This window comes from Gadus chalcogrammus, chromosome 13, assembly GCF_026213295.1.
Source record: "Gadus chalcogrammus isolate NIFS_2021 chromosome 13, NIFS_Gcha_1.0, whole genome shotgun sequence".
Lineage (NCBI taxonomy): Eukaryota > Metazoa > Chordata > Actinopteri > Gadiformes > Gadidae > Gadus > Gadus chalcogrammus.
In genome coordinates, this window is record NC_079424.1 from 10,350,041 (window position 1) to 10,419,980 (window position 69,940).

The window sequence follows — 69,940 nt, forward strand, 5'->3', positions numbered from 1 at the left end:
TGCCAGAGCCTAAACTGTGGCAAAGGCACAATAAATGAATGCTGCTTTGACTGCAGGTATACTAGACTGCTTTAAGATATTACAGGAGAGGTATCGGTGTCAAAAAGATCTGGGAATTTGCCCTCTACTCCCTTTAACTTCAGAAATACCCGCAAATATATATGACCAGCTAGCAATTTTAATGTTGATGACCAAACAGACGAAACCCTACCAATGTGTCTAACAACAAAAATCCAATCCTTCTTCCGTTATCTCATCATACATCACTGTATCTTTAATTAGACATTTTACAAAAGTCATGGACCAATTATAAACACCTCTCTCTTGTGTGTGTGCAACACGCGTGTGGCTTAGTGATGTGCGCGTTGTTCCTTGTTTACTCAGTCGGGGCAAATTCCCGTCTTCGCATGCGTACGTATGAGGACTCGTCGGGGAGACTTGAGTCATCTCACAAATGTTTGACCATCTGCGGGCGTTCACTCCTCTCTCTCGGGTGTGTGTGTGGGGGGGGGGGGGGGGGGGGGCGGTGGGCGTGGGTTGGGGTGTATCTCCCATTCTCAGCCTGTTTTGTTTACTCAGGAGCAGTCTCCAATCTGGTCAGCCATGGCCTCTTGTTTGTGTTTGGGCACCGCAAACACCCGCGGTCTTAGCCCTGCTAGTCAAAATGAAACAAGTTGGCTTTCTCTTGATCAGGCGTACAATCAATCGCGCTGGGTCTATTTATTTGGAGGGCTGTCTTTAGATGGTACTGTTTCATTCTATCCAAAGTATAGATAAGATGGATTTTCTTTTCACAGGATGTCATTGCATACTGGCTATATAATGATAAGATGAGAAGATTGGGGTTATTATATTTGTCTTCACTTATTGTATTCCCTGTTTAATGTATTTCCCCCTGATACTTATTCCATGGTAGTATCCTTCTACTTAATCTCAGTGCTGGCCTTGGCATAATTGAAGAGCGAGGGTTAGTTTGAATCATGTGTTCTCAATGAACATGTGATCCCAGATTATCAAACACCATTCTTCAATTCTAATCTTACATCCAATCCACCCTGAGGATAGAAAATGTAAAGGAATGATTGGATCCTTCAATGGGTTCAAAATAGAAAAAAATACATAGATTCTAGAAAAATGACATGTTTGATGTTGATTTGACTCACTCGAAAATCTTGATGTATTTGATTTATCTTTTTTTTTTTATATCAAAACAGCTTTCATCTTGCCAAGATTGAAAATATATACTCAGTTATCCATTGCGGATGTATAGCCCCTGAGATAATCCTTGCGCAACCCTGGCGCTGTCTGCTACCCTAGCTGGTATCTTTACCTGAAGCCCTTACTTAGTTCATATGCTGCCACTGGAATTTTAATTAGAACCAGAAAATTAGATCTTATCAGACCTCGCTCTCCCCCATCACCCCCCAGGCTTTAAATTGAATTTCCCAGTAGGGTTTAAGGTGCTTTGGATAACTTAGAGAAGCTTACATGGGTTAGCACCATTACCAACCTAGCTAGCCTATCAGGTCACATGTTTGTGACCTCTTTCTTGCCTTCTCCATCTTTAAAAGCACTTATCAATTCCGAGACCTAAAATGAAATTAAGCAGACAAGTGGGACATTTTCATACAGAGCCCCTCTCAGAGCCTCAGCCATCTCCTTTTCCTGGAACAGTGAACAATGGAACCTAACTGGATAGCATTTTGTAGAGTAGGGTTGATAGCTGCCATTTTCTGTTATGTATTGATGTCTCGTTTGACTCCAGTTTAGTGTCTCGCACACAAACACATACACATGTATCATAGTGTAAATTAATAGTACAAAACAATATTTTACAATGTCTTTCTTCTTCAAAATCTTTGCCACTATGACCTTCCACAAAATCCTGGGTTTAAAAATACAAAACAGACACTCACAATGAGGGGCAAGGAGTGTTTGCGACCAATAATGTGTTTGCCTGCATGTATAATACCTATCAATACATGCTTATCCCTGTGAAGATACTCTAGTTTTGCATCGTAATTCTGAGAGAATATTTACATTATTAATATACAACAAGACTTCTCAAAGCTCACATAATACTAATAATATCATTAATACTAGTAATATGATTATGTTGACGACAAAACATTTGATTGTAAGCACTTTTCAAGAGATCCAAGGACACATGCACAGAGCTAAATCACAGGTTTTAAATACACCACTAAATACAACAAAGAACAAATAAACACAGGAGCCAGTGTACAATCGTGGGTATTGGTCTTGTGCATCAGAATGTATCATGGGAATTTTTGTTTGCAGTACTACGCCATATTGAGTGGACTCAAAAGAGTTGTAGGGCTGTAAAATCCTAAATCAACATAAATATTCCTTAACCGATGAACCAATGAAAACCCTTTTTGCCATGTCTTGTAATAGCAACGCTGGGCTAGATATACATGGTCTTCCCTAAATGACAAATAATTTAACAATTTATTACTAAAAGACCAAAAAAACGTACTACTAAAATAAAAAATAATTCCAGCGCTCCCATGCTTCCATTCCAGTGCTCCCATGATCATTGCGATGTGACGTTGCAATACAAGCCTCAATGGCTTCTTTCTGTTAACAACCAGAAATAAACACCATCACTTCACCTGACACTCGCTTCACATTCAGCAGTAGCGTACAACATGACAAGAGCACAGGAATCTCTAATAGCGCCATGGCAACAGAAAGAAAATTGCTCACAGGACAGTGGACATGACTATTTCTGTGTCCATGTTAGCAGCGGAGACCCCTTAAAGAGACTGTAGAACGGATTCACTCTTCATAGAGAGGTGGTGAAAAAACGTGATGACAAAATCCTCTTCATGTCACTTTTGTATGTGCCATACTCTAACATTAACATGTCCCAATTGTGTCATTGCCTTTCCTCCCCAAGTGGCTGAATTAGAACGTCATCAAGTGCCATCAAAATGGCACCTGGAGATGAGCTGTCCTCAGAATAGGAGTAGCTGTAAGGAAAACTCAGTGACACACATGTAGAGAAGCGTAGACCTTCAGCTGATGAACTGGCGAAGACCCCAGGGGAACAGAATCTGATTATAATCATTAATCACATGCCAAGTGGCGTTGAGCGATTGCGTTCCAGTCTTCAAATCTCAAACATCGCTCATGCTTCTGCGCGCTTTTTTTTCCAAATGTAGTCCAAATTATTTATCTTCATTAAGGATTCCATTTGTTTAATGAAGTTAATTTTAAATGGCATGTATTTAGAGAGATATAGGGTGGCGATAGTTTTTCAATTGATACATTAGTTATTTCCAACCCCGTCTGTTTCCTTAAACATGTGAAAGCAACTGACTATCTAGGGTCAACATAGCATAGGGTGTTTGACACCCACAGAAAAGATATTGGATTCCAACCCCAATCTGTACAACCTACCTGTAGGCATCCTCAAGAAAGATGACCAACCTCTAGTCTAGCCAATATCATCCACTGTTAGCCGTTCTGGATAAACCGGTCTATAATAATAGCAGTAGTAGCCTACTGTTTCCCATAGACATGATGGAACCTAACCCTACTCCAACTTAATCCTCCAGGTATCCAAGTTAAGCATACATTCATGTTAATAAAAAAAAGCAACTCGATCTTCTAAAACACTGTTCTAAATGTGATAGACAGAAACACCAAAAAGTCCATAGCCACTCCATTTCTCTGTAACATTTTCTCTCACCCACATCATTCCTCCCCATCAGCGGAGGTAGAATTATGGTGGGATGTGACCTGCATGATTGGATTTACTCTAGGCCGAATGCCTTCACAAAATAGCGAGCACCAGAGAAGTTTCCATTGAGTCAAACTTGAGTTATAGGTGAATATTTCACTATTTTCCTTCCCATCAATCAAATCCAACCTGAATCGCGAGGGGGGAAAGAGCACAGAGTGAGCGAAGCAAGCGCACAAGCTCAGTTATGCATTTGTAAGACCTGGAGGGTTCAGTAGCACATCCTTAGATACTCCTGCACAAGAGGGCTACCTTAGCCGGTTCAATCTTCCTCGGATCTCAACTTGTTTTCCGAGTGTTCTTATTGTTCCTATTTTTTTTGGTTTCTGTCCAAAACCAAGGCGAGTTAAGTCTGTCAGAAAAATCCATGAGAGAAATTAGAGCCGCCACACATTCTCTTATTTCTCATTAACACTGCTTGCTTTGTTTTAATTAGCCAGCGTGACTGACACCTCTGTTACTGTGACTCTTTCTCTGTGTGCTGCGTTATCCTCCCTCCCAGCTGTTGCTTGTCAATCACTACAAAGAGAGGGGGCCTATAGCATCTCCGAAGTTATCTCTCCCAGTAAAAAATAAATAAAAGACGACGCGTAAAAGCAATTAATTACTCGGCCCTCCATAAATAGAGGTCTCGGAAAGTATGTTCAAAGTAAAAAGTTACAGCCAGGTTCAGCCTGATGCAGGAAGTACGTGGGTTTCTTCTTTGTAGGTGGGCAATTTAATTTAGGACCTATACTCTCTGGTTTGGCATCAAGCGCAAAGTTTCCTTTCCTCCGATGGTGTCAAGTTAATATATGATATTTTTTACTTTACGTTACACATCCATAATATGCTTTAATAGGACGAGGTTCTAATGAGATGAAAAACTTTCCCGATAATCTTCTTAAAGTATTTAAGTAAGGCTGCAGAGTCAGAACAGGTCAGTTTCCTCCCCTTATGAATTGCCTGAGTTGGACAGGAGAGAAAATTAATTAGGATCCCCCAGTAAATTGGTCAGATCTGTGGAAAACTGATCGGCATCGCTGGGCATTTCATTTAAGAGCGCAGAGAAGTAACTTCTCTTCCACGAGGAGCAACTACTTTTTATTCTATACCTCAAACCTTCTTCTTCTTTTATCTAGAAATAAGTTGTAGACACTCGTAAACATCCAAAAGTACTGTATTTTTCCACCCAAGTGATTGTCTAACAATATTTAGGCTGTAGGCTCTTACTGGTCCAAACAACAAGGAATAGGAAAAACAAAAGATGGGAAGAGATAGATGTTGAAGAATATCGATACTAGTATACTACTATCGATATTATCCAACATATTTCTTCTAATATACTATTATAGAGTACCGTATAATGTATAGTAGTATATTCTCCAACATCCATCTCATTGCATTCCGGATGTAAAATGCCAATGGTAATATTCAAAGTGAAGAGGCCTATATTGGATCTAGTCATATTTTCAAATTGTAAAAATATTTTTTACTTGCTCCCCTAAAAAGACTGGCCAATTAGGAGAGTATCTTGAGACGGACATGTGAGAAGTAGCATCTTTAACCGACTGGGCGGTTACGGTTAGAGAAAATATGAAAAGGTTAGAGAAAATATGAAAATGTGAAGAGAAGAGCAAAGAATATTAAGAAAATATAAATTATATTGCTTCTTAATGGCTTTCACTTGAGATACAGTAGTCCATTGTCCAAAGTGAAGCGATAATATAGCTTCTGACAATGTGTAACACTCATACTCACTAAAAGAAAAAGGTCGGCTGTGCAGCACAATGGTTTAGGTAACCACGCGGGTGTTGGAATTTTAAAGTGATCGGCTGTCAGGTCACGTGACCTCGTGATGAATTACAGGGTGCAACAGTGCATCCTGGTGGCCGTTAATAAAGTCACAACAAAGACTTTATTTTACCTAATAAATAAACATGGTAATGACAAATTTGTATTAGATAAACATTAATACATACATTCTCCAACGTTTTTTGGTTTTCAAATTGAGTTTATAGTTGGCTGCTAAACTGTCTGAACCTCTACTGATCAAGAAAGTTCCCTGAAAAATCTGTTTTAAATTATGTTGCAACATCTGGCATTGTCATATATATAGGAAAACTGATATGTCTGATGTGGCCAAAACATAAAAAAATAAATAACAAGTGATAAGTGACAATAAATGGACGATTGAAGATGAATAGGCCGTGATCACTCACAGCATTTAGGTATAGAATATCCGATAGCTCTGCACAGAAGGATCCATTTTGGTAAGATAGACCGAGGAAATTGAATAATTGAGCGGTGAAGCGGTGAAATAGAAGGCTCCGCAGACATACCTCTAGTGTACTTCAGGTGCTATATGCAGTATATGGTTTAGAAGATATGGGTGTATATGTTGCTTATATATTTATAGCTGTGGCCAACGGTGTAGAAAAAAACAATCACAGCGTTACAGACTGAGGCGCCCACACACGTACCTGTACATGGTTCCTGCACACACAAACACATACTGGAAAACTCTCTAAAACATACACTTAGACACACACACACACACACACACTGCCTATCTTGCACTATTCTATATCATGCACCTTTGCACACACATTCACATTGAATTACATGAATTTAGAGGCACTGGAATACTACTACCCAGAGGCCCCACACAAACCATGAAAATAAGCTATTGTCTTGTTACGTGCACATGAACCACGTATGTTTATGTGTGCGTGTGTGTACGTGCGTGGGATCTACCAAGCAAGACACCGATGTTTCCTCAGGCAAGGCAACCTGTCACCTAAAATGTCCCTCAACCTTTTTGAGGCATTCAAAATGAAGAGCCCTGTCCTTCGTTTTTTTGATGGCCACCATTGCCATTAATGCAAGGCTGGGGAAATGGATTCCATATGAACCTACTCCCATATCCTCTCTGAAATATACAATACATTAAATGAAACCTTGACTTGGGGTTTCAATGTACTGCCCCATTTCTACTCTCCATAGAGCATCATTCAACAGCATCATTCAGATCTGGGCTCTACGCTGCCCTAAGTGACCGAAAGTATCCTCTCCCCTTGATCTGATGAGAGGCTTGTGAGGGCCAGATGTGGCCCCCCTACCTCATGTGGATTCTCCACCAACACCCATCAGTGCCCGCCTCTCTCCCCTCATGAAGCCAATGTTCCCGCTGCTCCCTGTGTAACAGCTGGAGATAAGCTAGGAAATAAACCAAGACACTTTGGCTGTCATTTCGGCAGCATTTATCCATTTGAATTGATCTAAATGTTTTCGATGGCAAGGCCAGAGGTTTTGGACTGGAAGAAAGAAAGAAAGAAAGAAAGAAAGAAAGAAAGAAAGAAAGAAAGAAAGAAAGAAAGAAAGAAAGAAAGAAAGAAAGAAAGAAAGAAAGAAAGAAAGAGGAGAACATGCAGAAGGGTAAAAGAGCAGAAAGAGAATGAATGCGTGTTGGACGGCAGCTGCACTGCAAATCTGTTTATTCTGCACAATTTGGCATCAAACACAACAGACTGCTGCGTGTCTGCTACCGCCGCGGTGCCCCATTAAAATAAAATTGATTGCTGCCTTAAGAGCACACAGAAATCACACGTATCCACTCTGCTCAGATTCCTTCACATGCACTTTCCTTCCTCATCGGTAGAGGATGTTTGTCCCACCGCCCCCTCCTCCTGCTGCTTCCCCCCTCCTGGCAGCCCACTGTCAGATGCTGCATCAGAAGCCACTCATTACGGGAGCGAATGGGTAGGCAGAGAACGCCACAGAGCCCGCCTCCCCTGGCCAGGCCTAACTGGCATGCAGGAGGGAAAAACGCCCCTAATGTCTAATTGAAAATCCTATGCCACGCATGCTCTGCCAGTGCACTCTATCCCTCTCTGGTTGCCTTGGTGACATGTGATGCAGCCGTCATTCATGTTCTCTGCTAGGAGGATAGCCAGATAGACGGATGGACAGTCTACATGCCCCATCAAGGGTTATGATATGGGCACAATCAAGTGTGGGCTGTTATGTTATGTTTATCTATTATGCATTGTGTGCGTGTGTGCGTGTGCGTGTGTGTGTGTGTAATCTACTCTGATATGCATAAGACAGACCCAGTTCGCCTGGCCCTGGCTTTTGAATGTATTGCATTGTCTTAATTAGCCCACCCTGCTGCATGGGAATCAAAAGGAAACTCAGACCAACACTTCAGATCCAAACCATTGTTAAATAGTCTTATCTTGCTATGTGTGAAACGTGGAAAGAACTGAAACTGATAACCTGGGATTCCATTGTGTCAAACAGCCAAAGCGAGAGTTGAAGGGAGAGAAGGAGGGGAGAAAACATGAAGTCATGCCCTGGACTTGCTCCATAAATCTCCCCGGCTGATGCTAAATTCATATTTAATGGCCGTGGCGAGCGTCCAGGAGGGAGGGGCATTCTTTCATTATTGCCTTTTCCCCCTGTTGCTTTGGTCCAGATAATTGATTTCTCCGCGGTAACAAGGTATCGACCACGCGTGCTAGCAGGGTAAGACGGGGGGGTGGGGGGGTTCGATTCAAAGGAGGGGTGGAAAGAGAGTGGGGGGGGGGGAGGTGGAAGAGAGAGCTTGAGAAGGGATAGCATGTGGAGGAAGAGAGGGAACACTGAAGGCCAATCAGCCCTATCTGTCGTAGGTAACACGCTGGATTTATGTGGGTGTGTGGGTGATTGAAGGGAACTTTCATTTCGTGATAGCTTATTGGTAGGTCCTGAAGATCCACTTTGTTTGATATCCAGTCTCAAGTATTTAATTCCATAGATGAAAGGACATATTGATCGTTCTTCATCACATTATTCACTGGCAATGTGTCAGGGGGGGAAAAACGAAATCATTTTAGATGGTTTCACACCTGACTTGTTTCCAAACCGATACGTCGAATGGTTTATGAGGAGGTGCCTGGATTATGCAACATAATCAATTGGTCTTTGTTATTTTTTAAAAGGTTCATAGGCTTTGTTTTGAAATCATTTTAAAACATCAACAGCCATCAATAGCATGTGTCAATCTCCAAACAAGGTAGGCCTACCTCCATTTTTCACAGGGTGGACGTAATATTCTATGTTTGGCTTTTTGTGCCGATTTGGGAGTCAAGGTCAACTTCTTAGCACCTCTACCACAAGAGAATGCCTGAAGTTTATTCATGTAAATTTTGAACCCTTTACTAATGGTAACCTTGAATGGGAACAAAAACATCTGTTCTCTCTGCCCTAGTTCAGTAGGACCGAGTGTAATTATTAACCAGTAGAAGCCTATCCAGCCTCCAAACACATCCCTCATATCATTTTTCACATATAGTTGCATGAAATCCACGGCCTAAAAAAGCCACATTTAAATCACGTTATCGTGTGTTTACGAGTTTACACAGTAATTTATTTAACAGCTCCTAATTGGACGAGTTACTCATTTGGCCCTGGTATTCCCAAGGCACGGGGGTGCTCCATCACGGCACACAGAGACATTATCGGCTTCTACACAGCTGTTTGATGTCTGGGGCTGCTGAACGTACAGCGCTCCGTCAGTAGTAAAGTATAAATAAACACATAATCCCCCCGGTGAGGGGCAAAATCCACACGCTAGGGGACGCTCTCTCAGGCTAATAAACTATTCATGTTGATTTGAAAGTCAGTCTTTTGATTGGCCGTTTTCCCGCTGCCGTGCAAGTAGGTCTACACACAGCTGTGACGGGGAATATGAAAGAGAATATAGGCCTACCGTTTGGGGGGAAAAGAACTCTTGACAGCCAGGGTCACATCTGGGAAGCGCAATGCCTTGCTTTGGTGTGATTGTTGTGAATGGGACTACTTACTCTTTTCTGGCTGTAGGAGGCCTAGAGTTCCCCACTTTTCACAGCAGCAAAAGCCTAAACGTTTGAAACACAAGGCCCATAAATGATCAATGCTCCAATTCATAAAAACGTTGAATCCCAATAGATGAAGGAGATGGCTGTAATAAGTGGTCGAGCAAAGCGCCAAATTGCATTAGCATCCAGCGGTACAGACGTATTGGATTATCTGGCCACCCTTTCATATAGGGAATAACAATAACCAAAACACTCAATACACTCAGGGAAAATGAAGACTAATGTTGGTCCACACTAATGACGCTTAGGGCCATGTGAAGACTGATACGCCATATACAACATTTAATGGGGTAACACTTATTGATTCAATATGTTGTAGACCTACTTTTGTTACTACATTTGTAATCCCTGCTTCACAAGTGAAGCATGGTTCTTCCTAGAATAGAATAGAATAGAAAGCCTTTTATTGTCATTGCACGAGTCAAGTACAATCACATTTTTACTAAGCTTTCCCAATTGGTGCATTCGAGAAAATAAATAAATATATAAATAGAACAAGAACAACAGTATACCAAATAGAAATGTAAGTAATGTAAAATAAATAATGTGACCTACATGTGACCGTCTGGAAAGTGTAGAAACCCGCTGAGACAAAAGAGCAGGTCTTTGTTATGTCGTGCTTTGAGCTCCATGTGGCCCGTTGTCTGATCTCCCTTTGAGTTCAAGCAGGAATGCATCTTAATTGAGTCCACATGACGGAGGAAACGGCAACGGCTGAGCAAAGAGGGTCCTCCCACCAGAGACATAGAACACAACAGGATAAATATAACACTCCTTCAGTCATACCGTTATTGGCAATTCTAACCCTCTGTTTGAATAGAACATAACAGTGATGATATTAATAGTTAAATTGGGTTGTGTGCCATCATAAAAGGTAGTGCATTTGCTTTGGTAATCCTCCTAAATTCAGTGAATTTGTGAAATGAAACGCTCCCTCTACAAATTCCGACAGGCCTCAGGGGCGACAGACTCCATAGCGAGGAGGCTCAAGTGTGGAAAACCGCCATTTAGAAACTGTGAAAATAAGGTTTACCGTGAAATCTTTTGCATTTTTAGTACTGATTTTACAACGGCCCAGTCGCTTTACAACACCTTCAACATCTCAAGCAATCAAACCTCAGGGACCAAAATTTGGAAATAAAAAGGTCCAGGTCTTTTGAATAACACTTCCATTTTTTTATAGAGTGGCATGGCCCTTTGGTGGGACTTAACACACAGTAGACAGGTCATCAGGGGTATCACAGTAGCAGACTTAATTTCATATTAAAAAAAAATGAAAAAGAAAGGAGGCGTCCTTTACAGAGAGGATATACATGTATATATAAAAGATGGTGCAATAGCATCCTCTTGTGGCATATTGTGAAGGAAAATATATATTTACACACATTATTCTAGTGCCAAAAGGCAATCGTTCCCATTCAGTGTTAGTTTGCATGACAAAAACATTTTAAAAATCTAGTTTCATAATCTGTATGCGCAGAGGATGTGCAGAGGATTTAGGATGCACGTCACATAAATATAAAAGCAAACATAAGTTTAAAAAAAAAAAAAAAAAGTCAGTTTTGAAGAAAATGATATGGCAACTGATTTCCATCACAAGCGACATGCAGACTGGGGAACAAGAAATACTTATTTCATTCTTCATTTAATCCAGCTGCATTTCTTTTTTAAATACCAACACGTCTTTGGTTCTGTGATGACAACCACATGGAACAAGAAGCGCATCCGGTACAGTTGCGTAATTTAAGACACATCGGAACCTACATTTGTACGACTTGATTGAAAGCTTATTCTCTCATTACAGAGGAGTAAATACAACCATCTGGATCAATAAAGCGTTGGCAATCAAAGCTTTTAAAAACACTGCAAGGCACACAAAGCATTATTTTCATAGAAAACGTCATATATAAAGAAGCTTGTTAACAACATAAAACCGTAATAACATAGTCAAAAAAAATTGTTTTTTTTCTCCCAGACGAGTATGCAAATAGAGAATAGTATATTGCGATTAAATGCATGTGAAATAGAATAAAGGACTGAATATTAAATACATTTTTTCACCCTTTCACTTGAGTTGTGGGGAAGAAAAGAAGTTGACCTGCCGGTTGGAGGTAGCAGTGGCAGGCTTAGTCTTGGTCCCAAATCTAAGTCAACAAGAAAAACATTATCTGTTGTGTGAAAATTAGAAAGTTGGATGTATGTTGTATGTAATATGTTAACCAACAGGTTTTGATTTGGTGTAAAAAAAAATTACATTGTTATAAAATGTATTATGGTGATGTACTATTTCTAAAACAAAACCATTTTGTGTAGTATTTGTCATTTAGTTTCCTAGGATGCAGCGGTATTTTTAGCACTGCCTAAGCTAAAGGGAGCGAAGCTAGCCACCAGCTATCTAATCCCCTGGCCGTGGTCACAAAGGGTCATGGTCTTGTACACCAATAGACTTTTTACGTCGATGTCAAAGGGTATTATTTGGTATGCAGGTGAATATTTACAAACCAGTAAAATAATAGTAAAAGAAAAAGTCTAAAATATTGCCATCAAATCATTTTTTTGGACAGTTATCCATGGCTGTGTCGCTTTGTGAGCTGGCTTCCTATATCCTAGATAGCCATTCAGGAAGCTTTCTTTCTAGGTAACTACTTGCTTGAAAATGATTGGATAAAATAACATAGAAATACGATGGCAGTTAAATAAACGTAATGTTGACTAATTCATGTAATTATTCCTCATGCATGGTCCTTGTGACTCACTGCCTCATGGGATAACCTACACGACCAAGGAATTATCTGATGATTACTTGAAAAGTTGCCAAATCAACCAAAATCGTACCTAGTAAGATTGTTTCCTACTAAATAGTGACAGTCCTACAACACAGTAGTATGACCTATATTTGGCATTTAGGATGCATCCTCCTTCCTATGTCTATATCACAGCCTATATCTATTGATCGAGATTTTTTAAACGTCCCACAATACACATTGTCCTATCGCCCAGCCCTAATATCAAATGAACGAGTGAATGGATGACTTACATCGTGGTGCTGGAGAGGGTGTGCATCATGCGCTTGGACAGCGAGCCAGAAGAGGGCGTTTTGCTCATCATGTGATGCTCCGGTGTGTTGACAGGCCCCAAGATGCTCACTGATTGTTCAGATAAATAGACAAAATTACCCATCATGCATCAATCAATGATTATGTAGCCTCTTTAAAAAAAAAAAAAAAAAAGATTGTTTTGGAATATATATTGACAAGACGTTACACTACGTTTGTAATTTCCTTCATAAAAAATATAATTCAAATACCACCCCAGAGTTATGTTTTCAAGTGGCTTAATAGTATAAGACATTACCACTGTTGATGGACATATCCATTTGTGAGCCGTTGTCCATGGACATGTTCTCTTGAGGAACATACTGGGTCCAGTAGGAGGTTGGGATTTTCAGCAAGCGCTCCACCACCTGTAAAAGGTAATAGAAACAATGGCTCAGGGATCAGGTCAAAATCACTATCCACAACGCATACGGTTTCGAATTAATTCAATGAGTAGACGCTGATATACGTTGACTTTTTTGGTTACCACCTTGCAAAAAGATACATTATTTTGCCATTCATTATCATTAGTTAATGCAGTAATAAGCATTAACTAACAATGAACTAACAGTTAACTAATGGTCTAGTAATTATTTACTATTGGCACGGGTGCACATCACTTTTTTTAGTGAGTTACTCAGGTGAGTGCCAGGAGTTGGTGTTTGGTACTCACCCCACACACACCTAACATCTGATCTTATGAAACTTACCCAGTTTCACAAAGGACTTCTTAAGCACAGCAGTGTTTCTTGCCCCACCTTTTATTTTTTTTTTTATTAAAGGTTTTATCAAACTGCAGCAGCTTCACCACAGAGCATTTGAAAATCTCACAAAAGGAATGTTGTGATCAGCTTATTTTGCATAGTTCTCCAATGTGTGCGCAGTGCACAGCGCACTTGAGCACACATTTCATGGCGCTTATCATCCGTTTCGAGCCATGGCACATCTTGGTGCAACTTAAAAAAAATATATATATATATATATATATATTTTCTTCTGCTCCAGCTGCGTTTGCCTTTTCTTTGCAGGTAGCGGACGTCAAAGTAGCTGCTCAATGTATTTCGTTTTTTTTTTTTTGATCTCCCGTTAGTGACGCTAAAGCGTTGTAGTGACACAATGGACATTACGCATCCCTGACTATGGGCGCGCATGCGTACTTGCATACCAGTTATGTGCACCCCTGACTAATGGTATTCATGTTTAAACATATTAATTTATACATTATTTAATAGGGATAGGGTTAATCCCAACCCTAACCCTATTCAATAATGCTAACAATAATACCTAAGATGACATGAAAACCATTAACTTAGTAAACATGAAAATCAGAAGTAGAAAAAGCCCATAAGTAGTTACTAGACCATTAGCTAAAATGTTAATTACCTGTTGCTTATTAGTCAATTATAATGCCTACTACTGTTTATTAATGGTTAATGACAATATCTTACCTTTATTATAAAGTGCATCCCTTTATTTATGTGTCATTTATGTGTCATTAGATTAATGCGATGGTAAGCTTCAGGCATCGTGCACAGTACGCCTGCAGACATTTGAGTTTGAGCCAAACACCTTAACCACTAGCCTCTCCTGTTGACCTACAAGGGCTGGTATCTAGAGTGTCGTGTGGTGGAGCACATCAGTCCGTACCCGGGGCTGCCGGCTGGTGTCCTGCAGGATGGTCATGGGGTCGGGCTCCGCCAGGGCATGGCCCACCAGGGTGGGGCCAAACACCCGAGACAGATTGTTCACGTCCATCTTGTTCTCCGGGCACTGGGACACTCTGAGAGAAAGAAATGATATGAGAGACCAAGACTAGAGGGATAAGCCTAACTGATAGAATCTCATATGCTGTTAACACTGCAGCTTTAGGCGCATATAGAGCGATACTGCCCCCACAGGTGACCCTAGCAAGCAGGAAAGGTATAGGAGGATCCAACGGAGTGCCTGGATGTTGAGGCCCAGTTTTTCATACTTTTACTGGATTAGATGCATTTGATTTAGAAAGATCGATTAAATTTGATAGAGAAGATCAAAATGGTTTAGTTTCAAGTTTGACTAGGAAGAGATCGGGTGAAGCATTGAACCATGGGAATATTGACAGAGAAAAGTACAAAGCATCTTAGCATCTTCACACGGCACTGAGCAGTGGCCCTTACTTCTGCAGATGGATCATCAGGCAGGCCAGGGTGTCTCGGTTGGGGCTGGGAAGCTCACTGACGGCCTGGTACACCATAGCAAGGCTGTTGTCCTCATCCTGGATTTCTGGATGCAGAAACGTTTACATTTTTTAATTAATAAATGTGCCATGTGAGCCAATGTGCCAATATGCCATAGTATGACTCAACAGTGTACTTTTGTTCTTCTATGCAAAATATGCTGTGGTATACGTATTTTATTTACTATTTTTGAAATCCCTGATCCATGAAAAAAGAACAACAAACTAAAAAAAGTCACATTATTTGCATTTGAATGACTGTTTACTACTAATTAGTCATCGAGCAGAAGCCCTTATCCACCGCAACTTTGAGGATGCCTTCGGGTACCTTGTGGGTTGAACCCAGAACACTGGACTGCCAAGCGGTCAAACCACCAGACCACCGCGCCCTAGTGACTCACCTGCAGCCTCCATGAAGGCCTTGTTGAGGTGGAAGGTGAGCAGCGGCTGCGTGAGGTTCCTGAGGAAGTCCTTGAGGACGCCTGTGATCACGTTGATGTCCTCCACCTTACTGAGGGCCGGTAGGGTCTTGCCTCTCAGCAGCTTCTCCTTCAGCTCCTTCACCTGGCGGTCGGAGCCGGAGAGACGGTACAGGCCCACCTGCACACAGAGGGGGAACCAGAACGCTTAATGGTTGAATGATTCTGATGCTGTTACACTAAATAAGGACCAGAAAACAGACCTTCAAAACGAGGAGCAAGCACATTGATTACAGCTGAAAAAAAACCTGCTCTTATTTGCAATAATAAAAGCCATCAAATATTTTTTTTACTTTTCAGGATGCATTAGTGATACGGGTAACATTGTTTAATCTTTTTATAAACAGCTTTGTGCTTTTATGTCGTTAACAGACTAAAATAAAGAGTCACCTCATTGAGTCCCCTGCGTTCGATCTCTTTGATGCAGTAGACCACCAGGACGGGCACCATGGGGGAGGTGCTGGGGGCAAAGTCAGCCAGTGTCACCTAAACACACACACACACACACACACACACACACACACACACACACACACACACACACACACACACACACACACACACACACACACACACACACACACGTGAAACCAATGACGAGGAATAAAGACTAACATCTAGTTCCTCTAACTGCCTTGTTGAGTTTGGGTGTAAAAAGACCCACCAGAATTCTAAGACATTGTGAATATGTGATTTCATTCACGTAATACAAAGGAGGACAAAAGGCACAGTACCTCTGTGGTCCTCAGGGGGGTGCTAAAGGCGATGGGGTTGCATGGCAGGAGGCACTGCTCCCGACACTCTGGATGGGTGACCACCCTACACTCTTGGCACCGGAGATAGACCTTCCCAAACTTGGTCCTTCTCCCACAAGGCTGGCAGTACTCTGACCTGATGACCTGTGAAGTACAGAAGGGGACATCATGGACTGTACTCAAACACGTGAGGCTAGCTGTAGTCTCACAAATCTGACTTTAGATACATTTCCAAAGCCTTATGGTAGACAAGCTCAAATCAGGGGTGATCAGAGAGTTCACCTCCCTTCGTTTTTTTTTTGTTATTTTTGGTTTTGACTAATCACTGGCAGCCTTGTTTCCTGTTTTGAAAAAAACAGGAAAGGCGTAACTCCGCCCCCTGCAGTTTCTGGTCTCCGACCCAGGCTCTGTGCCGTCTCCCACCAGAAGTTCTGCTATAAGTAGTATAGTATTGCACTGTATAGTATCGTAGTATGTAATATAGTATAGAAATGGTAGGGCTGCTGGATCAGAGATCAGGTTTGCTATAAGTAGTATAGTGTAGTAATGTATAGTATAGAAGTATATTATATAGTATATAAATAGTAGGACTGCTGGATCAGATCAGGTTTGCTGCGGTACCTCTTATGGTACCGGTATGCTTGCATTATAAACACAGGACATGTCTGAGAGGGCATTACCGTTTTGGGAACAAAGTTATGTTTCTTCCCGGAAGCGGTGTTGTTCCTGGGGGTTCTTGGAGTGGGTGGGGCCTCGGTGAACGGCATACTGGGTGCATCGCTGGTGGTCTCGGATTGGTCGGTAGTGGTATCCGTCCATACTGGAGCAGCAGCTATAGACGCATCACGGTCAGACACCTAAACTGTACTCAACAAATCTCGAAAGTTGAACAGAGGATTCTGCTCTATTTAACTACGTCATTGAATGGAGACCCATGCAGACGTCCTCACCACTCTTCTTTCGGTTACGGGTGTAGTAGGGCACCGTCTCAATGGTGGAGACGGCCTCCATGGGGCCACCATTAGCAGAGACAGTGATGGTCGTCTTGGTTACCACTGACTCGTTCACCTGATGAATAAACACATTCAATGTACAGGAACCACATTACATAGGACCCATTAGCAAGGAGAGTTTACTCTCGGTTGGATTTAAACTAGGACGTTCTCCCAAACATGTTATAGAGGTTATGGAATCCTTTGATGCAGGTGTAGTAGAGCAGGTCCACCAGCAGAGGTCAGTATTTACCCTGTCTGGGTCTCTGCGCCCTGACGAGCGAGGTCTCTTCACAGGATCTAGGAGTTGTCTGGAGGACCGCTGGGGATATGAAATCAAATAGGAGAATTATGAAGGCCACTTCCCCAGATGATGGGACTATTCCAAACCACACCCAGAAGAAAGAGCTCAACCCCAGACAACAAGGACGTCCTCACAGAAAGTCATTGATGGATTAAAGCTGCAATCACCCTTTTCTGGCGTTTCCTCAGCTTCACAGTCCTGACGACAGAGGAGTCCCAGTCCTGAGGGGTTGAACGAAGATAATAAAGGCTTGTGAAATTCTGATCCGCAAATCAAAGTTGAACAACCACTTGCAGTTATGCAAGGACACAAGCACATGGACTTGGGTTTTCTAACAGAAAAGGTTTACTAACTTTTAAAGGTTTCAAAAGCTGTATAAAGCTACAAAAAAAGGCTGTTGTCTTCTTGATAGATGTCTGATTTCAGTTACAAAGGATTTATATTTATATTACACATACAAATGAACCATGGTAATTATTACAAACGTTATTTTCGTACCAGAGAGTCATCCGTTTGGTCATAGCTAATGTCTGACAGCATGGAGGCTGATTCATCAATGGTGGTTAACCTGTAACGTGAGGGAAGGAGGGCAGCGAGGGAGTTAGAATCTATTGGACTATTAACAACCTAGGGGCTTTTTCTGTGACTGATTATTTTAATCATTTTCTCTTTGAGATGTTATCCATTATCGTGGGGTTAGAGATACGCTACAGTTTCAGAGTTGTATGGGTAAGAGTGCATTCTAGACACGTTCTTATTGATATAGAAGCACGATAGATTACCTTCAAATCACTTTATTGTAATTCACAAAACGTATAAATATATAAATCCAAAAAGTGAATTACAATCTGTAAATGTACCTTTCTCTGTCTGTGGCCACTATAAGTATTACAAAAATGTAGTAGCCCCTTCCCCATATCTTGTGTGGCTGTGTGTGGGTGCATCAAAACAAGCCAGGCTGAACATGCTGTCCAGACCCAGGCCGGAGGCTCTGACCTGTGGCTGGTGTTGACGTTGCCCTTGGCGGACTGGGCCGCCTGGGAGTGGGCGCTGAGGAAGGCAAGGGCATTCCTCTGCTCCTCACTCAAGTGGACACTGCTGCTGTGGGTCTCCGAGATCAACAGGTCCCGAATCAGCTGCAGCTGACGCTCCTGAAGACGAGCAGAAGGCACGAAAGTGTGCAGGGCAAATGTTGTGAGTTATTGTCCTACCTGTTAGAAGCAACCTTCATCAAGAGATATAACACGATCAGACTTAGTTGAGGCAAGGGAATAAGCACGTTCTATAAGTCAGGGAAGTCTGGTGGTTAGGGTTTTTGATAACAGTTTGATAAAAACGATCCTAAGCATTAAATAGCCAGAGTAACATATTGACATTAAACTACTTAACAATACAAACTAACTATTCAAATATACGACTAATCGCAGAGAAGTTCTCGGAAGAGAGGCCACCAGAAAGAGAAAGAACCCACCAGCTTTTCGTACTCAGCCTCAGCTTTCTGCCGCCTCCGGATCTCCACATCCACCTGGTTGCGAGCGTGCTTCAGCTTGACCTCCAACGACCCCCTGTCCGTCTCGGCTTTGGCCAGCACCTCCTTACAGGAGCCCAGCGCCTCGTCCGCTTGGAGCCACTTTTTACGGCACGCCTCAAAGCTGGTCGCCATCTGGATAAATTCTAAATAACATGGACAGAAGTAGCAGTATAAAAGTTTGTTGTTTTTTTCCAACTCTGTATGGTCCCCCAATACATTCAATAGATACTAGTTTGTTTATGGACCTTTATAAAACCAATGACAAATTTGCAGTAGCATAGCAATAAAAAAAGACCTTTCCCCGATAAAAGGGAAGAAGTGTTGTCAGCTTGCTTACATTACAGTCACACACAGAGATATTTTCCCGGTACATTCCATCTTGCACTTTTCTCTAGGGTAGCAATTTCACACAATGTTATCAGTTCAAACCAATTGTCAACATGTAGGTGCAGCAACTGGAACATTACTATCAAGTACTTTTGGCCATTATTTCAGAGCCAAACAGTGAAGACAATGCCAACCTTAATAGTGGTTAATGATTGGGTTTTCTGATCCCTGCGGTGAAACATTCCAAAGTAAAAGCTGTGTAGACTTACGTGGTTCGACGCCTTCGCTGAGACTGTCCACATGACTCAGGAACTTGTCGTACAGGTTCACCACTGAGGTCTCCATCGTGTCTGGCTCTGAAGTTCATACGATCATAAGATGACTTAAGACGACTTTAACACTCGAACGAAAGCGATATGTATACCAACATGCTTATGTAACAAATAATTACCATCGTCTTTAAAGTAAATGTTTTAAAACTATTCATGTTACGATGACCGATGACCGTTACGATGGTATTTCTAAAGATTGATTTCATTATTCTGTCTTGGATCCAGATAATCCAAGACACTGCCAATCCCTGTCTTGAATCACGGCTGGCTATCGTTACGTTAGCTACTGAAGATTAACATTACGTCACAAAATATTTTAAAAGATGTATATATAGTTGTTACCTGTGAGATATCTTAGGGTCTTGATGCACGTAGCTTTAAAGACATCAAATCTTAAAGTAACATTAAATTCAGCATTCCACCACGTTAGCAACAGGAACCGACGGAGCAGCCACACCTGTCAAAACTCCCCCAGAATTTCCCGACTGCCTCTCAGTTTAAAAACAGCGCCTGTTTACTTCCTCGACGAGAGTCGAGGAGTGTACTCGGCTGTGCACTCTGGCGACCCCGCCGGACGGGGGTTGTAACTATTCGACCGTCCTTACTGTGATTAGTCTCAACCTTTTACCGTCTATCTTGTTACTAATATGTCACTAGTTCACAACTATTGATTCTTCATAAATCTATATCTTGTGTTATGCAATATATGCATATTAAATACAGTCGTTTCAATTAACCTTTTTTAGATTAGCTGTGAATGATTAAGCAGAATAAATCCACCAAAACAACATGGGATAATGTTAATCAATAATATGTGGAATGCTCTGTCATCAATTGTGTCAGGACATAGATATACTTATAAATATGTGTTGACTCTCGAAGCCCTAAAAGACAGAGTTTTACGGTGTCCTTATTATAGGACAAAAAGGACAAAGCACATGATGCATAACATCATTAATCATCTAAGGCTGGCATATCTGGGTTCCCAGCAACTAAGATTTGCAGGATTTAATGAAGAGAACCCGGAAACCACCACAGAGGTGTTTTCTCTCAAACACACACACACACACACACACACACACACACACACACACACACACACACACACACACACACACACACACACACACACACACACACACACACACACACACACACACACACTCACAATAAGCTGTCTGATAATGTAGGGAATGTTCAGTATGTGTTTGGGAGTGATAGTGTAAACGTGCATGTTTGTCTTCTTCTTGACAGTGCCACAGGATCCATTAGAGATGCTTGTCCGTCAATAGGAGCTCTCTGTCGTTATCAATTATTCAACACCATTCGTACATTTTATCCTGTCAGAAATAATTTTACTGTTCCCATTACTTCATTATAAAGCTGGCTGGCTGCCGTATATTGGTCTGACTGGACAGCTAATTATATCAGGAAGCAATGTTTGACATGAACAAAACACTGAAAAAAGACAGGATGTCATTAATTTAGGAAAACAGAGCAGTTACAGTCAAAATGATATTGCCTTGTAGGCTAATGTATTCTCAAGTGAGTGCAAGTTCAGCGTTCGAGTTTCCCAAAAAAAAAAATTTTTTTGAAGGGCTGAATGTTTCACCAACCAACCAAGCACAACCCAAAAACCTGAATAATAGGCGCGGATTGATAAGAGACACAAACCTTTTGGAGGTCACAAAGCATTTTTATGGAGGTTCTAGAAGTATGCCAATCACAAATTTTGCTGACCAGGTGAGGAGTTTCCTCAGAGCAGCATCTGCTGTAATGGATCCATAAGGAGCCTCATGAGGATTAGTTTGCAGACAGCAAATGCGTATACTTAGCAGATGCATTGTGAAATTCCCATCTCCTGCACATCCTGTGTGCTCCCTTTGAAAGTACAGCTATTTTACACAACAGCAGTGTGTTTTTAATATTACTTCATCTTTGGTGCTTGAGATCCATACCTGATTAGTTTAGCTTATTATACTTACTCACATAATTCAGCTCATAATTCAGCTATAATTCATAAGCAGGATTCCCACACATAATGTGACAATGCACTAATGAGGAAAACACTCACCTCATCATAAACATAAATCTAACTCAGTATTATAGATTAAGCCAATGCAAAGATAAGAAATATGCTTCTGTGTTTATGAGTGTGCTTGAGTGCTTAATTGTCTAATTAATTTAATTACGCACAAGCCATTGAAGAGTGCTTCCTGGAGGAGGCTTTCTCCTACTTACAATGCCTAACAGAAAAACATAAACACATCCAACAAGCTGCACCATCTGAACCTCAACACAATTAAGTGAACTTTAGACCTGACAAGAACGCCTCTGTAAAATAATTTATTAGTTTATGCTTGCTTTAACGGTGTATCACATTACTTGATCGAGGTTCAGGAATATTCATGGATGGGATATACAGTATAATATACAGTATATTTTCTGAAAAATATGCATTATTTGGCATAATCTCGTAGTTTGTAAATTGCTACTGTAAAATGTATCTTAGGTGATAAACAACTTATAAACAGTATTGAAATGGCCCTGTAGTTTCAAAAAAGTGTTTCAAAGAGGCAGGCAGTGCTGAAAGTTGGTGCTGATAGACAATGCATTTGTAATGTTAAGAGGATGCAGACTAAATAAAAAACTTGCATTTTCTCAGTTAATCTAGTTTGAGTCTAAACTCTGAGATTTTAAGTAATTTAGTAAATAACTTAAAATCTTAGCACCCCATTACCCTGTTCTTATGTGTAGCTTATTTTTTAAATGAAATGAAATAAAATGTAAAAACTTAAATCAAATTCCATCAAATTAAATATTAAAGTCTTAATTGTGGGAGAAATGACTTTATGTAATGCAATTGTAAAATTAAGGATAAATGATTGTAAAACTAGGCTGCAATCCAATTCCTGCTATTTGATCCAAAGTCATGCCTGATGCATGCAAAGCAGTGTAATGAAACATCTTGAAGATATTGACTACCAACTCCGTTATTAGCATCTTGCATCACAGTTTTCCGTTATTTCCCCTGAAGATTGCCAAGTTTTTCTTCTGATTAATGAGAACACATGTAAGGCAAGCAAACTATTCAACAAAAAAATAGAAAAATGGTCAACAATATATATATATATATTTATATACTTTTTCAAGACCTTTTTATGCCCATGGTGCAAACAGGAATAACAATAACCAGAATTATGATTATACAGATGATAATCAGTGCCCCTAGTTTACAGGCCCTGGCCCTGCGAAGGTGGGCCTCCTTGCGCCTGAGTAACGCATCATAGCCAGGAGTGTAGGTGTCCTCCATCCAGAAGTCCATGTTGGTGGGGTTCAGAGACTCCTGGCCCTGCGGAGAAGACAAATACTTCAAACAAGGTGCCAAGAGAGAGACTCCAAGTCATTAATTGTACCAAATGCTGGGCACGAAATGTTTCAAGATTTTAGGATCTACTCAGAATTTACTCTCTGCCTCCCATTTCAACACTAAAGTTGATTGCACCTTTGCTGTTTTAGCACAGACCCTCTGGAACCATCTTCCCCAATATGTCACATTTGCTGGAATGTTTAAAGAGATATATAGAAACCCTCTTATAGATAAGAAAGAGTAGACTTCTCTTTCTGTTGATCCAATAGGCGGTGGGCCAACGGGAGATTTTTTGTATTTAGACGATCCCTGTCAAAGGAGGATCCAATATATTTTGACAACTTCTAGTTTTTAACAAATGAAAAAATTGATTGCCACCCGTACTTCTTGCACATTTTTTGTTTATCTTTAAATTTGTTCAAGTTACATTTTCTGGCAAAGAGAGCAGGTTGCTTTGGGTCTGACATGCATGACATATTTGTAGTTATCATCCAATAGGGTGCTTTCAATGCCTCAATCCCAGTTATTAAATCATGTCAATCATGTGGTTTGAATTATTGAAAAAGTTCAAACGTACAACCACATATTACTGTCAATGAAGATAACATAAAAAACGATTTTCGATGCAACCACAGACTATAAAATGCAAAATTTCGTAGTCAACATTTATCGTTTTGCACATTAGCTACATTGTACTTGCTTATCGTGACATCTAGATTCAGGGGATTTTAAAATCATATTCACTGAAATTTCTTCCACAAAAACAGCTAGAGGTTTAACCCAAGTTAACGTCTCTAGCTCTAAATTGATTGAACACAAATTTTAATATTTTAGAAATATAACTCAATACCATCCTTGCTTTTTTTCTGGCATTAATTTACTGGTATACTTAAAAGTTTCTTAAACGTTTTTCAATAGACCTCAAAGTTTCTTTGAATTTTGTTATTATCTATTGTATTTCTTGGGAAATTCAAAATTTTGTCAAAATGAGGAGCATAACGTCCTAAAAACATTATCCAACCACTAGACTACTCTTGCACCCATCTTTTGTGAACATGTGTAGTGCAAAGATTTAACTTGGTGCTTGTTGCTATACCAGCTCACACAGGCTGTCACAGGGACTGTTGCAGCAATTTCACTAACCTCACAAAGATAAAACAAGTCTGGAAAAGAGAAAAGGCGGTTTTAATGCAAGAAGAGGCTGTAAAAGAAAGCTCATATCAAACATTCAATGACTAGGAGGGTGAATGTGGATCTTGAACTTCAACTTTGATTCTTAAACCTGTAGTGGAAAAAAATAATGTAAATAAGGACCAAGTCACATTGATATTTCACACTTTACATTTCAGAAGAACCAACGTTTATTATGAAGTACACTTGCACCCCTGTCCAGTGAAAGACCAATTTGAAGGACTGAGAAGATGATTTATTTGATGAATCACACCCCAAACCCACCTGATTCCGTCACAGGAGAGGCATGTGGCCATCTAGCTGCAGTGGACACTGTTGAAGAGAAGCACAACATAATAAAGCCCCTCATTCATTCCCATTACTTCTTAAGTCCATGTACATTGAAGTGCCCAGAAACATTAAAACCACATCCATAAAAAAAAAACACTGGTTGGCTGTATTTCATCTCAAATGATCTACTCAATTGACACACACAGAAGACAAATCCCAACTTTTTCCCAACATACCTGCTACAATCCCCAAGGGTGGTGGGACAGTCAAGATGATCCGTAGGACTTATTTATGAAAAAAATTCAAGCATTAGTACCCCTTATGTCTGACACACAAGTACTTATTTTAAACAGTTGATGATCTGTGATATTAATAACAGAGGATAAAGGAAAAAATAGGAATAATGGTAGTGGGATAACTTCTGCGGTGCACAATGACCTCTGTGACAACTCATTTGACAAAGCTCCATGATAAATAACTTGCATAGCTAGCATTTTCAAATATATTAATACTTACCCTCACACATGGAGTGGTGCTGATGCTGCTGTTACCATGTTCTACCGTTTTCCGTTATATCCATCCTTTGATTCCTCAGTTTAACAGCTGTGCTCAATGCAAATAAATCTGATAGGTTAATGACATCCCTCCGTCAGCATCTTAGCATGCTGGTTCGATATAGTAGGCCGCAGTGTTTGCCAGTTTAATGAACTTTGGACTATGGTTTTGGGAAGATGTGCAAGAATTTTTGGGTTGCAACAAACAGAATTTGATTTACACTTTAGAAATCCAGGTCCTCCCTTAATGGTGATCATTATTTTCTAAAACTAAAGCCGATACGCAATCTCAGCCCACCGCCTACAAGTCTCCTCTTTTGGTCATGTTCTGGTTTTAGTTTGGTTTGTCTCTCAATGTGCTGTGATTATATTGTAATATATATTTGTATTATTTACTAATATTTCGTGTGTGTGTGTGTGTGTGTGTGTGTGTGTGTGTGTGTGTGTGTGTGTGTGAAGCCCTTTGTAACTGCTTGTTTTAATTAGTGCTATATAAATAATGTATTACTTACTTACTTACTTATTGTTATCGAGCGATATTTCTCAACTGTACATTCCTTTCTTTTAAAAAACTGTCCTAAAAGCCTTTCTTCAGCTTTGTAAATTGGCAATATTTCAACATCAGAACAATGTACTCATAATACATTAACAACCAGCAAAACATCGTTTTTTTTCTGAAAGCCCCACGGAAGTATTTTAGTCTTTTTATAGGTCAACAAAGGACGGATCATACCTGCATATTTAAAGGGGAGACGGGGGACTCTCTGTCATGGAGCGCCCAGATTGGTCTTCCCCTCCCCTCAGCCAATCTAGACTCCATGACCTTCCCAGAGCTCATCCCACCCATCAGACTGCTGTCCTTCTGTTTGAACAAGCCCGAGTTAAACACTTGCTCCACCAGGGTTGGGGGCTTCTGAGAAAGCAGGTTGGTTGTGCTGTTGTTGGTCTGATCCACCTGAATAGTGGAAATAGTGAAGAATCCTACAGCTTTAAGATGCCGGTGAAATATAGAATAAAAGAGTATGCCAGGGGCAGGCATTATGAGTATATTACCATCAATTACTTTTATAGCTGTTACTAACTTATTATTACCAAGAAGCATTGGGTCACCATCACAAACAGCATTAAGGGTTTGTTTACCAACAGTATTATAAGCTAAAAACAGTTTGGGTGTAGAAATATTTTTTTTTTAAATGTATAATGGAATATCATGCACAAACATGCATTGACAGATACACACAGATACACACACACACAATACTCTCCCATCCACACAAACACCCACACACAAATTATTTGCAATGGAATTTAAGGTAAACAAAGTTTTAAAGTAAAAAGTTGATTTACCTGTCCACCTTTTTCATACGAAGAGGACTTGTGGTCTTTGCCTTTAGAGAATGCGACCGCCCATTCCCGTGCAGAGTGGGACACACTGGGACGCTTTGCATCTGAAACCGCCTTCTCCTCGGCATGGGCCCTGGAGGCCCGTCGAGAGGACGCCTCCTTCTTCCCCTCCTTGGAGCCCTTGGAAACCTCAGCCTGATCCGTGCCGCTCTCCATCGGCCCCCCGGCGTTCCACCGGCTCCAGTCCAGGCTGCTGCTGCTGGTCCTCGGGTAGAGAAGCCCGGACACGGACAGAGGCTGGGGCTCTGACGTCTCAGAGCCAGGAGTCACCGGGTGGCTGCTGAACGAGGACACACCGGCGCTGAGGGGCTCTAGCCACCGGCCGCCTCCGGTGCCCCGTCCGCCCCCGACCACGGGCTGCTGGATCTTCTCGTCAAGCCGCTGCAGGGCAGAGAGGACCTGGGAGATCTCCGACTTGACCTCGGCCAGGCCCTCGAGCTGCCGCTCGATCTGGCTCATGCGCAGGAGCAGCTTGCAGACGCTGGCCTTGAGGCCGCCGTCGTCGGTGCTCTCCAGGGAGTGGAAGAGTCTCTGCAGTTGACCCAGGCGACCCCTCCTCCCCTCGTGGGTGTCCGGGTTCGCGGCCGCCATACCCTCGCTGGGGTGCAGGACGCCCGTCGAGCCGCACATGCTCATGTCGTCCAGGAAACGGAATATGGCGCTGATGTCGTCCTCCCCGAACTCGGGGTCGTCCAGCGAGGTCATGAAGGAGAGGCGGTCGGCGTGGACCATGCTGCGGAGCCTTCTGTGGTCCGGGGCGTCGGTCTGGGTCCCCTGAGCCTTGGCCCCATCGCCTCTGTCCACCATGAGGCTGTTCCTAAACTCCCCTGCCAAGGAGGCCCCGAGGAGGCTGATAGCCGGGGAAGACCGCCGCGGGAACGGAGCCCCTGACGCTTCCAAGCCCAACCCCATGCTGCCCACGCCGACCCGGTCCTCCAAACTATGGCTCTTGTTGGTCCACATGGACTTCTGGGCCCTGGGGGGTTGGAGGTGACGTGGGGACCACTCGGCATTTGACCTCGGCCCAAAGTAGGTGGAGTCCTGCAGGTCATCCAAGCTCTCGTGCTTCACCTGTTGCTCCAGTAAATGCTGAACAGCTGTGGGTGACGGGTAAGGGTTGTTCAGCATCTCAAAGCTAAGGTTATCAAAGGATTTCGGCACTTGACCAGGACTAAGAGACTCACTGCTAATAGTCACCTGGGGTATTAGCGGGGGCTGGTTGTGGAAATCCTTCTTGAAGATGTTTCTCTTCTGGTCGACAGCGGACTCCTGCTCCTCTTCGAACACCTCTGGAGGAACAGACTCTCCGCTGGACTCGCTGTCAGTCTCCAGGGGCAGGTACATGTTCTGCATGTCCTGGCTTGTGAACTGATCCCCCGCAAATATAGGGGAGTTGTGCGGCAGGCTGAAAGACACAGCCCTCGCTCTGGCCGGAGGAGAGGACACGAGTGAGATGGGATCCGGCGGGAGGCTTCCGCGCTTGTAGGCTGAATAATTCGATTTGGGGAAGAGTAAGTGCTGATCTATGGGCTTGCTTCCAATGTCAGAGTGGGAACGTGCTCTTTCCCTTCCAGTAAAGCTCAGCAGCTCAGAGGGTCCCAGGGATTGGTCGATGGGGATAGCCGCCTCGCTCCTCGTCGATTGGTTGCCATCATAAGCACCACTTGTCATCTGAATGAGATTGAAGATTGTGACGATATCCGCGGCCACGCCTATTGGGGAGAGCCCCAGATTTCGGACCGCAACGCGGTCCCTGAAGAGGGTAGCAGGGAAGCACGGGTCTTGACTGGCCGCCGCAAACAGCAGGCTCCGGAGCTCCACGAGGTGCTCCAGGTCGAACCGGGTGCTGACCATTCGACAGAGGTCCTGGAAAGAGAGCCAGTGGCGCATGTTGGCCAGCTCCTCCAGTATCCCCAGCAGCACCAACGGGTACTCCTGCTGTAGGTTCGCCATGACTGCTCACCTCGAGGGGATTTCTGTGGCCGGGATGTTAAACTGAAAAAGAAAATGGAGGGATGGGATCAGTGATGATAGTAACACATATTGTCTTGTTCTGAATAATTCGATAATTTATCAGGCCTATATTAACGATTTAACAAACCACTAACGATTAAAAAAATACAAGTATATATTTTTTTCTATGGGCTTACAATATATATTTTTTAAGAAATCCAACTTTATTTGGGCGATTGAGAAGCAATAGTTTTCAGGTAGACACCCACAATAACCAGGGGTTTTGAGCCGCTCAGATTAAATCGGCTAGAGTCTGACTCTGAACTGAAGCATCGACCTTGTTTTAGCACCTTAAAATAACTGACCATCTGATGCGGTGACGATCACACGCTGTGCACATCACCAACACACAGCAGTCCAAATTGAAGCTTATTGTGCAATAGTCATCGATTTAGATTTGTCAACAAGCCAATAACAGTGTATACAAGTAATCAATCGCTTAATCAGCAAAGGACAATTAAAACATTGAATAACAAATAAATAGAATACGTGTTTGGTTTTCCAAAAGAAAGATCTCTTTCGTCACGGTTTTATTTAAAACGACATAGCTATAGCTTTTAGCCTTGCTTTAAACCTATAGTGAGGAGAAGAGGACGTAGCCTAGATATCGACGGTTACCTCAACTCACCCATATCAACTGAGAGAAGGGAGGTCATCTGCCGAACTGGCGCCCGTTAGGTAGACAAATGAGTGCCCAAAACTAGAGTCGTACCAGATCACAATCCGCCCGGTAAATCCAGCCTCGATCATATCGGCTTCCTTGGTGGTCTACTTTATTTGAAACGGCGACTATAGCCTGCACCTCAGGCAGAGAGGAGAAATTTAGAAATCAGGTCATCTTCCCACAAGTCCCTGCAGTCCCCTGAGGGACCCGGAGCCTCAGATCCAAACGGCTTCCCCTGTAGATCACTGCCGACACCAGCAAAGTCCTGACAGCTCAGAAGTCACAACGTGCATTGATAAATCAGACGAGACATGTGCTTGCCAAGAGAGCCGCCCGTCCGTTACTATGAGTGGGTAGGGCTAAAGTCCAACGCTAAGCATATTTTTCTCAGATTGCCTGAGAACCCAATTGTTAACCTTTCAAGTGTTTTCACGAATTTGAGATTAATAATGGAAACTAATCGGTTTTCTGCTGATAATCGAGGCTCCAAAAAGCAGCGTAGGCCTACTGGCAGTTACTCATCAATTCAGAAGTGAACTTCTGAGTCCTGTAAGAGTGGGCACAGAGCATGCCAGTCAGTCCTTCTAGGCTGTTGAGTATTACCCTACATTATCATCCATAAAGGGCTGTACTTAAAACGCCATTAGGGGAGAGGGAGAGGCTTTCAACCCTGAGTAGTAGTGCTTTGCTACAATCAGACTAGACATCTCCTATTCACCTAGGAACTCATCCATCAGCCTCCTGTACTCAGGATCCATGGGAATCGATAGAGTGAAACGTTGATGATGACATGGAGGAAGTGTATTGTGAACCGTGATTGAGTCCAATCGCATGATAATTTCATCCAACAGGTGGTGTATACACGGCTGGAAAATGCATTCTTTATTTATGCATTATTTACTTGGCGGCAGGGTATTCCCAAAAGTAACACGGAACACTTGCCTTTGGATTGCAAGTGGTACAAAAAAGATTGCTCTCTTAGATTAAAAACAACAATTTTTTTTAAAAGGCTCTGTATTTTCTACATTTATATACAAATCTCTGAATAATTGTCAACATTATAGATGCAGTGGTTATATGTAAAATACAAATACCATTTTACAATATAGTTTCAAAATTAAATGAGCAAAAATACATATCCCATTGCTGTACAAACAGTTTTGTAAAAAAAAACATGTTGATGTCAAATGAGTTGAGATTCCCGCTCCCTGTTCTTCTTCTGAGGTGCTTTTGGAGCGGTCGCTACAACTGTTGGAGTCAGAGAGGGATTCTTAGCAGGATCCAGATCTGGATTCAGGGCCAGCAGATTCATGATGTCGTGACTCACAACACCTGTGGAAATATTCCATTATCAACAACAATAACATATTGATCTAATTAGAGGTGTAGAAAAACATTATACATTATGGATGTTTAATTTTCTTCGACCCTTTACTAATCTACTATGTTCTAATAAATTCATTTATAATTATAAAAGGTCTTATCACAAGGCAAAGCTACCACGATATGTCCGTCCATCCAACACTTATTGAATTCCAAACCTTTCCAGGAATGAGGGATCCCTGTTCTCCTGCCCTTTAGAGGTCTTAGTCTCAAGGTGTGGTATATGATTTTGCCTGAGGGGGATTAATGAAGTTGTATCTAATCTAATATTACAAGACTGTGAAGCGTTTGGATCCGTCACTGTGATCAAGGGCTATACAAATACAATTGTCTTGATTCCTATGGATTTATCATTCTTGTTGTAACCCTAGATCAATATTTGCTACTTAATCACAGAAAGAGTCCTGACCAGAGTTCTCCTCCTGGATAGTGGGGTCCAGACGGGTGTTTTGGAGAGACACCCGGGCCAGGGCAGCCACCTCCGTAATAAAGTTTTCCTCTGCTTCCTAATGGATCCAACAGTGCATTACTTACAACAACCGTTTCGTTCAGATAACGATTGAAATCAAGATATCTGAAATGATTCTCCAAATAAGACTGAAGAAACAGTATGACTACGAGTGGCAAGGAACATGGAAGTGCAGCACTTACCAGCAACTGTGCTTTGACCTTTTCCATGGCCTGGTCCTCGGAAACTCTGTGCTGCCTCAGAGTATCAAACAGCACCTCCTGTCCGAGGTCGTAGTGCTCCAGCAACTTCCTTTTGTGTTGTTCAACCCTTTAAGCCAAAAAACAAAAACATACAGATAAAGGTCAGGTGAGGCGTGACAGTGGTATGAAAATGGATCATCGAGGGGTTAGATGTACCTCTTTTGAAACTCTTTAGACGTCAGGTTCTTCTCCCAGTTGGCCAGCTCTCTCAGCAAGCCCTGGTGGAAGAGATGGCTGCTCTCTCGCCTCGCATTCTCGTCTGCAGAGATTTAGAATGACCCATCCGTCACACATGGAAAAATCCTCTATGACTAAGGTGCTTGTCACCATTGCGCTGCAGCCAGGTTTCAAAATGAACTCCTGGCACTATCCAATAGCAGATAGATTTAAACATTTGGCAGGTAAAACAATTCCTGTTATATATCAAAACCATTGCTGGGCTGCCTTCAACTCTGGCAGGTTTAATAGACATTATTCTAAAAGTTAATCTTGGGCCATGGCTGCACTCCCACGTCCATTCAATTAAACCTCCTTCAAACATTTGACTAAATAAAGAACTTGAACTTGAATAACGCTATCTCTCTTTTGTTTTTGTTTTTGACAAGACTTGTACCTCACCACTTCCGTAAAATTCTGTGTATGGAGACCTAGACTAAACAATACTAACTGGAAGATATTATGGACAGCATAGTGAGTGTGTGTGTGTTGATCCTTCCACCTCACCTCTGACTGACTGCCGTGTGCTTGACTGTTCCTCCTGCAGTCTGGTGGTGACGTCCTCCATGTGAGAGTAATAACCCTGAACCAGGGCACTGAGGGAGTCCTTGGTTAGGTACACGCTCTCAGAGGCAACCTCAGCCAGGTGATGCTGCAGCAGACGGGAACACCGGGCCGGGAAAGAGTTTGTGTTAAAAGAAAAAGGCAAAAGAAAGAAAAATACTCATTTAGCAGATTTGTATTATCCAAAGCTACATACTGTGAATTTATTTGGATGCATCTTGTTGAAGGTGACATATTATACCACCAGGTGCTAGTGTGATTAACTGTTACAAGCCATTTTGAAAATCTGCCTCTTCTGACATCATAGGTGGGCGTGTCCACCTAGATATATGACGGATCGTTTGCTACAGTCCACTGGGCAGGCTGGTGGACTGATCTGTCCAGCATTCATCTAGGTAACACGCCCACTTGTGATGTCAGAAGAGGCAGATTTGCAAAACGACTTGTAACGGCTAATCAAACTCACACCTTGTCGTATAATATGTCACCTTTAATGATCAGCGTCTTGCTCAGGGTTGCGTACAGATTCACTGCGGATATTTGGCTTCAAACCCTCTGGCTAGGAGTTAGACACCCCACCACTACAGTACTATACAGCCCTCCCACTCTAGTTTCTACTTTATTTAAATCATTAAGCCACCTTAAAAAAACATGATTGTACCAAAGTGCAAAGTACAGATGCATGTTTTATACATTTAGCCTTAAGTGCATTTGCATCCCCACAGTAATTATGTGGAACAGATAAATTGAGGCACATTGAAAGAACCACTCTTCTGCATCGCGAACCACTCTTCTGCATTGTGAACCACTCTTCTGCATTGTGAACCACTCTTCTGCATCACGTGGAAGCACATTTAGCTTTTTTTTACAATCAGATCATCTCAAAACTATGACCACTAGACAGGATGAAAACACGAGTCAGCATACCTTCAGTCCGTCGGTGTGCTGTGGGCGGGTGGGCCATTCCAGCGGGGCCGTGGCCCCCATCCGCCCCCAGACCCTGTGGCTGAGGGCGTTGCCCACCAGCAGCTGGGCGTGCCTCTGCAGGAGCTCGGTTCCCGTCTCCAGCTCCGAGAGGAACTCCTGCTGGAAGCTGTGGTCCACCAGCTGGCTCTCGGCCCCCAGGTGTCTCTCTGCCAGGCTGGCCCCGCTGTCCTGCGTTGGCATGGAGCAAACATTGGCTCACGGCTCCCCTGGGAGGGGGGACTAATTGCGTTCCATTATTGAACAGGATGAGGGGCCGGACTGCGGTGTTTGTTGTTTTCGACAGAGAAAAGCGAGAAGGGTTTTGTTTGCATTTTCATAGCAAACTGCCTCTGTCTGCACCGTACAAGAGGAAGATATCACAGTAGAGACATGCTTCAGATGATTAACGAGCTGATCGTTATCGTCCCCAGTTATAAACAGAAACAACAAGCTGTGCAAACCTTGCGTTGATCTTTCGTGGCTGAATTGTCGTTTTCCTGGCTTTGGTTGTGGTCTTCTCTCAGCAGGTCTCTGAAGTCTGTTTGAGCCAGAGCTTTCAGCTTGGACAGCCTCATTTCCCTTAGCACATGCAGACAGAAGTGCCGGGACACAAAGTGTGTCTGCACTGCCACCAGGAGGCGCTCCTGTTTCTTTTCCAGCAGCATCCCCACCGGTCTGGAAAACAGTGTATGCTACTTTTATAATGCTAAAAACACTAATGTAATATATTTGATCTATAAACATTCAATAAGAGCCACTCAATAAAACTCAACAAAACAGTTAGTATCCCAGAGATAATACGTCTCTTTTAGCAATAAGGGCATTGTGTATCATCTTAGATAATGCATGGGCGGTTGTTTCCATCGACTCTAGTTAATTCAAAGTGAGGTTTGATCCTGTTTTGACCTCACCTGTCCAGCATGTAGCTCTGCCTGACAACTGTGGTCTGGAGCATCTTCATCTGCTGCTCTGTCAGATGCCTGAGGCAAGCCAGCACCACAGCAGTCTCTTCACCCCAGAGCTGGAGCAGCACAAGCACATCACAGAATTGGGCTTGAGAGGCCGGATCATGTTTCATTGGCTTCTTGAAAACATGCTCAACCACACTTAAGTGTGATGAAATACAATTTGATTGATTTGAGGATTTCAAAATTGCATTCAAAGCCTTCTTGCATAGTAGTATATGGATGTTTAAGTATGAGACTGAAACCACATTTCCCTCCAACATGATTATTAAGGGTTTAATACAGTCTAAAAATCAACATCATTGAATAAACTATAAAAGTGTGAATTGCACTAAGTCAGTGTTCTTTGAAAGACCATCAACTATTATAGTGGCTTATTTCCTGGCTCTAAACTGAACCTTGAAAGGTTGTAGCGCTTCATGGGCTCAGATTTTATTGAAATGTCCACTGCAAGCAATTCACGAAACACATTTAAAGCAGCTTAAGATGTACAGCTGTGCCCATCCCCGATGCGACTACCTGTCTATCCTGATCCATCTGAGCCCTCATGTCCTCCAGTTGCATCTTGGTCCCAACCTCCGCCTGCTGCCGCTGTGTGGCCAGCTTATCCTCTAGATCCAGCCACAGCTTGCTGCAGTGCTCAACAGAGAGCTGTGGCCTGGGAGCAAGACTGCCGAGGAAGACCTTCTTGGCCTCCTCGCCCACTCTCCTCGACCATGAAGAGTGAAGTTTCTAGAGAAGTAAAAAAATGGAATGGCCGGAAAATTCAATATAAATCTATTATATTCTTATTAAATGCTTAGAATGATAGTGTGGATGTGGACACAGAATACACAGACGCACTAACACCCACCCTCCATAGATCGCAGAGGGCTTCGACCACTCTGTCATCCTGTTTCAACTCCAGGCTGATGCTCTGCTGCCTGTGTTTGGCCTGCAGCTCCTTGTACACCTGACAGGGTCATCAAGATTCACACATGAACAAACGCTGAAACCTGGGTCACTAAAGCAGATGACAAAGGTGTTAATGCAACAGTACATCCTGGGGATATACATTTGCATGATCCTAAAAGGAACTGGATAGAGAGATACAGCCTTCCGTAGCCACCATGTCTGTTTAATTCATTGTTGTACAGCTCAGTGTTTGGTGCCCCGAGCTCGTTTTGATTGGTTAAAGCAAAGCAGAGCAGTTGAAAGGGGTTGACTGCTGTTTTGTGAGGCAGAAAAAAAGACCACAAGATTTGTTCGATTTTAAATGATAACCTGTTTCAAAGCCAATTTGTCAAGTTGTCCAAGAGGGGATCAAGGAAGACTTACCTGCCTGCTTGGTTCGTCTATAGTCCATGCTGCATGGTATAGCATGTGAGCAAGAATAGCCAGCAGCAAGGGCAATACGACATCCCTATTGGTTAGTGGTATGAAGTCATGGTTCTGACCTTGATGAAGTGATGTAGGTCACCGTGGGCTTGTGCTGAATCCAGCGCTTGGCTTCTCTCCCGGGCCTGGCTGCTCTGCAGCTTCTGACTCTTGCTCTCGGTCCTCCTCCACTTCTCACTCGCCAGCTCCTTGGCTTTCTTCACACAGTCTGGAACACACCGACAGGTTGGCTGACTGTGGATACCAATATTCTGCACATCATTTTGTTCATTACGTATCCAATACTTGGTCTTCTGTAGTGTGAACAATCTAGGTCAAGCCGGAGCTTCCTGTCTAGTGGGTATAAAAGTGTGCTAGTTATAGGAATTTGATTAATCTATGTTTATTGACATTTTTAACTATGAATGGAATTCATAGTTTAAAAGAATGGAATTGTAAGAAAAATAAATGTAATAAATAGTTTTTTTTCCCAAAAAATTTACATGTCATAGCGGTCATAGTATTGGTCACACAATGTCAAAATTATGGCTGTCTGATTGTTTAAATAAAAAACTTCTTGCAACCTGCTTGAAATAACAGGTACCACATTCAGTAAAATGGTGCAGGAGCCTGACCTTAATTAAGAAGACAAGAAGGTTCCTGGAAAAAAAAATCTATTTTCAGATAGGATCTTGAAATATAAAAAGTAGGACACATGGGTAAGTTCCATCGGTTTAGGGATGAGAATAATTTGTGTGTTGTCTTGGAAACCCAATTGATGACAATATCTTTGTATATACATAAAATCGACATTAACACCTGAATGTACAAACACTGTCAGCCTGTACTACAGCATTACTCCTACCCTCGGTGCACAGCTCAAGGCACTCCTTCAGACTGCACTGCATTTCCGACAGCATCTTCTCCATCAGGTCAAAGGTCAAGGTGTCTTCTCCGGAGAGCTGCTCCAGTGCCGTGGCAACCAGGGCTTGCCTCAGAGACACTTCCTGTCTGAGTAAGGCGGGTTTGGCCTGAAAAAGATACATCAACTCCTCCCACCACAGCAGCCTCTGCTGGATGCTCTATAGAGAAGGATCAATAAAACATAAGCAGTTATAAAATGCATGCATGGAGAACATGTTTCTCTGTAAATAATTACTTTTGATTAATAATTACAGAGGCTGTTGTGTGTTCCATAATTAATTAAAAAGTTATTTGCCCAACATATAAGCATACAGTGTTTGGAACAACAAGCTATTGTATCCTCCTGAACGATATTATTTTTTTGAATAAGATCTACATTCTTAAAACAATTTTTAGAAGCATGGTGGTCACTTGCAAAATTTTGAAGAATAAATACCGAAATGATGGATGCGTTCTCCTCCTCTCACCTTAAGGCCTGCTTCCTGAGCAGCCATCCAGTGGTTCTCTAGCAGTACCAGAGTGTGGATGAGAGAGTTGATGATGGCATGGGCTTCCTCTGTCGGCAGAACGCTGTCCTTACCCAACAGATGCTGGCACAAGTGCTCCACCTGCTGGCCAAATACTTCAGTCTGTTGATGAGAAGAAGTGGATGTCATAGGTCAGCCCTTCTTAAACTTTTTAAAACCAGGGACCAAGAATAGCTTGATCCTCAGCTTCTTGGACCCACTAAGCCATACATATACAGAACTTTAAATGGCCAATTAACATAAATGTCAAAATTAAGTGTGTTTGTTTCCAATCAGTGGTTGGTTCAATAATTTTTCAGGGGGATTCTTCGACTGCAAATTCTGTGTTCTGATGGATTAATAAGTATTTGGTTCACTTTTCAACTAACGTGAAGCCCAGGTTTATAATCTAATGTAATTCGGTTTACTGTGGCCCAGTAGCCACTGCTCCATGGCCCAGTAGCCACTGCTCCATGGCCCAGTAGCCACTGCTCCATGGCCCAGTAGCCACTGCTCCATGGCCCAGTAGCCACTGCTCCATGGCCCAGTAGCCACTGCTCCATGGCCCAGTAGCCACTGCTCCATGGCCCGATGCTTGGCCTGACCCATGATCTGAGAAACCCTGTCACAGGTGATAGTGCTAATTCCCCCTTACTCCTTGTAGCATGACCTCCGGGTAGACCACAAGAGGGCAGTAAGCGGTCTAGAAAGCTGCTTGTTGCCATTCTTTCTACGAGTTACCATTTGAAGCCCGTGCTCCAGAAGGTCTTTATGGGTCCTCTCTATCTCCTCCAGGGTACAGGGAGAATCTGTCTCAGCAGTCTTTTCAGAGGCCGTCTTGGCGGTTAACCGTTTCCTCAGTGTATCCACTTCCTGACATAAAAAAAGAAAAAAAAACAGTTAAACTAAGAACACCTTCCTACAGTTATATACACTATTATAAGCACGGTGTTGACAATTCAGCAATACTGTTCCATTAATGCATCAGTACATACACGAAAGTACATACAAGTATGAATAAAAAGTAATTTAAGAATTTGTGTCTACCTTTTCCTGCATTACAATGAGGTTCTTGAAGAAGTCTTCCTCATTTTTATTCTTTGGAAACCGCTGACTGAATATCATTTTCACCATTCGGAGAAAGATCTACAAGTAGAAACAAGTTAAGAGATTAAACTGAAAGGAACAGTGCTATATATCAGGGCTGTAGTGGAACATTGTGCTCACCCACCTGACACTTCTCCTCCTGGAGGCCACAACACTGTTGCTGCACGTCCTGCAGGGCAAGACAGTAGAGACCGATACGTCCCTCAAACCTGGGGAGACAGCACCAGCAAAACTGCTCTCATTGGCCACACCACATTGAATTCATTATCGATTAATCTCTCGATCATAAATTAATGAAAATGAACACAAGTTAGACAACCACTAGAGCCTATAACACTTGTCTTACAAGTAATCTAGAACAAAACAAAAAAACAACTAAATATACATGGCTTTTAAGAAAAGAGAAAATCAACCAAATATTGTCTATAATCAACAAACATATACATATTGTAATGCATTTCAACTCCTGCTCATCCACTCTGACTCAACTAAGTAAATCATGCCAAGCCAGAACATGCATAGCAAAGAGAGGGCTAAACATTATTAGTCAAGCACCAGAGATCGAGAGTAGCATCGAGAGACTTATACCCAGTTTGAGTGAGTGTGTGTGGGTAGTGGGGGGCCCTGGAGAAGCTCTGGTTCTGGAGGCTCCTGGGCACCAGAGAGGAGGAGATGAACTGGCTGCTGTCATCATTGTCCTGCTCCTGGCTCAGGGACTCTCCGGTGGAGGAGTCCTCGTTGGAGCCAGCGGGAAGCTTTGAACGCTCGTGTACCGAGGGATTGGACGCTCCGTCTGCTAACGGCTAACAGTGTCAAGCAAAAACATTAAGTTACATTATAAAGATTGTATTGTGCATCTAGTCATTTTAAGTAGTCGTATGTAGCTTTTGATGTCAAATCCCAAGATTTTCAATGGCGTTTTACGAAGCATTTTGGTGTTTAGACTGACTGTTACAAAACGTTTTAATCAGATCATTGCCATGGTGAATACTGTAAGTGATAGTGGGCATTTTCTTCAATAAGTAAATAGATCTGTCCTTAAGTGTAGGCCTATGATGAGTGAGCGTGTGTGTGTGTTTGTTTGGGTGGTCTTACCCTGTATTTCTGGTTGATGGGGTAAACCACTTTTGCTCTCGATGCAAACGCGGCAACATCACTGTTGATGGGTGGCATCTTTTTTTCCTGGACAATGTGGGTGAGAAGAGTAAATGTTTAGATGATGATCTCATTCACATCAAACATGACCATATGAATTGAATGTTTTGATGACATGCTCTGTGATAAATAATCTATATCAATAGTGATGGTGGAGCATCATCCTACAACTTTTGCAGCTGAGGAACTTGTCACATCTTTTCGGTTGTTGCTGATGTGGTCACTTTGATGGTTGTCCACGTTTTCTTCGACTGGCTCAAGTAACCTTCTAGCATTGTTGCCCTATTTGAAAGAGAAAAAAGGTTTACGTTCCTGTTGTGGTGTGTGTGTGTGTGTGTGTGTGTGTGTGTGTGTGTGTGTGTGTGTGTGTGTGTGTGTGTGTGTGTGTGTGTGTGTGTGTGTGTGTGTGTGTGTGTCTAACCTGTCTTGTTAAAAGCATGGGCTTCAGACAGAACACATACAACAGAGCAGCGGTAACAATGCCCAAAAGACCCCCAGAGACAGTCAATGCTGTGAGCAGTCCTGTAAATATCTGCACCGATTCGGGGAAAGTGACCAACACATCAATGGCGCATTCTGCCACCGCTTTCTGGTTTGTCATTATTGAGAATCACAGCAAGAGACAGGCTGAAAACGCAAACGATTCGTAAATTCTTCATGAAAGTCGTTGCTCGGATGATGTTTGGAAAGTCCGCTTATACATGCTTCAGCAGTCAAACTGCAAAATACGCAAAGGAAAGCGTAAAGGCAGAGGCATGAGAATTAACTTCGAGGGACAACAACAAAGTAAATGGAACAGCGACACCAAGCCGTGGACGCAGATTTGATGATGCCATTCCCGTTAAATCCAAGGAGGAGCCTTTTTTTCCCTAACTTTTTGTAGTGATAAGTCCGCTGAAATCACGTTAAACACGTTTCCTGTTGTCCCTTCAAAATAAAATGCTTTTCCTATACCAACTAATTAAATTGGAAATTTGTTGCAACAGATAGGCCTACTTGAAAATGTATGTACGGCCTGGATGATGAGTAAATGCACACATTAAATCGCAGACACACAAGATAATACATTTATGCATGACCTGCAACATTACATTGGCAGCACCCTTGTGTCCACACAACTATTTAAACGTGTTTGGTCCATCTGAAGCCTGCCCTCCTCATTAGCAGTTATATCCTGCATTTAAAGAAAAAAACTAGAAAACAACGCTGATAGCACCCCACACACCTTCCAGAAGAAGATGATGTACCATTTCCATTGCATAAATAACCTGAGGTGACAATGCTGGTAAAATTATAATTGTTATGTCCAGATATAGCCTACTTACATAAAATGGGTAGCTATTAACAATTTGTATGCATCAACATTAGTTGTCCATCAATCATAACGGTCCAGAGAAAACGGAACGACAGGGCTAATAAGGGCAACACGGAACTCGGCTTTAATCGGCTACAATCGGCTATAATCCGCTGTATAGCGAATTTCAAGAGTTTTTAAGAGAAGGGGACTCAGATAGTAGCGCACATGCGCATATAGAGCAAGTATGTATTTCGATTTTTATAAGGTCTTGGTGGCGTAATGCAGTTGTTTGAATTGGATGCTTTAAACGCCATTTAAGTTTTGAGTATTGGGTATTGAGAGAGACAAAAGGGATGATACTTGTCTTTAAAGAAGCTAGACGTTTACTACAGCGGGGTCTGTGTGCGCATGTGCGTTGCCGGATATGTCCCTTTCGACTATCCCCCTGTCCCATTATTTTGGAAACTTATTTTGAAGTTGAATAGTTTTGCTGCTTTACTATTTGTTGCGTTAGTTTGTCCACAACAACGCTTTCGAAGTCTGCCACATAATCTATGGCGTTTTGGAAATAAAATGACGTTTTGGGTCGGGTTACTCTGAAAACGTGTGCTTCTTTGGGAATTTTTTTGCAATGTTTTCCAGGTTAATGAAACAATGTAGCCAACTAGTAGCTAGCGACTCTCAGTTGTGAGAGTTGCACATTGACACGAATGCGTCAGTTACACTTCAATGCGAAGGTGGTAACAATATGCTTCATATTTATTCTCAATCTGCAACTGTCGCTTCCCTTTCGACCCATCTCATGTTGTTTCTCAACAAATGAAACCGGGTATGGATTTATTTTACACTCCGCTACGTTGGAAGACACGGCTAGACAACAACACTGTGAGGGTGGTCAGGGTCTCTCAAGCTCTGGGTGTTTCTTGTCCCCTTTCTCTGAAGAACAAGAGGTAGGCCTAAGTAACGAGTATTATACTCAGTCACATTTAGACCTAATACAGTTTATGATTTCCTCAAAACCTAACAATCTCTGCCTATTTGTATGCCATTGTTTTTTTTTATGGTTCAGGCTCTGGTCAGAGGAGTCCAACGTGATACCAATGAGGATTCATCGATTGCGGTGAATTTGCAAAAATGTGATGGTTCGTTGGTTTCCCCTTTAATTTATACGCATGTTATTTATGTCTGTAGCGTGGGGTGGTGTGTGGTTACACTGTAATTACAAAGTCTTACTGAGTACTAGTGCATGAGCATGCCAATACCCAATCATGATCATGAAATCTGTTGTTCAACAAGAAAGACCAAAAGCTTTGGAAACTAACTTCTAGGCCAACATGATTTATAACTTCACAGGAGATACTTCAAGGGGACTCATATACGAGGACATGGAACATTCTGGAGAAGAAGAACCCATTCCCTCAATGGCTTCTTCTGGGCCATGGGGACACTCGATTTACAGTTCATTAAGTTATATATCAAACACCATACTACACAGAGGACAGAGAAGTACCCTCACCAGACACAGCCTTGGCCCTACCTTGCCTCAGGTACAGTATTCACTTAATTTATTCCTTAACTGCAATGTTATCTACTATTCAGTAGTTTATCCAAAGCAACCATGTTGCTCAAGGATGCTTATAGTAGGCGGCAGGCCTTGGGGATCAAGCCCAGTACCTTTCAGTTGGGATTCCAACACTCAAATGTACCTTGCTTGCCCTATCTTTACAAGCATGGTCATGATACTGTACTGACCAATAGATTATTGGTATATTGAGTGTCGGATGCTGCCTTATTAAGTCTTCAAAATGATGTAGGCTATCAGATACTTCTTACGATTCTGTTTTCTAAAGTAATATGCCCGTATTCCCTCCCCAGGTTGAGAGTGTAATAAACCCATCAGCATTTGGAGTCAAATTTAGAAAATGTGCTCAGGTAAGCAATGCCTTTATTCAATGAAAATTGACCTAGCCTTTTTCAACTGACATACAGATTTATAATTGAATAGCTGACATGTTATTTAGCTTTTCTTCTATTTTTTCATGAGCAGGTTATACTCGGTACAGACCCCCCCCAGCTGGCGATCTACCTGCTGATCCACAACCTGGACCAAGTAGGAGCCGGGGACCTGTCCCAGGTGGCCATCCGGGACTCCATCTCTGGGATCATACCCCTGAAGTCTGAAGGAAAAGTGGTGGAAACAGACTTCCAGACCTTTGCCTTGGACTCACTGCCTGGTGGGTCTTGTGATTCTTGTGAGAGTTTTTTTTACCAATTATATTCTTCTGTGAGAAAAAGCTTTGTTGGTCTTTTAACATCATTTTTCAGTCTTGGTTGGATAGTTTTGTTGTCTGCCTCCTGACTTTGAAACTCGCTCCCCCTGGCCCTGATTGTTCATTTTTTCATTTTGAGAAAAAGGCTTTCAATGGGATTGAGGCAAGACGGATTGGCAAAGTGAAACAGACGTAAACTTGTGAGATCAGGATGGTCTCAAGAGTGCTTAATTAAATAGGCTAAAATACAATGAGCTACTTCTTAAATACAAATTATTTTTCTTTCAGCTGGATCCCAGCATTTTCTTAACTATACTGCAAAGATTAGAAATCCGAAGAGTGAAGTGCTGTACCTGCCTGCTTTTCTCAGCTTCTCTAATGCCTCTCAGGTAGACACACGCACACGCACACACACACACACACACACACACACACACACACACACACACACACACACACACACACACACACACACACACACACACACACACACACATCACCGTCCATTTACTCTTACAATATCTTATAAATATGTTATATATAGTATGTTTGTTTAAATCAGGTGTAGATATTTTGATGTCTTAATTATGATCATTAAATGTTTATATTATTATTAGATTTGATATGTTAAGGTATTTCAAGTGTCACGTTATTTATTTCTCTTACAGAATGATGTTCAAATGTTTGGACCACTAAGGACTAACTTAACCTTAAGAGTCAACAATACAGACAGGGTGAGTAGTACTGAGTAGTTGGATCTCCTTCACAGTTTCCTTTATCTCTGGTTAACCAATGAATATTACAGCTGTATGGAAATTTAGCTACTGCTGGTATTTGCACATGCTGTTGGTGGCGCTAAAAAATGTATCCGTTTTTAAATGAAAAACAGGTGGCATTAAATAAAGCATTATTATTTTGTAACGTGTAGTGTTATCAGGGAATTGATTGGGCTGGTTGCTTTGTTTCTAGATTCAGCCCAGTCATGGACTTCCTTTAGCTGGATTTGTCTGTGGGTTCCTGGTGGCTCTGGTGATGCTGTCCCTGGGCTTCCTAGCCATGAACCTCATCTGTGCCCGGACCAGATTCAGTTTAATACATAAAAGGGTACAATTCAATCCCATTCGTATATCTTCTATTTACTAATATAACAATTAATTAACAATTACCAAATACTGCAGTCTAATCGGTTCTGTTGTTGTTGCTGTCGTTGTTGTTTTTGTGGTTTATTTGTGATGATAGACATTTACCACTATCACAATGTAATGAATTGAATAGCCTATCATTGTAGTTAATAAAGGAAATTGGTTTGCTTTAGAAAAACAGGGATGAGTCAGACCCAGAGTATGCAGACTGGAGCATGAGTGAAACCCTGAAGGATGAAGCCGCATTTGAAGACAAGATGGTGGACATCATGGGTCTGGAAGACCCTCAGAATATGTATCAAGCTCTGGAGAGGTATCTAAATACTATTACATAAATAAGTTTACGCTTATATATCCCAGCATCCATTAATGTAATTATAATTGTAATGTGATTCATGCCAAATCATTGTATTTTGTAATTCCTAAAATAACTCATGACGACCATGTAAATAACAATGGATGTTTGCAATTGCGATACATTCAAATAGCTTACATAGACACCACAGATCCCCGGAGTACATAAGGGGAATCAAACAAAATGCACGCCATATTCACCTCAGAAACACGAACGAACCACAGACATCCAACCACCACGCACCTTTTCTTTTTGCCCCTCGTAGCCTGGAGATGTCGAGCCTGCTGCGCGCCACCACCCACCTGGAGTCCACCCGGGTCCAGGTGTACAAGGACCTGACGGTGTCCCTGCTGGGAGGCCTGGGCTCTCTGGGCGAGGCCAGCAGCCACACCCAGCAGAGGCTGCTCAACGTGCTCCACGGCCAGCTGCTGGGCATGGAGGGCCGGCTGAAGGAGGAGCAGCTGGCCCGCATGGCCACCCTGGCCGGCCAGTGCAACCAGGAGACCCGCGAAGAGATGGAGGCTGAGCACTGCAGGGAGGCGGCCGAGAAGGCCAGCGCTGAGCTGCTGTGTCAGCATGCAGACCCACAGGTACCCACCCGGGGGGGGGGGGTTACTGGGATCAGGCAAGGGTTTAACCTGGATTAAAGGGAGGCAACGGCAGTGGTTGACTTAAGATAGAAGTCGTTTGAAAAGTTTGAAAAGTTTAAGTGGTGGGATGAGGTTCATGCTTTATGCTTTTTTATATATGTATTTTGAGATACTCTACACATTTTATTAAACATGATCAGTTAGAATTTGCATGCTGGAAAAGCTCTAGGTGAGTGGCCAAACATGACATGGTAATTCCTAGTCCAGTAAGAAAAGTTACCTTTCATCCACCATCTGGGTTTGATCATTAGTACAACCAAGGGGAACAACTAATAAATTCAGCTGGCTCGGTGAATCACTTCAGCAAAGACATGGCCAGGCTTTTACCATTTGAACATGCAATAACAATTTTCTATTTTGTTATTTAGCAGATGCTTTATCCAAGCTTACTTTGGAAACAACATTCAGATACATGCCATTCAAAGATTTGGCTGGTTTACTAAGACCCCAGGATTGTTATTGACATTGTCTATGTCAAGATGTCAATCAGCCATGATTTTTGTTAGTTGTTGAGCCATTGAAATTCATTATATTCCAAACGATTGTGAAGCAGCTCCCATGGTTGTATCTTTGTTTTGGTCAACACAAGCGCATATCAACTGCCCTGGCTAGATGGTTTTCACTTATTAGTGCCCACAAACGAACAAATCCACAGCTTTTGATTCTGTGTTCACAAGCCACTGTGCATTCTCAATTAGACTTGAGAGGCGTGTAGCTAGAACTCAAGAATGCAGATGGTTGTTGCATTTGAGTGACAGTGATTGGTCTGAATTATGGGTTTAGAGCAATGTTTCAACGAGTCGCAAGGGAAACTGTAGAAAGGGGTGTTTTCTTAACACCCTGCAACGCGGGCTTGTGGAAACTTATGGCTTTATTTGTTTGCGGGCCATATTGGAGCAAACCACATCTTTACTCAAGGATCCCTAATGGTTTAGTCTGCGGAACCGAGCCTGCTGCTCACCATTCCCCTCCCCTGCGTCGTGACCTCCAGGAGGTCCTCCGCTGCAGTGTCCTGCTGGAGAAGCTGCACAAGCTGACCCAGGGGGGGCTCCAGCGAGCCCTGCTGGTCCGACACGAGGAGGCGTCGGCCAGGGTGCAGCGACGGCTCACTGAGTGGCGGCGGGTGGAGCTCCACAAGATCTTCTGTGAGGAGCTGGAGGAGGCCACGCGGATGGGCGAGCTGGAGAAGGGCACGGCCAAGAGCCTGCAGCACGACTACTTTGCCTGCCAGGTAATGGAAGTGGTGCTGTGTCATCTGCTAAGGGCTACTAAGAATACGACTACAGCCTAGCCTGGAGCATTCCTATTCCTATGGAGCATTCCTATCAGATCTATTAAATAGACGTACAAGCTAAATTTTTTTGTAAAATGTTTCTATTATTTGCTGTATATTTCTAATGCACTACCCTTTAAATACCAGAACTATTTGCAGCAAATGAAACAAAAGACCCGGAGCAACATTTCACAGCAGTACTGAAAGCAAGTCTTCCACCATATGGTAAAAATATGAAGGAAAGTAAAAATATCCAACTTATTTGTCGGTATCTGAATTTCCACAACCCAGGACCGACTGGAGGAAGTGCTGGATGTGGTGGTGGCCAACCAGCGCTACATGCTGGCAGAGCGTCACGCTCAGAGGAGGTTCCTGGTCCACAGCCTCCACAGCCTCAAGAGCCTCATCTCGGACACCTTCTCCAGCACCTCCAGCAACCTGGGCGGCTGGTTCAACCAAATCAGGAGGTACCAGGCTTCCCACTTTTCAACCATTCAAAGCGCCTTTCAGTCAGTTCAGAGCAGAACGAGGCCATGGAAGAGACTGCCTGACCGACCGCTTGTGCTTTCCATCAGAGGGAGCACTCTGCCTGCAGAGCAGCTGGCCCAGCTGCAGGACAAGGCCCAGCAGGAGCTGCTCATGGTCAGACAGAGGCTGGAAGACAAGCTGAACCAAGAGAGGAGAGCCATGCACTCTGTGCTGATCAAGAAGAGGAGGGAGCTCATCTCCGATATGGTGAGGAGACCGCCTTGAGACTCTACTCCCTGTGCATGTAGAATCCGTTATGTTGGCTCTGAAAACATTAAGAGGAGCACTCTGCACTTACTCACAGCCAACTACGTGGGCTTAATCCAACCCATTTCTCGTCCCCAGTGGCAGATCCACAACCAGAGGCGGCGTGAGCTGTCAGACATGTCCAAGGACGGTCTGGTGGGGAGGGCTGAGGTGGCCCAGCACATGCTCTGCTGGCAGAACCTGCTGACCGCCCAGAGCCTGGAGCTGGCCGACCTCATCAACAGCCTGGATGAGGAGGCCGCCGCCGAAATACGCAAGGTGGCGCTAAGCTGTGCACCGCACACACAAACACACGAGGGACGGGAACCCGCAGGGACCTCACGATTGTGCAGAATCACGTTTCGATTCTGTGAAGGTTGCGATCCATTCGTCCGTTTCTGTGGGCGTTCTGATCTTTTGTGTGGTTTAACGTCGGGTTTGGGTTCTTCAGGTCTGTCAGTCACCACCATTGTCTTTCATATGAATGTGTCTGACCATAGAAAAACATAGCCGATGCGAATCAAATAGAGGCAAATACACTATTGCAATCTTCTTCTTCTGACCTGCCGCTCCAACAGGTGACCATGCGTGTGATCCAGAGCTCCATGGCAGAGGTGAAGGCCATCCAGCCGTCCGTGGTCCAGGCCCTGCTCAACATCTTGCCCCCGGGGGCCCCGAGCGCCTCCCTGCTCCAGAGGGACCCGGAGCTGGGCGCGGGGCAGGAGGCCAGCGCCCTCCACCAGGCCCAGGAGAAGCTGCACCAGGAGGGCCAGGCGGCGGTGCGCACCCTGCGCTGCACCCGGGAGGCCCTGCAGGAGGCCATGGAGCGGGAGCTCCGAGAGCAGAAGGAGAGCCGCGCCCGCAGCCGCGCCTTCTTCAGGTCCCTCACCCCACCCCTCGTCATGAAACAACGATCATACTGATGATGGTTTATGTATAGTTAAACATTTTGATAGCTTTTCAAATCTCTGCTTTCCATCTATTTTATTGCCCATATTTTTCTTCATCCTTTTTTATCATCTTTTCTGTTATTGAGTCTCTTTTCGTTCTTCCCCTCCCAGGTGTCTGTGCTCGTGCCAGCTGACGCTGTCGGAGGACGACACGCTGAAGATGAAGCTGGAGTTCCACAAGTGTCTGTCGGTGATGGACCGGTGCCTGGTGCTGCCCCACGCCGGCCTCAGAGCCAAGCTCCACGCCGCCCTGGCCGCCTGGAGGAAGGAGGCGGAACTGCAGGCAGAGAACATGCATTCAGAGGTGGGTAGTTACTAGATTTTCACTGATTTTAGAAAGGACTGTCAAGTTCCGGTCAGTTGGTGCAGTTCTTTGTCATTGGTCGGACAATCGCTGGACTTAATAATATTCGAGGCGCCATTGATAGTAATAGAATATAAGTTGGTCAAAAAACCCTGTTTCTCACAACTTTCAGCTTGCCCAACTTAACAATGGCCGATAGTCAACCAGCTCAATATTTAGTATTGAGCTTAATTAATTTATACCATGTCAAATAAGTCGTTGTTGTGGCAACTCAAGGACGACCAAAAGTGTGTTGGCATTCAAATATTCATGTTGTCTGCCATGCTCCGTTAACTTTCGTGTTTAACGTCTGATATCCGTATATATATATATATATATGATCAGACTTGGCACGCTTCGCAGCGTCATCCATTGGAACCCATTATATAAAATTCAGAACAAAACCTAAAATCGAATCTCCGACGTCTGGTGGAAGGTGGTGTGACCCACTCTACAGTGAAACTCTCAGTCAGACTCGGACCATGAGTGGATCTGAAACCCACTGACTTCCTCCAAACAGCACTCAAGTGATATTTTGACCAGGTAGAGTAGAGAGCACTCTGGCCGATTCAATTAATCTAGAGATAACATGCAGACATTACCTAGGGAGAGAGGGGGGGGGGGGGGGGGGGGGGGGGAAATAGTGTTTCCGAGAAGGAGAGGGAGAGACAGAGCGGGCTGCGCTCTGTCTCTCCGGGTGATGCACATGGCCGCCATCCACTACCATTAGGCAGAGAAGAGGACCAGGATCTTCCTTGGTTGACTACAGCCCTGGATTGGAAAAGATGCATGTTATGGAGCTCTGTCCTTAACTGTATCCCTCATGTATTGCTTTACATTGTATGTCTTGCTTGACTTAATGTATGTGGATGTACGACCGCCTCAGGCGGTTCCTAAACCACTTCAAACCAACCGCAATCGGCCATAATAGCAGGGGATAGATTCTTAACTTATGACGCGTTCAAAAAGCAATAACCACCAGTTTAGTAGGCCTGCATGATACTGCACATCTGTAATAAGGCTGTTGGTGAGCATTGTTATGCGCAAGTAATAATGGCTTCTACAAATTGGCTGGATCACATAACAACGGCGCAGTGAGCCGTTTCCACGACCACTTCAAAGACATCATGTCTTTGGCAGAGTAAGCCTCGGACCAAGGGGAAGGCGGCCCAACACAAAGCAGACCCAGGGGCCGCGCTGCTGCTCCACCAGAGGAGGCTGGAGGAGAGGGTCCAAGTGTTCGAGAAGGAGAAGGGAATGCAGGCTCGAGTCATGGACAAGGTACGTCGGAGAGACGGACGTGTCTCCACTGTGACCCTGCTGAGTAATAAATAAAGATACTTTTGTGCAGCCGAGGAGAATGTCATGACTTATTGTGTTACGCGTGGGTCTCACAAATCCAACTTTAGATGAATATCCAAAGATAGATTTGGGTCTGAAGTCTAAGGGAAGACTAACTCAAATCTGGGGGAACAGAGCATTTATCGCTTAATAATTATATCTATGTCACATAGGTGCCATATTTCATACTAGGGCTGGGTATTGCCAGGTACCTCACAATTCAATTCAATTAGATTCTTTAGGTCGTGATTCGATTTGATATTGATTCGATTTGATATTGATCCAATTGCTTCGATATCGATTCAATAATACGTGCAGATGACAAAAATACCTAAATATTATTTAGAATTAACCACTTCAAAATGAATTAACCATTTCATTGTGCTTTAACTAGCAAAAAGGCAATACACCATTGTTCCTGAGCTAAACTTGCAGCATAAAAGTTGGGCATACTCGCTTCTAGATTACAATGACTGAGTATGCTTGTTTTTAGGGAAATAATCGATTTCAAAAGGATTCTGAATCGAAATGGAATCGAGAACAAATGAATTGCAATGCATTGATGAATCCATATTTTTACCCAGCCCTATTTCATACAAAACCATGAAGACGATCCCCTCCTTCATCCCACCAGGTCCGAGAGGAGACGGAGAGGGAGAGACGGAGCGAGCTGCGCTCTCAGGCAGGCGACCTGGCGAGGCAGATGGCCGCCATCCACTACCACAAGGCGGAGAAGAGGACCAGGGTGCTGGAGACGTCCAGGGCCATGCTCACCCTGCAGAGCCAGCTCACCCGCCAGCTCAGGGGGAGACGCGGACTGGAGCAAGGCGAGATGGCCCAGAGCATACACCACCACTGCTCGGTGGGACATGGTTTCTTATTCCTTTTTGCGGCGGACTGATTGTGTTACAGCCCTCTCACCTCAGACACGATACCACTGAACGAGGCGGCAAGCAAGGCGAAAAATCAAACCTGGCTAATTTGAGGTTGTAGTGAAATGGATAGACGTAGTGGTAGGAATGGTTTTTCGCACCAGGGGAAAATTGTCTGTGAAGCTGTTTCTTGCAAAACACAGTTTGGTCGGTTCGATGTTTTGTTTTGTTGTTTTTTAAACAGTCTTGGGAATACAATGCCTAACTAAATTGTGCCTGATGTAACAGGAACTGTAGAAGCTTAGCGATTTTTTTTATTTATTATAAAGCCCTTCATTATAAATGGTCTCCCATTACAACAACCGCTGACTCTCAAGCCCTCATAGGGAAAGGCGAAAAGCCAAGTGGGGGAAAGGTAGAAAAAATAAAAGGCTGCATAGGATAGATTTTTTTAGGATAGATGACAGTAGCCAGTACATAGCAGTACATAGCCAAATAGCTTGCGCTAATACTAAATCAGAGCTGCCGAGTTATACGTCTGCTGGTGCATTACAAGCCTACCTTTGTGTTTTAAGCCTGTTTGTGTTTACAGATGGACTTGTTTTTTCCAACTTGTTAATATATTTAATATATTTGTTGCGTTATTTATCCATTGTTGCAAAGTGACTAACCATCATCAAGATCGTTGGAGGAAAAAGAAGATTTACATCAGAAGATATGAATCTTGATTTAGTCTACTGTCACCACAGAGTCTGGAGGAGGCGGAGAAGCTGCTCCAGGAGGAGAGGGCCGGGCTGGGCTGCTTGGAAAACGCCCAGCCCGGAGACAGGCCCGCCAGAATCCCAGAGGACTCCCAGGGAGAAGAAGACGAGGACGACGAGGTGGAGGAGGAGGAGGATGAGAGTGACAGGAAGAGGCTGTTCGAGGTCCGGCGAGACTTCCGGATGTCCATCATCCTCCAGGAGGCGCTGTGCAAGTGCGACAGCGTCTTCGCCACACTGACCGAGAGGTAGGTTCACGACGCGTTAGCCTCAGAAGTGTCCGTCGGGGGTGTGATGTCCTGGACGTGTCGGAAGGCCGCAGTGTCTTATCATCTGTCCGTCCTGTCTCCTCCTATCCAGGCTGCAGGAGGCGAGCGCCAGGGGCCAGGTCATGGAGGATTTGAAGGAGCAGCTGGAGCTCAAGAGATTATACGCACAATGTGACCAGGTGACGACTGCCCACCTTTAAACCCACACACACACACTCACAGCCACACCCCATCATCTTTACTCTGGTGAAAACAGTAACAGTCATAAGCATTCTTTTTTTTATCTTGTTATGGAAAGAAAAGTATCTTATACAGTCCGGGGTTATACAGGGTCTCTCTCGACAACATGAGATTAGTTTGAGTGATTTATATTACATTTAGTCATTTAGCAGATGTCTTTTTTGACCCAAAGCGACTTAAGACTGATTCCATTCGGATCAACTCGGGGTACGGTGTCCTCCTGTAGTTAGACATGCTGACATCGGGGACGGAACACAGAGACGATCCAACACTCTCATGACTTCCCTCCCACCTCCACTCCCCAGGAGCTGGAGTTTGCGTCTCGGCTGGTCAAGCAGAGCCAGGTGTCCACGGAGGTGCTGCTGGAGGCCCTGCGTCTGCTGCTGCCGACGCTGCCCGAGTCTGAGCTGCTCTCTGTGGTCGACGCCCTGTGCCGCCCCAAACACAGCCTGCCCTCGGCCTCCATGGAGCAGGCCCGCCCAGGGTACGCCTCCGTGTTAACAGTCCTTGTCAAAGAGCCAGTGAACCCAAAACCATTCAATTTAAACGTGGTCATGTTTGTTATACGATCGTCAACAAAGTTATCGATGCCATTTCGTCCCTGAAATAAAATTGAGACGGTAATTGAGAGAAAAACAGGAGTAAAATCCTAGTTTTGGGCCAATCCCTGCAAAACTGTTTCTGAATTTTCCACTAGAGCTATTTTTAGTGACTTCACGCTGCCTCTTAGTATACCCGATGTCAGATTTGAGTTGTTCAGAGAGAGAGAGACGAAAAAAAGCGTAATAGAGCAAGATCTATAAACAAAACAACCCAAAATAAAACGGCCCCACCTTCTCTGCCCCCTCCCTCCCTATACTACTCCAACTCAGTGCAATCAAACAGAGCAGATATTCCCAGAACACATTTCATTTCAATAGCTGAAATAATGCAGCAACAGAATTTCGCATCTTCTTCCAAGTTGAACAATTATTCAACTGCCAAGATTAGATTTGATGGTCAAATAGCAACCAGGTGAATCATTTGGTTCCCTGTCAAGGTATTGACAGGGATAGGTATATTTATTGCTATGCACTATTATCACATTGTGAGGATGGCCATGGCCCAAACTCTTATTTGCACATCAGTAGTGTTGTCTTGCACAACTGCCCCGGCTCACAGGTTTATCACTGTGGTGTGACCGTGTTTTGCGGACATAGTACGTTATAATGCACTCTTCTGAAACATCCTGGCATTCCAAGCCTAACTCCAAAGAGGCATTTTGCAACTTTGAACATATGTTTGACAACTTCGGTCAGCAAAAGAGAACGACAAATAAGAACTATGCATAGTTGGGATTGGGGTCCTCTTTCACAGCAATCCCACCAGCATGAATTTCTTTTGAATATAAAATAGGTAAGTGTGCAATATTGCCTCAAAAGATAACTTTGACAGTTTGTTATTACAATGGTTGATCTTAGAGGTGCCTAGGATACCTAAGAATCAGATTGTTTTCACAAACTGTGCCATGTTTTCTTTCTGGGAAATATACTTTCCAGATTTTAAATCTAAAACATTCAACTGGTCTTCCTTTGAGAAAATCCCCAGGGTCTTGAGAAAAGCACCTGGGAATTTCCACATCAGATATTTTAGAAAGAAAACAATGTTTAAAAATAGAGGTATTGAAGGCATATGTTTACTACAACAATGTCCTGCCCAGGTGATCTTGCTGGACAGTGTCACCTCAGCAATCTGTTAACTTAATCGGATATTTGCTTCCCACAACTGTCCCTTCCCCAACCACAAAGTATTTCACACATGTTGGTCCCGTTTTCATCTCTCCGCTCCTGACTTCTTGGCCGGGCCTGTGGAACACTTCCCGTCACAGCCTGGCCCGCACTCTGGATGACGCTGTGGATGAATAATGCACGACAGAGTTGGGCCCCACCGAACAGAACTGTCCAGCCAAAAAAACAACAAAACAAATAACCTCACCTAATTGGAAAAATAAGCCAGTTCTGTGGGCAGATGGCTCATTGATTCTGTTCTACTTGGTCTCATAGAGTATGGACCTCAAATAGAGACAGAAGTCTTGAGACTGTTTTGACTCAGCCGGTGATTAAATTGACATTACTCTTGTGATATATATTTTTTTTATCGATGTGCAGGGAAATGCTTTTTCCTGAATAGGATTCTATGCAGTTGTTGGATAAAATAACAAAAAAGAATGCCAGATGGATTCCAAATCAATAACAGCTGTGATGTGGAAATTTTACCCAAATATATCAATCATCTTTATCATAAAATGTAAACTAGCCAATCATCAACCAACAGCTATTAATTTATTCTTCACAGATCGAAGATAAGCTTTAAATATATTGTTATAAACTCTTTAAATAGGTTTTTGTAGTTATCTAAAGCCGCTGAATGATTATTATGAGTGTATTTTTGTTCACTCACACGCAACATGTTTTGTTTGGAGCTTTTTTGGCTTTCATTGTGTTTCAAAGATCCAGTCAGCGTTTCGACACTGACATTCTAGCATCTTTTTAGGTTTTCACATACACTTACCAGATTGACTCATTCCTAATTCCTTCCAGGTCTCCCAGGGAACCAGACCGAAGTCTTCTGGTCAAATTAAGGGAAGCTATGAGGTGTGCTGAGGGGACAAATCTCCATCTGGTCGGAGGCCGGTAGGTGCAAATTACAAACATCTTCTGAGTATCTCCTATTTATTTCAAACTCTTTTAACCTTCCATGATAAGCATTTATTCACTCAATGTACTTTGGATAAAGGTGGCCACAAAGTGAAATATAAACTTACATTTTTCAATATTTATACAAACGCAATTATCCTTTCTCATTACGTTTCCCTAGACTTCAAGTAAAAAGGCAAGAAATCTGGGAAAAACTGTTCAATCCCCCGGCACAACCCAGAGCCTCTAAACACCTTCCACCAATGCTGGTGGAGGAGAACCGCCCGGAGGTGGCTGCTCTGGACCAATCGTCTGTGGCTGAAAACACTCCGTCACAGCAGCCTCCACTTTCTACACAAGCAGCAGGCCCACAGTCTGAAGCCCCGTGTAGCTCCCCTCCTCCACCCATCAACGCCACCCACGGCCCCCCCAGTCCCACCCCCTCCACCGGGGAAAGGCTGTTTGTGTTTCGTGCTCCACCCGAGTCATATGACGCCGTGGATTTTCCCAGAAGAAAGAAGAAGAGGAATTTCCTGAACCTGAAGAAGGGCTCTGTGGCTCCTACCGTCCAACCCTGAGACAGATATGTCACCACATGTCAGGTGTTTACGATTCAATGACTTAATGCCCTCATGCCCTGATGACATTCATGCGGTTTTGAAAATACTTTTTGTTTTTACTTAAAATGTATATTTTATATTATATATAAATATTAAATTGTTATTAAGTTGTATTGTCTCGTTATAAGGCAGCTGTTTCATTAATTAAACCACACAAGCATGGCTGCAAGGTCCACGAAAGATTAGAAGTGAGTTTACTTGTGTTGGGTATGAGCAATTCATAATTTGGCAAAACGCGGTGACTAATCACCCCAGTTATTTTGAAATAAAAAAAACAGTTTCCAGCTATTTTAATTCATAAATGATTAGTAAAAATGATAACAGTTTGCTGATCTGATAACAGAAGCCAATTTCAAACAAACAAAATAAATCGTTGCATTATGCATTTGCAAAGAACAGAAAGGGATATGGAATTCCACATTCGGTAGGCAATTCTTCAAGAACAGTTGGCCCTATTAACAGGGCATGGAGGCACAGAGAGGACGTCCTATTTTCACGCCCAATGCGTGAGAGTTGGCAGCTCTTAACTACACTTGCATTTATGTACAAAACGATTGCTGTTCGTGAACTTGCTCATCCTCTTGTTTAAATCCAGTGACTGACAACTATAGTCCACAAAGTCGTAAGGAACTTGGTCGCCATCGCCTCCCATCTTTGGAATAGTTCCCTGAATTATATCAAGAAGGAGAATGTGTATTATATGTGTAGCCAGGCTCTTTCAAACTGTCAAATAAGAACAAAATATTTTGCAATGCTCAGTCCATGGTAAGGTGACTTCAAAAATGCCAAACTGTTTTGCTCAACAGTCTCGACGTCAGTGTAGCCTACCCCCACCCCCATCACTCTGTCTTAAAAACGCCACAGAACAACCAGCTCCACATACTTTCAGGGCTCCCAGACCCCAGTAACATTTCGTCTGGACAGAGCAACACAATGAAGCTTGGACTTGCCACCGTGGTGTGTTTCCTCAGCTGTGTGTGGTGGTCTGATGGTGCGCCACCAACCTGCTATTCCAGAGCGCTGGGTTTGGGCAAAGAAACCATGTCTTTGCTGAATAAGATCCATACCTATCATCGCACGGTAAGACGATTCATTTTGGCCTCCTCGAACTACACAGCTGGCTGTCTTCGTGTCGTAAACCCATCTTTCATCGCAATCCCTGTGTTTGATTTCAGAAAGCCTGTGCGGAAGTTTTGCCAACGATCTTCATTGATATTCACGTGAGTTGTGTGTTACACCTTGACGTGACGTGATGGAATCGGTCCAGTTCGGACCAGATTAATGGTTCATAACATTACTGGTAATCGTGTAGCTGAAAATTAGTTACTGAATTTATTGCGAAAAGAAAACTAATAGGCCTAACACTACCACAAAATATGTATATATATCCTCGACTTTTTACTTAAATCAACTTGTTTATCAAAGTGCCTTCTCTGTTGTAGGCTACCCAACAAGGGGGATTTAAAGTCCCCTTCGAAGCTATCCTTTTACTAAAATGAAGTGAGCCATTTTTTTTTAGGCTTAATCCAAACTGTTAGGTGGATGATCGTTTGAAAGAAAACCGTGTCTGGGAGGATTGGCAGTATATAAATATAAAGTATCCCATGGATATTAAGAATTAACCCACAAACTAAAGATCCCCATTGCACGTGTAGCTACATCTTACTTGGGGCTGCCCCTCCCCTAAAGGTTAAATCATATAATCGCCCCTGCTACACAATGGTCAATACATTGTTGTTAGTTATTCTGTATATAGAATACATACATCAGTTGTTTCCCTATCACTCCAGAATGCCTGCATCACAGCAAAGCTCCGGGATATCCTCTATGTGGTGTTAAACCACCCAGATCAGCAATGCAAAGAGCGCCCCCGGATCGTCCTTCTCAAACGCAAACTGGAGAACCTGTACTCCATCATCAGCAGGATTTGTTATCGGGTAAGATAACCTTATTGATCACCTTACCTTATATTGGACAATGGTCTACTTTGTAAGTGGACTTCATCCACAATTTCTCCACTGTCCATTTGCAGGACCTGGTGTTTTTCTCGGATGACTGCGAGGCCATAGATACTGGACACATCACACAAAGCTACGGGGAGGACCGGCTGCAGCTCCTGGTGGAAGAGCGCTGAGCGGCCCCCTCATGGAGAATGCATTGGGCCTGCACATATTCTGTCAACATGTAGCCTAGTGTCACAACACACATTTTACCCTCTTGGAGGTGTTGAAGCTGGGACAAAGGGACCGATAGACTGGTAGAGTCCTCCTGCTTTTATCTGTGCTTTCATACACCTACAGCATTGCACCATAGTGGGGCATAGGCTCCACTTTTTGAAAAGTCACATACCCTGCTTGATTTGTAACAACGTGATACCAAGTAACTTGTTAAGGATAGATTGTTCACAATATACAATGTAATGTACTATGGGTACAAGATATGAAATGTATTTGTTTTGTAAATAAAAAAAAATGCAAAGATTACAGTGAGCAAGTGGGTTGCTTCTTTCCAGAGGGACGTTTTTAAAAAGTAGCAGTCAATCAATCGCTTTACTGTTGGGTATAAGATCAGATAAAGAGAGAGAGAGCGAGAGACAAATATATAAAAGTTCAATTCAAACATAAACACAAACTGAGAGTAAAGTCTTCTTTAACACTACATTGTTACCCTCTAAAATGCTTGACAGTTCCCATCATAGTTACCCCATAATGGGTGTTCTTGCATATTTCCTCATTGATGGACTGACCCTTTGATCAGCCCAACTTGGTAAGCCGAAACACACCATGCTCACAAACCTTTCCTTAAGGTTTATTATTTCAAGCTTTTCAACGGAATGACTGGCATTCAGCTAATTTCCTGTGGAAAGTTCTGCTCTCCTTGATGGAATGTAACATGCTATACCATGGGTTTCCCACCTTACCAATAACACAAGCCCCATTAGGTAGGGGGTAAGACTGGGATCCGAGAGTCCTGATGCTATTGCAGACCTTCTGGTGAGAGACACCATGGAGCCCACAGGTAGCCAATATCTACAAGAGGCAGAGTAACGCCTTGTTAGCTGTTTGGTTACAGTTACACCAAAAAGAAGCCAATCCTGTAAGTGGAGCAATGTTTCAGAGGGGGATATTAATAACTGTATTTCTACAGTTGTCAGTCTACACAATGTTGATTAAAAACCTTTACAGACACATTTAAAGTTACTTGTTTCAAGTGCTGGCCGAGTTGTGTTCACTGTTCAACAACGCGTTTACAGATCCCGGCCTCCAGTTAAATGATTAGTACTAATAAATATGCATGGAAAGAAAGTGAAGATTTTAGCTAAAGTCAGTCAGATACTAGATTATTAACCTATACTGGGATACAATCTCAGAAGGTTCAGATTATCAAGTGATAGTAACATTTGCAATAACATGCATGGATTGGTTAATTGAACACAAGATTTAGTTTACTGCTTAATAGAAGAAACATTGGGACAAGGACCTCACACACACACACACACCGCGCACACACACGCGCACACACACACACACACACACACACACACACACACACACACACACACACACACACACACACACACACACACACACACACACACACACAAACCACATTTATGAAATAATATTGAGACTTTTGTTTTTGTTGGTCAAATGCACTGATTCAGTTCATTTGATTCAGTTCAGTTCATCATTGACTTGACTGGCCCTCTCCTTCCTATGATAGGCTATACGCCTTACCAGCATTGTGTATGTCTACAGTACGTAATGCCTTAGTCGGCGACACGTGTCAAAACAATTTGGTTGGCTTTTCACAGATAATGTTACAGTAATTCAGTTAGCTAATAAATAGATACTAAGATTGCTGCAACTAGAGTAATTGATTTGGGAGGTTGATGAACGGGTTAGTTATGGTTTGACTGATGTTATCTAAATACATTATATTGAGACTAAATCGTAGCAGCACCAGAGCAGACGGAGGCTGGTAAAAGAAAAGGGGTTGCAACACTTTGGAAAATACTTTGCTGTCCCTCCGATGACATCTGCTGGCATAAAAGAGAAACTACAGCGAGGATCAATCGTCCATCCATCGACCAGCAGGTGGGAACAATCATTTGCGATTCTAAATACTTTCATTATTACATTTAGTAATTAAATAATCAATTAATAAAAACTATGCAAAGTCTTTACCAAACTCGGTTAAAGTTTTCTCACCTGATTGTAAAGATATTGAGAAGGAGGACATTTTATGTTTTGATTTATTTGTGTCCATAAGGGTTCTAATTATGCAAATCATCATAATGCAGTACATCGCCGTAATAAACTGAAAATTTAAATAAAAGAGATGTCAGGAACAGTTGACAACAAATTAAGCTATGAAATCGTAATTATTGGGCTTTGGTTTGAAGTATAGCCTAACTGAAAATTATTGACAGAACCGCGTTTCCCTGACAATGTTGAGAGACCTCTCTAAAATCAAAACATCCTTCAACAGGTCGACAGCGATACCTCCGGCCTCTGGTGGAACTTCATGACTCTAATGTTGAAGGACCGTTTTTCCCCCAATCGTAACGGCGATGAGGATTCATTATAATATTTGTGGTATAATCTGACGGAGTAAGAAATTCACAATAGGTCTCAGGGAGGTTCAAATGTTGCCCTTCAAAGGGGCAATAGCCCGCTAATTTCACTTCATGACTAAAGGCCTATACGTCGATTAAACTATAGACTAATTTAATTAGGCAAGCGTAAATGTTACGCTGAAAGGTTAAATCCCCGTAGGCCTATCTTATCTTGCCAAAAGCTTTTTTGATATGGCCTACAATTGTGATAGATCCTAGTAGGCGTACATAGGCCTACTTTGATCAATTATTTTCTAGCAGATTGTTCTGTGCCCTTCAAAACAAACAGCCTACTTCTACTAGTCTACTACTGCCAAATACTCTACTATAAGTAGGCCTACTACAACTAATACTACTACTAATAATAATAATATTATTATTATTATTATTATTAATAATAATAATAATAACCCCATGAGAATTAAAGGCCTTATAATAATAATAATAAATATATAAATACAAGCTTTAATATTGAAGTAACAGCTAGTGTCAATGTAAAAAATACTATTAGGCCTATTATTGATGTTGTTCTTGTTGTATTCATTTTACAGGATAAATAAAACATAGCTTGACTTGCATACGGTACATTCATAGGCCTATATAAAATATGATGTCCAGTATTGCTCTGTTTAGGCCTAAAGGACATTATATCATATTGAAAACTTTTATTTTGATTAGTGTTATAATCATAACCTGATGAATAAGAAATGTTTGGTCCTTAGCCTATTTAATATTTGATTTGAATTATGTTAGATATCTTAAATATATTTCAATAAAAAAACGTTAAGTTAAAGGCACCCAGTGCAACTTTATGTAAACATTCAATGAAAAATAAACATTCAATTTCTAGTCTTTTTTACACGTAGTAAGTTTCAATAACTCCATACCATTACATATCGACATTCAAGGAGCAAAGATGAGACGTCGCTGTGTGGTGAGAACTGATAGAAAATCGTAAACAACAACAATCGCAGGTGGGGAGAAGCCATTTTTCCATTGACTGGAAGCCTGCTTTATTTATTGTAGGTTACAAAAAATAAAGAAAATGGCGGCATTGTTGTTGTTATCGATTTTCTATCAGTTCTCACCACACAACGACGTCTCATCTTTGCTGCTTGAATGTCGGTATGTAATGGTATGGAGTTATTGAAACTTACTACGTGTAAAAAAGACTAGAAATTGAATGTTTATTTTTAAGCCTCGAAAGTTGCACTGGGTGCCTTTAAAAAGTTCCGTATCCTAAATGTTAAAGTTAGTTTGGTTAAAGGGCCTTAAAACTATGCAACACACTTTCACCGGGAGAGGGCAGTGTTGGATTTGGGGGGGAAAAAAGACTTCATAGACCTTGGAATGATGTGACCGCTGTTATTTGGGAGCTGGCGTGAAGAAGGGACACAGAGTTGTAATTTGGTTTAAGAAATCCAAAGTGGCATGTGGACATCTAGGCTATTCATCTATTTTACTTTTTAGCACAGCACAAACATTCAGTAGTCTTTTTCAACGATTAGCCTTTTTTTTCGATCTGCAGTTATTTAACTAGGCCTACTATCAATCGGACTATGTAGGCCTATATCATTATAATAGCCTACATATGAATTGTGTATTCGGTAAAAAGGTGAAATGGTCTATCATATCTGACTTCTATCAGATTAACTGAATTAGTAGTCCGCTGAGGCCTGGAAAAACGACCAGATTAATTGTTTAGACCTAGACCTAAATCCTTCTCTATAGCCTAACACATCATAAAGATCGGATCAACTTTTGTTAAAACTATACAATCCATCACCACCTGCCCCCAGAGCCTAGGACTGGCCGTGGTTACACCAATAACACGTGCTTTTCCTCTGGCGCCTGGGAGATGGTGACAAACAAAATTGTGTTTCTCTTGAGTCAACGAACCCGTGTGATCTTTTAAATGACATAAACAAGTGGGGTTTGTTTTCAGTTTGGCCCCGGGCAAAATAGAGGAACCAAAGGAGCAGACTTAAAAATAAGCGAAGGATTAACTTTCACTTTTTTGTATCCACTTGCTGTCGTATTTAAACAGAGGGATCATCCTCGGTGGCCTATTTGTCTTCATTGGTTATTTTGGATAAATTTGATACCTATTTTTGTTTGCGCTTCTTTTGTTTAGCTTTACAATCAACCATCTAGGCCTACCGCCCAATGCAGGGCTGAGTCGAATATAAAATCCAAGACGCAATGATATTGTAGAATAATATACATAGGCTATACTAACGTTGGATATCTGGACTATAGTTAGGCCTATATATTCTGTGTATTCGCGTGCAAGATATTGTATGGTAGCCAGGGTATACAATAGGCCAAGGTCTACTGAAGTCTATACAATAGCGTAGGCTATCCTATGGGTACAATAGTCTACCAAATTATGTCCAACGATATTTTGCACGCATTTGTCCATCGCATAGCCTATGTATAGGAACAACAGTTACCGCGTACTGTGAGACTGACACGGGAGACAAACTGCTGCACGCCTCCGTCCCCAGTTGACATTTGAGGAATGATAGTATGATCCAAGGGTCCGAACGTACATTGGGCGGTATCTCAAGTGTTACCCGCCAATCACTGATCCAAACTCGGCGAGAGGTACCACCCACTGTACGTTCGGGGCCTTGGATCTAGCTGCTTCGTTTTAGGAATGATAAAAGTCCCGCCTTGCCCTGGGCTATAGCCTCACTGGAGCCGGCGTGCGTCTGCGGCAGATTGCCTTTGCTCATTATAGCAATTATTTTACTCCAATTCAACCCCTGCTTGAATAGAAGAGACGTCAAAGGAAAGCCTTTAAAGGGGTCACAGGGTAGCCTATAATTTCCTCATAATCTCTCATTTTGTTTAGGAGGCTATTTGCAGCAATTTACATAGATATTTGAGGCTATTTATTACAAGTGTTCACCTCTTCCGTACATGTGTATTCAAGAATGTCCACTGGATTTGTGATGGCTATACTTTGCCGTGGTGACACCTGGTATAGTATTACGATAAATCTACACGATAATGATACTCGCCCCTTAAAATGTACAAGTGGTATTTTACTTCTAAAAGACTGCTTTAAACCAGTTTGAAGTTGTCCATATTGGTCATCACCGCCCCCTAATAAATTCTGCTGGCGCCAGCAAAATCAGAGTTAGTGATTTCAAAGCTATGGGTTACAGACAGCCTCAGAAATAAGTAGTCCCCCAACCTTTTTAACTCCAATGACATTTGACAGGTTTTTAGACTTCCCCATCAAACACACACAGCGCAAAGTAGCCTATGTGCCGATACAAATAACAGTGTGAGTATTTCATCGCCCGGCCAAATAGGTCACATGATCCAATATTAATGTTATATGGCTTTAATGCCTTCAAATAGGAGGCTCTTACAGCTTCCTTAAGGTGTTTCGTATACCTGCGTCTAAATGTGTGTTTGTGTGTGTAGACGTAGGCCTATATCCACGATACGACATTCTCATAATTAAAGCTCAGTTCTAGTATCATCTGGTTTAGGCCTATTTTCTTATTTTGTTAAATCCGAACAAATATGTAGCCTATAATTCACCCCCATAATAAACAGGTATACAGCCTTTAAAGTGAGGCATTAGATTGTTGTGGAATTGTCTGCATATGATTTGTTTGCTGGTTTGGTTGGTTGATTGTTTATTTTTGTTTATAATTTTTGGAAGCAATTTAGATTTTATTTGCACGCAATAAGTAGGCCTACTTAAATAAATAGTAGGCCTACGCCTAAACATTCTATTTACCTGATTAGATTAACGAATTGTGCCAGTCAAGACGAACAACTGCTTCATGAAAAGAATAAACAATTTATTGTTAATTTATGTCACAAATATAGTCATAATATAAATGAGGGTATTCTTCAAATATACATATTTTACAGTACACAAATCCCTTTCGAAGGGAATCATTCCGACAAACAGACAGTGCTGTTATACAATGCTGTGGTTCTCTAATTTAGCAAAAAAGAGCATTTGATGACAGTTAGTGACCCACTATATGTGTGCATCATCATGTCTATGAACGCAACGTGAACGGGGTTGGGGTGTGTCACGAACCCAGAGTCAGAGCCCAACCTACCTGGGGATTGTTATTTTGTAGGTGCAAAACGACACACACTGTTCGCCACCGTCGCCCATTGTTTGTATAGCCCTTTAAATCTGGCCGAAGTCCAAGCCCGCCACGAATTGTCAAGACAGGGGGGCTATCTTTGACACACACTCTGTGGAATATGCTGTCCTGTTGTCCAACATTTTACTATCAGGTCATCATGAACATGTAGGCCCTACAGCAGTCACGGTGCAAGCGCCTACAGCCCTTACACCCATGCTTCTGCTGATGGGGCCCGGTGGTGCCCATGAGGTCAGCCGGACAGCGCGCTATGGTCCGTGGTCCCCGCTCAAGCGAGATGGTACATACTGTATCCGACGTGAGCAGCGTACAGTCCTACGGGTGACACAGGCAGAGAGTGCCTATGGAACGGATGGGAGCCACCGTAAGACCCCGGGACGTGCGCACCGAGAGGAAAGGAAATTCCAAAAGCTGGAGGAAGCATAGGCTTGGCTGCCATTTTCAGTTTTTCCAATTCCGCCTCCTGGAGCCGCTTGGCTTTCGCCCGTCTGTTCTGGAACCATATTTTCACTTGTGTCTCTGTCAGGTTGAGGGAGCTGGAGAACTCTGCGCGCTCGGCGATGGAGAGGTATTGCTTCTGGCGGAACTTCCTCTCCAGGGCCAGGAGTTGGGACGTGGTGAACGGGGTCCGGGGCTTTCGGTTGGTTTTGTGCTTCCTCAGGGGACAGGCAGGAGGACTCAGCCGTCCTGTGAAAAAAAAGAGCGGATGTTTGTCAGATTCCCAGCGTGTAAGACAGGAGGCGCAGCTTGAGGCATTGGCATATTTTTATACAAGAGGGCAATAGCATTAAATGCAGGAGGAAATAGGCTGCCATGAGAGCACAGTGACTTCACTGAACATCGAGAAACAACGCAACATGTATAGGCTTATAAGTAGGCTACTAGTCGGGAGGTGAAATAAAACGGGAACTTACGTGGAGGCGTGGGAGAAAAACGAGGATTCTGTAACCAGGAATTCCTGTCCTTGCTGTCCGGACTCTCGGGTTTAATCTGCACGTCGTCCTGCATGTTCATGATGTCGCCCACAGAAAACGAGGAGCCCATGGAAAGAGAAGAAACCGAACTATCCAAATTGGAGAGGGAGCCCATCCGTACGCCCAGCGCGTGGGACGTCCCGGCGACGGACGAGTGGTCGTGGGATGACAAATCCCGACTGGGTTTTCTGTCAGCCATCAGCGCCTCGACGCTGAAGGGGAGAATGGCCACTTTGGGCTTCACCGTCTCCTCCGGTGGACTGAGGCTCGTCTGCTGCATGTCGCTCCGGCTGACGAGGAGAGAGCGCGAGGGGACGTCTTCGGTCTTCAAACCAACTGTTAGAGTGGACATGGCGGCAGATGGGGCCATACAGGTCCGACCGATATCGGTTGTGGGCAAAACTTGGGAGTGGAAATAAATGGCAAAAAGTTTGCTTTGGTGTATGTGTTCTTATGGTATCCTCATGTTTTTATGAGGGTAAAGTGAAGTGCACTGCTTTAAGGCAGGCGCTGGGGACGCGTTGGCCAATCAGGGACGAGATGGGCTGGCCGTGTTTCCCCCCCAGAAACAAACACCAAGGCGATGCGAGTGGCAAAGTCAACCATAAAGTCGCTCTGTTCAAAGATAAACATAGGCCGTCGGGTTTTTGGGGGGGTCACTTGTAGGACTATAAAAGAGTTGTAATCCCACAAAAACAAACAGTCAGATCGGAATTGCAACACGATACTGAATAACTGTGGGGACATATATTATCACCGGCGGAGATTGAATGTGCAATTGCCATTTTAATATGTATCGGTTAAAATGTTATGCGTAAAGTCGTTTGGTTTACGCGCTGAAACATCCGGGATGGTGGCTTGGTGGAGTATTGCGCAACAGTTAAGTCCCTAACGTGACGGGCCTCTTGTAGAGCGCTGCTTATTGATGGCTGCGGGGCTCTAATCAGATTGAAACACACAAGCCTTCGTAGTCATTTAGGGGTAATTATCGGGCTTGGGGAGGGATCATGGGGATATTTACCCTTTGACTACATCCCTGGAAGTAAAAAGTCGACGTAGGAGGAGGAGGAGGAGGAGGAGGGCGTAGTGTGTAGCCAACTAGAGATTGAAGCGAGGAGGACGGTTTACCTGCCTACTTAAACCGGTGCAATTATTTGCAGACTTTTTGCCCATTAAAGAAGATCGGCCCTCTCATTGTGTAAGAAAATACTTGTATCTCCATATCACACGAATAATTTGTCAAAAACCTTATCTAAGTTGAAACACAAATGACATGAACCGAATTACTTTTTGTGTCATTAAATGTTATTTTTCAATCTAACTACTTTACTCATCAACATTTACAAAAAAGTAAAACCACTTTTTGCGGTGTCAGTTCTCAGGGAAGCGCCTCCGTCGCTAATTGTTAGGCATAAACAATCTGTCACGATTCGTCAGTCTCCTTAATAGGCAGACAAGTTATGTTGTTTTTAGGCGCCGGCAGCGGCGGGATCAAAGCGCTCGACTCTAGGCAGACTATTGAATACTTTAACCCGCATCGAGGACGCTGCCCGCCTCCTCCCTGCTCGCCTTAGCCCTGGGACATTAGGCCATTCAGCTTGAAAAATTAGCTTTCTCAGCCGATCGCATGGCATTTCCAACTATTCAAATGAGTACCATAGAAGTAGGCTAAGTGTGTAAAAGAAGGCTACTCATAAGAAAAGGTCAACTCTTCCCACTAGCTGTTTTTTAAGAGAGTCCCATAGTGACTTGTATTCTTTTAGAAATCCCTTCCAGAGACTTGGTCAAACTTTGGCATAAATCACGCACTATGAGCCATATTAGAAAATGTATTAATGTCGTGAATGCATTCACGTTACAATTACGAGGTAAATGTCAAAGTATCGATGCCAAACTTTAGTTTTCCCTAGCGGACATAAGAACGTGCATTTTGCATTATGAAGCATTTCCCTTCGTATCCGTTTTTTTTTGTTACAATTGTGCATGTTTGGAAACATTTAAGCCCATAACCTGGAATGAGCAGTGCGCGTCTCACCGCGCCGCACCTTTGAAGTGCGCGGCGTCTCGAGCGCTCCCCACGTCCGTTTGAAGTGGAGCCGCGCTCCGTGGGGCTCTGCGGGCCTGCTCATTCTGCACCACAAACTCGTCCGAATCGGTCCGTGTAAACATAAATAGGGACCACGTGAAACACATTAACATGTCGGCTCCGACCACCGTATCACTTCTTCAACATCACATCTCATCGATATTGAAACTTTTTTTTATTTTTTTTTATCGGGAAGTCAGATTAAGAGGCTCGTGACTGTAACTTCCCATATAAATGCGTCCTGCCGAGAATCGAGTATACTCGAGTTTATTTGCCTTGTGAACAGAGGGGTAGTGGTAGTGCTGCAAAACAATGGTCGATGGCAATTAGCATCCCAAACACTGGCCTTTCAGAAGACTGATGTGCCGTGGAGAAGACGATTACCATACCGTTTCATTTAAATCCTCAGGCAACAAATGAGGGTTGAGTAGAGATACAAAACCACTGTAAGCCTCGTCGGGGCTTTGTTTAACTTTATAAACTACCTTTGATTTCAAGTCAAGAGGCAGGGAACCCAGACAAAGGACCATTGTTGCCCCCTCTGAAAATTGTCTTAACCCTTTTCATGCGAGGTCTGTCTATTTGGACTTAAAAGACATAAAAGACTCGGTGGATGTCAAAAGGCATTTCAGGCAAAATATTTGCACTTGGTGAAAGTAAATGACTTTCGTCTGGGGACAATGACAGCGTATGTGAGTAGTACCTACTACATCTTGGTTGGGTTTTAGACTAGAAGGCCTATTCACGAATCACAACAAAGTTTTTGGAGGTTAAGCGAATTCATAGTTTGAATTTGTTCTTAAGTTAACCTTTAAAATTGTTGAAGTTTATGAAACTTTATAGACAGCAATATCTAATGTCTAACAATGGGTTTGGAATAATTATGGGCCGGTGTTATGATGTTCTTCACGAGAGATGAAAGAAAGTCGACTGGAGACCCCACCCCAAGATCTCCATAATTATAGATAATATCCTGTTCCAAGTAATTAGCGCAATCAGTGGGAGCGGGCCACTTTACTGGCGGTAAGGAACAAAGCCTCGTTTAAGCCTCCAAACCCATTTACACTCCAGGTCGACCCCTTTAGCAGGTGTAGGATCAGTCGAGACTGTGCAGAAGTCAAAATTTAGACCTCTAAAGAAAGTAGTCAAAGGCCTATTAACCTATAGCGTTTATTAATTAAAAAATAAAACAATTGAAATGATAATGATGTTGTTGATGATGAGGACAATAATTAACTGAAGGCCTATGCTATTATAATAATAGGCTCCATGTCTACATTTAATGATTGAATGAGTTTTAATTATTTTTTTAAAGCAATTTAAACTCAGGCCTAATGTAAAGGCTCGAACAGATTTGAGCAGCAATAGATTAGGCTACTTGAATAAATACACAAATAAAGACAGAAAGAAATCCAAGAATAGTCAACATAAAAAATAAAACGAAGCCAGCGAAACACAACACACATTAGGCTTCCTAATTGCTTGTCTGTAATCGATGATGAATCTACAGATATGTGAATGGTTTTCTTAGCGTTTTGAGTTACTCGAAATATTATATTTTTTAACCAGATCTATACTGGCGCTGCCGAATGGCACCGTATACGGTTAAAATGTATCATTATTCCCTCACCTTTAAACCGTTGACAGTGGAGGATAAATGCATCCCACGGTGATGGCAGAACCCTCTTGCGGTGCAGAAAGGGCTTTTCGGTTCGGTGGTCACTGGTCACCATAGCGGGGGGCTCAGTGTTTGCCAAATGCGTCTTTAAGATCAATATTTACGTGGCGTCGCCTTCCAAATATCAGGACACGCTCATAATGTAGGAACATCTTCCATACGCATGTAGGTCATGTGATAGGGGAACCTTTGGGTTTAGTGTAGGGAATGCATGTGAGTGTTTTGGGAAATATGAATAACCTAATTGTCCCGTGCCTCAATGGATGCAACAAAACACTTTAATCTCAAGGAAAATATAATATAATATAATATAATATAACATAATATATAGGCCTACGTAGACCGATACATTTGCATCGTTATAAAAAAAAGGCAAATTATAGGCCTTATATTATAAAACGTATAATAATACGAAGATAATACGTATTATTATTATTGTTGTTGTTATTATTATTAATAATAATAATTAAATGAAATTAATGCTAATATTAATAATGATATTAATAATAATAATATTTGCGGTTGTTTGGTTTGTTTAAAAAATTCGGACATACACACGCACACACACTTTTTTTATAGGCCTGCATAATTCTCCAGTAGGCTGCACAGAAACCCGCGAACTTCGGGAAGCACAGGGAGATAGAAACCTACACATGAGTCGATTGTATCGTGTTCCTCGCCTGACCTCTGAATGACTTGAAACTCAAAATAATGTCGTCGCGTGAGCGGCAGAATCCAACGCGTGATCGTTTAACGACCGGGGCGCCGTCCTCTGCTATCGCGAGATAAAATTGCAGCTTTTAAAATTTATAACATGCCGTCTTTCAATCAAAGACATCTCAATTACCCGAGGTATTGCTGTGAAATTGAATTATCACCACTTTATTACTTTCGCGACATTGAACAGGAATCATCTCGAACATTATTTGCAAATCACTGGCTCGGCTAATATGATAGGCTTATAGGTTATCTCAATAGATTGATTAGCAAATGACAAATCATTTAATTTATTCAGATCACTCGTCCATTCACAGCCATTTTTAAATTCTCGTGTGTGCTTGTTGATTAGAAAAAAAAATAGATGAAAAAAGAAATGCTTAATAAGCGTATAACAAGCCATAGAACTATATCTTTGACAAGTGATTTTCAATTAATAATCCGTTGGAAATTGAAAACGTTATTGTTAAAATAATAAAGCGGCTAATTAAGCTGTGATCTATAGAGTTTTTGGCGAGCGATTAAGACAAATTGTAAATAACGGGGAAATTGTTTGTCTTCTGATACACTGAGACTCAAAATACAACATTAATTATTATTCATTATTATCATCATCATCATTATTACTATTGTTATCCCTCTTCTTATTTTTATTATTAATTGTGGGGTAGAATTCAATGTTATTTTATCATATTTTTTGTTGGTAGACCATATATAGAATCTATAGTGCGCAATCTTTGTGCGCTGTGTATGCTAAATACTTGGCTATTTATAATTTAGACACACTGTTGAATGATAATTAATGCTGTAATATTGCCATAAATATTATAAATATAATATATAAAATGGTCTTCATTATAATTGTAACTGCCACTCCGTCAGTGCCATTTCAA

The 69,940-nt window shown here is 42.6% G+C and overlaps 6 protein-coding genes across 7 annotated transcripts; 2 read left to right on the forward strand and 4 right to left on the reverse strand.

Moving 5' to 3' along the window:
- Nucleotides 1–8,512: 8,512 nt before the first annotated feature.
- LOC130402526 (rac GTPase-activating protein 1-like) lies at nucleotides 8,513–20,158 on the reverse strand. The gene is made up of 17 exons (XM_056606726.1): nucleotides 20,021–20,158; nucleotides 19,616–19,702; nucleotides 18,960–19,162; nucleotides 18,485–18,639; nucleotides 17,987–18,056; nucleotides 17,656–17,709; nucleotides 17,438–17,506; nucleotides 17,143–17,260; nucleotides 16,873–17,024; nucleotides 16,172–16,336; nucleotides 15,828–15,923; nucleotides 15,360–15,558; nucleotides 14,900–15,005; nucleotides 14,391–14,523; nucleotides 13,003–13,111; nucleotides 12,686–12,794; nucleotides 8,513–11,792 (listed from the first exon to the last, which is right to left on the reverse strand). The coding sequence occupies exons 2-17, from the start codon at nucleotides 19,689–19,691 to the stop codon at nucleotides 11,714–11,716; spliced, it is 1,893 nt and encodes a 630-aa protein (XP_056462701.1). The 5' UTR covers nucleotides 19,692–19,702; nucleotides 20,021–20,158; the 3' UTR covers nucleotides 8,513–11,713.
- Nucleotides 20,159–22,488: 2,330 nt separating this feature from the next.
- LOC130402304 (major intrinsically disordered Notch2-binding receptor 1-like) lies at nucleotides 22,489–29,733 on the reverse strand. The gene is made up of 4 exons (XM_056606456.1): nucleotides 29,109–29,733; nucleotides 26,411–28,462; nucleotides 25,797–26,018; nucleotides 22,489–23,030 (listed from the first exon to the last, which is right to left on the reverse strand). Exons 2-4 carry the CDS (start codon nucleotides 28,418–28,420, stop codon nucleotides 22,827–22,829), a joined length of 2,436 nt encoding a protein of 811 aa, XP_056462431.1. The 5' UTR covers nucleotides 28,421–28,462; nucleotides 29,109–29,733; the 3' UTR covers nucleotides 22,489–22,826.
- A 204-nt stretch (nucleotides 29,734–29,937) lies between these two features.
- Nucleotides 29,938–39,877, reverse strand: LOC130402511 (evC complex member EVC-like). Of its 2 annotated transcripts, none has more exons than XM_056606706.1 (20): nucleotides 39,419–39,877; nucleotides 39,169–39,279; nucleotides 38,938–39,024; nucleotides 38,431–38,645; nucleotides 37,967–38,051; nucleotides 37,783–37,881; nucleotides 37,477–37,608; nucleotides 36,697–36,858; nucleotides 36,171–36,387; nucleotides 35,386–35,534; nucleotides 34,803–34,901; nucleotides 34,469–34,681; nucleotides 33,896–34,005; nucleotides 33,446–33,659; nucleotides 32,946–33,173; nucleotides 31,962–32,106; nucleotides 31,395–31,497; nucleotides 31,179–31,305; nucleotides 30,937–31,033; nucleotides 29,938–30,476 (listed from the first exon to the last, which is right to left on the reverse strand). In XM_056606706.1, exons 1-20 carry the CDS (start codon nucleotides 39,596–39,598, stop codon nucleotides 30,328–30,330), a joined length of 2,922 nt encoding a protein of 973 aa, XP_056462681.1. In that variant the 5' UTR covers nucleotides 39,599–39,877; the 3' UTR covers nucleotides 29,938–30,327. The 2 variants fall into 2 exon arrangements, with proteins under 2 accessions (XP_056462681.1, XP_056462680.1); XM_056606705.1 differs by having other exon boundaries at nucleotides 29,939–30,476; nucleotides 39,166–39,279; nucleotides 39,419–39,876.
- Nucleotides 39,878–40,518: 641 nt separating this feature from the next.
- On the forward strand, nucleotides 40,519–55,097 carry LOC130401998 (limbin-like). The gene is made up of 23 exons (XM_056606064.1): nucleotides 40,519–41,244; nucleotides 41,364–41,436; nucleotides 41,648–41,841; nucleotides 42,170–42,226; nucleotides 42,342–42,528; nucleotides 42,853–42,953; nucleotides 43,233–43,298; nucleotides 43,534–43,668; nucleotides 43,880–44,019; nucleotides 44,327–44,651; nucleotides 45,703–45,942; nucleotides 46,276–46,451; nucleotides 46,560–46,719; nucleotides 46,858–47,037; nucleotides 47,337–47,638; nucleotides 47,820–48,012; nucleotides 49,192–49,332; nucleotides 50,027–50,254; nucleotides 51,014–51,273; nucleotides 51,386–51,473; nucleotides 51,840–52,018; nucleotides 54,114–54,206; nucleotides 54,391–55,097. Exons 1-23 carry the CDS (start codon nucleotides 41,005–41,007, stop codon nucleotides 54,785–54,787), a joined length of 4,155 nt encoding a protein of 1,384 aa, XP_056462039.1. The 5' UTR covers nucleotides 40,519–41,004; the 3' UTR covers nucleotides 54,788–55,097.
- Nucleotides 55,098–55,673: 576 nt separating this feature from the next.
- On the forward strand, nucleotides 55,674–57,334 carry LOC130401999 (cytokine-like protein 1). The gene is made up of 4 exons (XM_056606065.1): nucleotides 55,674–55,909; nucleotides 56,005–56,049; nucleotides 56,620–56,766; nucleotides 56,862–57,334. Exons 1-4 carry the CDS (start codon nucleotides 55,763–55,765, stop codon nucleotides 56,961–56,963), a joined length of 441 nt encoding a protein of 146 aa, XP_056462040.1. The 5' UTR covers nucleotides 55,674–55,762; the 3' UTR covers nucleotides 56,964–57,334.
- Nucleotides 57,335–63,292: 5,958 nt separating this feature from the next.
- On the reverse strand, nucleotides 63,293–65,015 carry msx1a (muscle segment homeobox 1a). Its single transcript, XM_056606323.1, has 2 exons — nucleotides 64,507–65,015; nucleotides 63,293–64,279 (listed from the first exon to the last, which is right to left on the reverse strand). Exons 1-2 carry the CDS (start codon nucleotides 64,934–64,936, stop codon nucleotides 63,861–63,863), a joined length of 849 nt encoding a protein of 282 aa, XP_056462298.1. The 5' UTR covers nucleotides 64,937–65,015; the 3' UTR covers nucleotides 63,293–63,860.
- Nucleotides 65,016–69,940: the final 4,925 nt, after the last annotated feature.

Bases quoted from the DNA above. Each gene is read 5' to 3' on its own strand.
- LOC130402526 (XM_056606726.1), bottom strand. From the start codon at position 19,691: ATGGAGACCTCAGTGGTGAACCTGTACGACAAGTTCCTGAGTCATGTG. The intron at 19,163-19,615 runs GTAAGTCTACAC...CATGTTATTTAG, and splicing joins CAGCGAAGGCGTCGAACCAC to AATTTATCCAGATGGCGACC. The intron at 18,640-18,959 runs GTGGGTTCTTTC...GCTCGTCTTCAG, and splicing joins AGGCTGAGTACGAAAAGCTG to GAGCGTCAGCTGCAGCTGAT.
- LOC130402304 (XM_056606456.1), bottom strand. From the start codon at position 28,420: ATGGCGAACCTACAGCAGGAGTACCCGTTGGTGCTGCTGGGGATACTG. The intron at 26,019-26,410 runs GTAAATCAACTT...TCCACTATTCAG, and splicing joins CGTATGAAAAAGGTGGACAG to GTGGATCAGACCAACAACAG. The intron at 23,031-25,796 runs GTATGATCCGTC...TCTTCTCCGCAG, and splicing joins TCTCCCCTTTAAATATGCAG to GGCCAGGAGTCTCTGAACCC.
- LOC130402511 (XM_056606705.1), bottom strand. From the start codon at position 39,598: ATGACAAACCAGAAAGCGGTGGCAGAATGCGCCATTGATGTGTTGGTC. The intron at 38,646-38,937 runs GTAAGACCACCC...TGACACTGTTAG, and splicing joins CCATCAACCAGAAATACAGG to CCGTTAGCAGACGGAGCGTC. The intron at 37,882-37,966 runs GTGGGTGAGCAC...TTCTACTTGTAG, and splicing joins TCCAGGAGGAGAAGTGTCAG to ATCTTTCTCCGAATGGTGAA.
- LOC130401998 (XM_056606064.1), top strand. From the start codon at position 41,005: ATGCGTCAGTTACACTTCAATGCGAAGGTGGTAACAATATGCTTCATA. The intron at 42,227-42,341 runs GTAAGCAATGCC...TTTCATGAGCAG, and splicing joins AATTTAGAAAATGTGCTCAG to GTTATACTCGGTACAGACCC. The intron at 43,669-43,879 runs GTACAATTCAAT...GGTTTGCTTTAG, and splicing joins TCAGTTTAATACATAAAAGG to AAAAACAGGGATGAGTCAGA.
- LOC130401999 (XM_056606065.1), top strand. From the start codon at position 55,763: ATGAAGCTTGGACTTGCCACCGTGGTGTGTTTCCTCAGCTGTGTGTGG. The intron at 55,910-56,004 runs GTAAGACGATTC...GTTTGATTTCAG, and splicing joins TCCATACCTATCATCGCACG to AAAGCCTGTGCGGAAGTTTT. The intron at 56,767-56,861 runs GTAAGATAACCT...GTCCATTTGCAG, and splicing joins TCAGCAGGATTTGTTATCGG to GACCTGGTGTTTTTCTCGGA.
- msx1a (XM_056606323.1), bottom strand. From the start codon at position 64,936: ATGGCCCCATCTGCCGCCATGTCCACTCTAACAGTTGGTTTGAAGACC. The intron at 64,280-64,506 runs GTAAGTTCCCGT...TTTTTTTCACAG, and splicing joins TTTTTCTCCCACGCCTCCAC to GACGGCTGAGTCCTCCTGCC.